The sequence below is a fragment of the Argopecten irradians genome, chromosome 2, assembly GCF_041381155.1.
Source record: "Argopecten irradians isolate NY chromosome 2, Ai_NY, whole genome shotgun sequence".
NCBI classification, from domain to species: Eukaryota; Metazoa; Mollusca; class Bivalvia; order Pectinida; family Pectinidae; genus Argopecten; species Argopecten irradians.
In genome coordinates this window covers 15,922,364-15,994,452 of record NC_091135.1, presented here as the reverse complement: position 1 = coordinate 15,994,452, position 72,089 = coordinate 15,922,364, and the positions used below count along the sequence as shown (strand labels likewise).

At 35.1% G+C, this 72,089-nt stretch overlaps 2 protein-coding genes across 4 annotated transcripts; one reads left to right on the top strand and one right to left on the bottom strand.

Moving 5' to 3' along the window:
- The first annotated feature begins 6,170 nt into the window (after positions 1-6,170).
- LOC138314599 (uncharacterized) lies at positions 6,171-20,363 on the top strand. Of its 3 annotated transcripts, none has more exons than XM_069255009.1 (13): positions 6,171-6,336; positions 9,855-9,944; positions 10,807-10,905; positions 11,052-11,150; positions 11,584-11,682; positions 12,054-12,154; positions 12,480-12,822; positions 13,117-13,305; positions 13,638-13,963; positions 15,109-15,370; positions 15,530-15,836; positions 17,189-17,245; positions 17,754-20,363. In XM_069255009.1, exons 1-13 carry the CDS (start codon positions 6,295-6,297, stop codon positions 18,068-18,070), a joined length of 2,331 nt encoding a protein of 776 aa, XP_069111110.1. In that variant the 5' UTR covers positions 6,171-6,294; the 3' UTR covers positions 18,071-20,363. The 3 variants fall into 3 exon arrangements, with proteins under 3 accessions (XP_069111110.1, XP_069111111.1, XP_069111112.1); XM_069255010.1 differs by lacking the exon at positions 6,171-6,336 and adding an exon at positions 6,436-6,588; XM_069255011.1 differs by lacking the exon at positions 6,171-6,336 and adding an exon at positions 7,945-8,312.
- A 3,559-nt stretch (positions 20,364-23,922) lies between these two features.
- Positions 23,923-68,039, bottom strand: LOC138314600 (uncharacterized). Its single transcript, XM_069255012.1, has 3 exons — positions 67,159-68,039; positions 26,165-26,233; positions 23,923-25,916 (listed from the first exon to the last, which is right to left on the bottom strand). Exons 1-3 carry the CDS (start codon positions 67,366-67,368, stop codon positions 25,653-25,655), a joined length of 543 nt encoding a protein of 180 aa, XP_069111113.1. The 5' UTR covers positions 67,369-68,039; the 3' UTR covers positions 23,923-25,652.
- Between the last annotated feature and the right edge of the window lie 4,050 nt (positions 68,040-72,089).

The following is a 72,089-nucleotide window of genomic DNA, read 5'->3' as shown; positions in this document are numbered from 1 at the left end:
TTTTATGGGGTTGGTGAACTTACTAGTACTGCTAATTAAACTCATGCAGTGGGAATATCAGATGTGTCTGTAAATGATCAGGTGGTGACTTTAAAACTAACCCACTCAAAAACAGATCAGACAGGTAAGGGTCATACCTTGGTCTTCAGTGCATTCCCAGATTTACCAATGTGCCCGGTTAAGGTAACATCAGTATTTGTTAGGATACGTCTAAATCTCTAACTCGTGAATATCTTCGCCATGCTAGTGGTCATTGTCTCGTTACCAATTTTCATCAGTTTTGATGAAAATATTGCAGTTCGCTAATGCCCTAGCTGCCAATTTTAAGACTCACAGTTTTCGCATAGGAGCGGCTTCTGAGGCTTCATTGCGGGGAACTCCGGATGACCAGATCAAAGTGCTGGGTCGCTGGAAGTCTGCATGTTTTCAGAGATATATACGTATTAGTGCTCCAACATTGATATGTCGTTAGCTGTTTTTACTGTTTGTTTAAAGGACTTTTTTACTTCAACGGTAGCTTTGTTCGTTTTGTGTACATGCTGTAATTAATAAGAGTATGACAAATGCTAACATTGTCAGTCCATTACAGATGGGTGGACCATTGGGTCTTCAATAATTTATTGGGCAAAGAAGATAGCAATACAGAGACTGAACAACAACCGTCGTCTTGAGAACATTAAAGAAGACAATACATGGGCAGGTATTAGGGGTAAATATTTGTGGAATTTAATCCCTAAGGTCCGCCGGATGTTGTTAGTCAGTCAGGCAGGTCCCCGTCTATGGTGATATTTATTTGGGCTCCAATGATTAAGTTGACCGCCCATGTTCCGAGTTTAAAGAGGCAATAGCAAATAATATCCAATTGCTCCACCAGCTATGCCCAGAGACTGTCCTGGTCTGGTCGGATGTTTTGTGTAGGTTGTTTTGGTATGGGGCTGGGAAGTAGTGAGAACCTTTGTGGGGAAAATCACACACCATCCAGAAATATCTTTTGATTGTCCAGGCCTGTTTCGTAGGGACGGTACTCATTTATCTGATATTGGCAATGATACATTTATAACTGATTTTCAATCAGCACTTGAGACATTCGTGATAAAAAATGTTATAGTATTTTAGCTGCTAAAATGAAAGGGCGTAGGAAATTTGTGGTTGCCAGATTTGGGCAGTAAGAGTTGCTTTCTTTTTGGCGGAATTCTCGCAAGTTGGCGGCAGCATGTGTCAACAAGCAAATTCCCCTTTCCTTTTTAAGTGTTAGGAATATCCAGGGTTGGTCTGCTTTGTCTGCATAACTCAGGAGGAAAACTGATAAGGGGAGGTAACTCTGCAAGAGATGGATGATAGATCCAAGTTTGGGTGCTGGCTATAGGAGCCATCACATTGTTTCATAGGCAACTGCTTGGATGCTGGTGCTACACAAGAGTTGTGTTCGCCTGGTTTCCCCGGGAACAGCCTTATAAAGTTGCTGTTTGTTGCTCATTATGCTGGTGGGCATTCAGCTTGGTGCTGTTTGTCGGTTAACAATTCAGGTGAGCATTCAGCAGTTTGCTGTTTGTTGGACACTATGCTCGTAGTGGGCATTCGGCTGGAGATATCAGTCTCTTGGAGAGTTTCAGGTACATACATATAAGCTTATTGACATGTGCTGCTGCTGTCTTGTTCATTAAATCTGTGGCCGTATCCCAGCAATGAATTTGTGTTGTTTGTATGGAATTAGGTCTTGAAATAAATCAAATTATAAGCATTACTTCATAAACCCAATTTAGAATTTATAAATTAAGAAAAATGCTTAAAGGCCCACTACCTTTCCGCAACGGCTTTTAATTTTTAAAATGGAAATGTAAAACGAGATTGATAATTTTGTAGAGTCGCAAAAGTTATCAACTTACCGGTAATGCTACACTTATCATCACCTTCTGAACAATTTAATTTAAATAAATAAAATGTTAATTTTCATATCGCGGGTCGTCTTATGTTTCCCGCCGTCGTCCTAAATGCCGCGCGGTAGTTGATTATCACTGCCCCAGAAGGCAAAACAGTGAAATGAAACCCAACTGTTATCATATATTACGAAGGATATCTTGCATAAGCTTCATGTTATAACCTCATAGGCCATCGATATCTATTTTCGTATGTTATCTATGATTTAAAAAAATTAAAACCTTTAAATTTTGCTCCGGAAAGGTAGTAGGCCTTTAAACGGCGCAGCGGGTTATATTATGTAGAAATCAATAACAAATTGACAGAATATATGCGATTTGAATAAATAATTTATGGAAATGATGTCACTGACTCAACGTTTTATTTATTTTTACCTATGTATTTCACATCTTTCTGTCGTTCCAAAAATTATTTAAACAGAATTACAAAATCACAAAGGCTGCAATCTTAATTTTGACCAGTCAGGAGTTTTGATTTTTTTAGCACGGTAACAAAATTATCGTTTTATTTTGGCATACCGCATAACCCATATGTACCATTTTTTACCTTAATTGACATCTTCTAAATGTCAGCCAATCATCAGAAACTGTCATTTGTTACCATGGCAACCAATCTGTTCGTCCATTATATCTGACATTCAACATAATGACAATACAATATTTTTAAATAAAATGATTATTAAAATTATGTATCTTTCACTGAAAATGTATTGCTAGATATTTTTACAAAAAAGTGCTAAACTGTTATCTAAACACTCTATGTTTACGTCACCAAAAACTGTTTTCCCGGATTTTAATTTTAAAATTAGTGGGATGAATTCATTGACCACGTGATACCCGATAACGATAGTGCGGTATTAGTATCTCCAATTGTGATGTGATGCAATCATTTCTCCAATCATCACCAATAGAAAAAATGAGAATGAAATTCTGACATTAAAAAATGAGATGACAAAGATCAATGTTTCGTTTTCTTTTATCGCTTAAGTGTTAAAGTTTTGTTAAAAAAAACATTGCAAACAACAGCTTCCGCTAAAAAACGTATAATCAAACGATTTATCAATAAAAAAATATTTAGAATATTTAGTAAAGGATATACCATTTTAGCATGTTTGTGCTGGTAGTTTTAATGAAAAATGAACACGGAGTTTGAAGGTCCTTTGAGCCGTATAGTGACAGTTTAATAGGACAACGAGTAGTACTTCCAAAAGGTTAAAAGAAAATTGGGCTGAGGGCAGTTTCTGTGGGACTTTTAAAACTAGATATAACACCACAATTGTTAACGGAAGTAAATATAGAATTATACTCAATTTCAATCTAAAAGGAAAAATGCCTTTTGGTGAAATAAGCGGGTTTTATATTATCAATTCACCACTGACTGTTAATAGAAGTATATAAGATTTATGTACTGTATGTATGTAATATACATGTGTCCTGTGATAGTTTTAAGGATAATTTCTGTGATTTTTTTGTAACTGCTTAATCTGGGTTTTTTTTTTTTATTTGAACAAGCAAATGTATTTTACCAACAGGAGACCATGTGGTAGACTTGCATAAACATGTATCCATTCTTAATAGATAAAGTTAATTGTTCTATTATCGAGTGTTGTATGATACTGATGGGTCGGTGCCTAGTCTAGTGCCATACCGAGTATACCATTGTCATAATCACCGAGGAAATAACAAAACCACAATATATAGTGTTTGGGTGGTAAACGTAAAAGTATCAATGGAAAGCTCCAGACTTTATTGAAAAAACTTTATTTGAAAAAAAAAGAAAATATTACACAGACTGTTTTGGTAAAACTAACAATAAATAGCTTCAAATAAGATTTAGAATCGTCGCTTAAAAATAAAGATTGCGTCGAAAAAGAAACGAGTGCGCATCTTTGTCGGGCGGTTAATTCACCTGTTGATAGGGGGTTGCTACGAACGTGTCAGTTGTCTCCTATTATTTTAATGCTAACTGCCGTGTTACAGTGCGAAATGCCAAATATCTCAAAACCAACCAGAATGCAGTATTCTCACTTAAGGTATAATAATATGCACGGTCACCCTCTGACGCAGGAAGTAATTATATAATACCAAACGTCTGCAAAACAAAACTAGAATTCAAGTATTCTCATTATTTTTCAACTCTTTAGCAAAGAAAACTAACCGTCGACGGCAAAATAACATGTCATCTTCCTTCCATAAAACTAATAAACATGTACAATGCAGATGTTATCAAAACCAGGGTCAAATGGGTTAAGGATAAGAAAGCCTGACCTAATCTTGCAGGTAGCAACGATATTCCCCAGTCAGATATTTGTGACGATCGGCCTTAAACCTATACTATCCTTTCATTGTGGCGTCATGCTGATATTTACTGTCTTATGCTATAAAATGAAACAAATTAAACTGTAAGTTTGAAAGTGACGTAATCTATGTATACATCTTTAATTGTGTTGATACAGTTATAACCATTGTAACTACTCACTTTGGCACCAACTTACACCTGTATATTTCCGCATACAATGTATATTACCAGTAGTGTGATGTAAAACCAACTTTCTTTAGCGTGCAATTTACTTTTTCAATTAATATTAATTTGCGAAAAAAAACTCTCTGCAAACTACTTTTCACTTTTTATTTAGAAATATAGAAAGATATCGAAATTAATGCTGTGAATCCACATTAATGAACCGTTGGTTTGTATGTATAGTATTGTCCTTGACTTGTAAATATTTGGAAAAACTCGTATTTCAATTGTACCGATAGGTCAATACATACGAGATACGTGAGACTACGACTATAGCAAACCTTGAAGTCCGTGCTTTTAAACACCAGACCAACCTCATACTGGTTACTTTCAGCATATACTATTGGAAAGTATTTCATTTCTCCACTTTTGTTAACGTTAAAAATCATATTAGTATTGAGAGGACAGTGGTTTATATATTTCGCAATTTAATTATAAATGATTATTGCGAATCATATAAAGCGTTTTCTTGTATATCTGTGACAAAATAGGAAAATTCATTCAAAAATTTTGAATGCTAAATGTCACCGATTGTGGGAAAATAAGAATTATTTTGTGTGATGCCATTGCTGATGTAATATTATCATATTCGTTGATGTTTAGAAAATAAACTATATTTGCTCAGACTTCCTTGCGTAAGTTGTATTTCCTTTTGGCACTGGTTAGTTGAATAACAAAGCAGTATTGCAGAAGTCAAAAACACAATATCTAAATGGCGTTTGATGAGTATACTGTCCTGTTCTTGAACATTGTGACAACTGAATATAGACTTAAGCGTATAGTGCTCCACTAGACAGTAAGATAAATTCATTTGTCCATAAAAACCAGCATAATTGACATGATATATAAATTCTGACATGTCGTGTTATTTCTTAATTTTCATTATATTTATATATATTTTGCATTACTTTCTTTCAAAAACGGCTATTTAGCTAGAGGCAAGCACAAATTGGCTACCAATATCTAATAGGTTTAATAGGTGAGCGACATCACTTCTTGAATTTCACTTATTAATTTGTTTTATAAATATATTTGTAAGTATCTTAAGTATCTTTTCAAGACCAAATTCAGCCAATATAAAACAAATAATATTCTGCCGTTTTTATTGGACGAAATGAATCACTTATACGCGTACATTATGATACAGTATGACATTAAACGTAGTTATGCCTATTGAAAACCTACACCATGTTAACAGGTATAGTCGCATTATCAGGGATGGAGTTTTGGTAATGGAGGACGGAAGTGTCACACTACAGGCTCAGGAAGCATAGGCTAGTATCACACCACGACAATAACGCCTGTAAACAAAACATCCGCATTTATTCACAAAAGTTATCAAAACGAATAGCGGTTCCCAAGATAGGATATTACTACGACACACTGTATCATATGATCATTTTCTAATATCTTGGATTATATCGTACTGATTTCAATTTGATTTTAATTTCCAAATATGATATAACATATGTAAATAAGATAAATGCTTATTTGATCACTACCTACATAAAATTGTATCTGAACTGTAGGGCATTTCAGTTGTTACAAACGTGTAACTTCAAAATAACAAAACAAAGGACGCGAGCTGTAAGTCGTTGATTACGGACAGTGTGCCTAATGAGGCATGCTGATTTATTCTCTTATTGTAAACCTACACGTGTGTTTACGGCATGGCATTGTGATTGGTAATATAATATACTTCCTGGTCTAGACAGTTGTTATACATTAACGATACAGTACAATATCGGTGTGTGCATGTACGATCACATAATTCGGTGCAATATTTTTCTACAAATAAAGCGGCGGGATTTCAACAGTAAATATCTTTACTGACCCATGTCGGAGATGGAAGAGACCGCGGATGATCGTAATCGAAAGGTAATTCTACTGTTGTTTACAATGATATTTTGAAGAGACATTTATCTTATCATAATAAATAATACACGCGTTTTCACTCTTGCCAACTACAGATGTCCATTCTGTTTTGTTTTGCCATTTCATTATTTTTGATGTACATACTACTGATGGATGTCGACAGAAAAGGATGTCCTAGCTTTTGGAGATTAATGAAAGCCGACACCAGCAGGACCTGTTACATGCGTCTTTAAGATTTCAGTCGCAAACAAGCAGGTATGGGAGTAGGATATCTGAATTGAATTGGTACAGAGGTGGGATATCTGAAAAAAGTGATTACAGAAGTGGGATATCTGAACAAAGCGGAAACAGGACTGAGATATCTGAATTGAATTGGTGCAGGAGTGGGATATCTGAACAGAGCGGGTACAGGAGTGGAGTGGGTACAGAAGTATGATGTCTGCACAAAGTTGGTACATGAGTAGGATATCTGAACAGAGCGGGTACAGGATCTGGAAAGAGTGGGTAAAAAAGTGGAATATCTGAACAGAGCAGGTAAAAGAGTAGGATATCCAAACCAAGCGGGTACAAGAGTCGGATGTCTGAACATAACGGGTTCAGGAGTTGGGTATCTACATATGAGTATGATATCTTAACAGAGCGAGAACAGCAGTAAGTTATCTTAACAGAATGGGTAGAAGAATGGGATATCTGAACAGAGCGGGTACAGGAGTGGGATATCTGAACAGAGCGGGTACAGGAGTGGGATATCTGAACAAAGCGGGTATAGGAGTGGGATATCTCAACAGAGCGGGAACAGGAGTGGGGTATCTCAACAGAGCGGGTACAGGAGTATTATATCTCAACAGAGCGGGAACAGGAGTGGGATATCTCAACAGAGCGGGAACAGAATTGAGATATCTGAAAAAAATGGGTTTAGATGTGGGATATCTGAACAGAGCAGATACAAGAGTAGGATATTCAAACCAAGCGGGTACAAGAGTCGGATGTCTGAACATAACGGGTTCAGGATTTGGTTATCTATATGAGTAGGATATTCTAACAGAGCGAGTACAGCAGTAAGTTATCTTAACAGAGTGGGTAGAAGAATGGGATATCTGAACAGAGCGGGTACAGGAGTGGGATATCTGAACAGAGCGGGTACAGGAGTGGGATATCTCAACAGAGCGGGAACAGGAGTGGGATATCTCAACAGAGCGGGAACAGGAGTGAGATATCTTAACAGAGCGGAAACAGGAGTAGGATATCTTAACAGAGCGGGAACAGGAGTAGGATATCTCAACAGAGCGGGAACAGGAGTGAGATATCTTAACAGAGCGGAAACAGGAGTAGGATATCTTAACAGAGCGGGAACGGGAGTAGGATATCTCAACAGAGCGGGATCGGGAGTAGGATATCTGAACAGAGCGGGAACAGGAGTAGGATATCTCAACAGAGCGGGAACAGGAGTGGGATATCTCAACAGAGCGGGAACGGGAGTAGGATATCTCAACAGAGCGGGAACGGGAGTAGGATATCTCAACAGAGCGGGAACAGGAGTAGGATATCTCAACAGAGCGGGAACGGGAGTGGGATATCTCAACAGAGCGGGAACGGGAGTGGGATATCTCAACAGAGCGGGAACAGGAGTGGGATATCTCAACAGAGCGGGAACAGGAGTGGGATATCTCAACAGAGCGGGAACAGGAGTAGGATATCTCAACAGAGCGGGAACAGGAGTAGGATATCTCAACAGAGCGGGAACAGGAGTAGGATATCTCAACAGAGCGGGAACAGGAGTGGGATATCTCAACAGAGCGGGAACGGGAGTGGGATATCTCAACAGAGCGGGAACAGGAGTGGGATATCTCAACAGAGCGGGAACAGGAGTGGGATATCTCAACAGAGCGGGAACAGGAGTAGGATATCTCAACAGAGCGGGAACGGGAGTAGGATATCTCAACAGAGCGGGAACAGGAGTAGGATGTCTCAACAGATAGGTACAATGACTAATAGTGACGGTTTGTGTCTATTTGTGCTTGAACAGACTTGTTAGTTATGTTTTGCTGTAGCTTTCAGTTCATGTTAACTAACTAATTATACTACATGCGATACAAGTAGTTTTCCAAACAAAAATAATTTTACTAAAGAAATTATTTGACTCACCGCGTAAATTGCCGTAACTGACAATCTATGTAAAATATCAAATAAACAAATGAAATCTGGCGATTACGGGTAGGCATTTTGTCTGGCCTCCTTACTATTTTAATTTTAGTCCTTTATGTTGGTATGAACCTTGACACTGTGTAGATAACATCAATACGTCATTAATCCTTTGTTCTTTAACACGACAGAAACAAGGTATGATTAAAACATTACGTGTTACTCCGGTGCATTGGCTATCGCATCGGGTTTCGTTAATGAATAACTGTGTGCCAAACGCTTCACAAAAGATAAAATCATGTATAAAATAGTGGCTCAGTTATGTTATAAAACAATTGATTTTAACTATGAAAGGTTGATGTTTATATCATTTGTTATCATTTTAAAGGATATTTGTTAAATAAAATTAGAATTGTTAAAATAAAGTACAATACGGTTAGAATTAGATATATTTTTCATCAATACCCGCAGTTCGCTTCTACCGAAGACAGAATTTTAATTGAAATGTAAACAATATCTATACTATTTACCATGTTCTCCGTACAGCACGTGATTGAATCAGACTGTAACTCCAAAAACCTATTATCATAAACATAGTTAATGAAGTTGAAAGGTTTTTTCTTGTTATGTCATGAAATTGATCAATTTCAAAATGAAAAATAAAAAATGGCAAAAGCATCTTATAAATTAAACGTTCAAGACGCGTTCAATTTATATTTCAGTTTGCATACGACACAAATCGTTTTATTTGTGTATATTGTACCGTTACAGCATGCATTGCAATGCAGATTTAACGTGAATATAATCACCATTCGTGTATTCCTAAATGCATAATAAGAAAGCAAAGAATGACAAAACAAATAAGAAAAGTAAAGAAAAAAAGATGGAGACATGACCAAGGTAGATCAAAGCGATGGATGAGTGATGTGCTTTTTGAATGAATTCGACTGAAGTATGGAATTAATGACGTGGTAATCGTTTGGGAATGTGTGGAACGTCGACGACGAGGAGAGTATTTTGTATGTTATGTTGAGGACCTAGAGGAGAACGGGGATGGTATAGCAGTGGGAATGATTTTGATGAAAATTATTGTATTGCTTGAAAAACTATAAAAAAGTGAGGTAAAGGCATGTAAAGTGTATATGTGATAAGAGATATGTAAACCCTTTACTATTTGGATAACGCCATCTGTAAAAAAGTCATGTCAATAAATAGGGTTTACTTCTCATTTGTAGGTGTGCATACATATAAAATGTACTTTTAAATTATCAACACCCCTTTACTTTTAACAATTTTCTTTTATATGCATTTCAATTTTGATGGAATTAATTAGCTTTTTTATATAATCTTTATTATTTTTGTGTTCATCACTCCTTCAGATCCAGTTGTTGGCAGCCATACGGGACAGGAAACAGAAGGATGCTCTAAAACTACTCCAGGAGGGAGCAGGAGTGGACTACAGGGACCAGGTAGGCTACCATGTTATAACTTTAAAATACCCCACTCAATCATCTTCATTAACTGGTCTATTTCACTACCAGGATAATGTTGATTTCCATAGTTTGTTTATCTCTTTATTTCTCTTTAGTTTATTTCCCTTCAATCTTTGCTATGTATTGAATTATGTCGCATATTTATTGTTTTCAAAGTAGATATATCCCAGCTTGAAATGTACATTATGCATTGTGGTCAAGTAACAAGTATATACTTGTGACCCTGTTCCGTTCTGCCACGTACTTTCCGCGCAAATACATTTTAAAATACACAAGGGTTCCCGCAGTCGGAAGGATATTGTTGACGGATATATATATATATATCACTGTCTCCAAAAAGCAGACACACATACACAAATCACTTGTATATTTTTTTTCAAATGAAAACTACATTAGTAAGGCAACGTATGACATTATTGTCTTTAACTATTCCACGTTGTTAGTATGATGTAAATACTCATTGGTTATATGATTTATTGTGGTAATCAATGGTTTTGATTTAAATTAGGGTACATTGAAATATGTCTTTTTAAAAAACATCTTAGGGTACCAAATAGCCATTAAAACACAATTTGTCCTGTGTACAAAAGTCACTTGGCTATATATACCATTTTAACTTTCGTCTCTTTGGTGGTCTTTATAGACAGGGATGACTATATATGGAATATTTTACATTTAGCTTTGGGTGTTGTCGTTTGAAATATACATGTTCATTTCGTTTATTTTATAGAAAACCCTAGTTCCTCTTTAAGTCTACTTTTCGTTTTAATGTAATTTTTCGAGATTTGATTTCTATATGAAAAACATGTGAATTGATAAATATCTCATATACTTACAGACAGGATCCTATCCTTTACATTATGCAGCTACCGAGGGATTTGATGACATCATCGAAAAACTTTTGGAAAAGGGTTCTAATGTCATGGCCTGGAACAACGTAAGTAGAATGTCACAATGCCTGTGAACTGGCAGCTATACATGATAGGAATTGTTGTATTATCATTATGTAGGACTTGTATCATTGCGTCAAACATTTTAATTACTATGTAGATGTTATTCCATATGAATTATTTATGATTGTAGAGTGGACGAACGGCACTTCACTTGGCGGCCATGCATGGCCGTGTACGATCCACTGTGATCTTGGTGGCATGGGGGGCTGTCGTACGTACACTAGACCAGGTCAGTTAGTAGGGATGTGTGCAAACGATACAATAGTTTTGATTAATTGATTGTCAGGACAGAAACACTGACTCGACTATTGAGAGAACATTGAAACGTAGTCATAGATATTAAAAATGTTAGGATATCAAAGGCTTCATTTATTCACCAAAATAACTCTCCAAAATTTTATTTTTTTACATCTTTTTGTCATATTATTGACATTTTTATTGAGGTTTCTGTGATTTACTTTCATTAGACGCCTACACAGTGGACAAATAACAATATACCTTCATAAATATAATGTACATATTGGAAGTTCTATGTGTGTTGGTATACTGCATGGCTCACACAAATAACCCATACAAAGATACGCAAGAAACCCCTAGGTCTTCTGATAATGGTATTATGAATATATAAATTTAATACCGATCTCTGTCCCTTTTGATAACAGAAAGGATGCCTAGCGTTCGAGTATGCTGTCAAAAACAAACACGTTGCGGTTGTGGAACTGCTTAGTCTATTTGGATCAGAACCACTTCTGCAGGACTGGGTGAGTTGTTCAGTAAAACCACTTTATATACTGTAAACCAACTTTGTTTTGTGTGTTATTTATTTCGCGAATTTCGTGATCGAGGTAAGTTCGCAAAAGCTTATCTCCGTGAATTGATCTCTTCCACAATTCATGCAAAATTAAATTAAAAAATATCTCCATTCACAAGTTTAAATCCGCGAAACTTATTTTTCCGCGAAAATTTTTGAAATTGAAATCGCGAAATTTAGTAGCCGCGAAAGATAGTTGATTAACAGTATTTATTTTAGAGAAGACAAAAATATAAAAGGCGTTGTCAAAGCGAAATTAATTGCATTAATAGTATACCATTAGTTGGTTACATTTAATTGATCAGATCTTTTTGTTTGTAGTCCTGGCTGGAACAGAAAGATATCAAGAAGAAGAAAGCCGAATTTGCAATCGCGAAAATTATACAAAACCAAATCAGACTCATGCCGGGCTATCGACACTCGTAAGTTAATACATCCCGTACGATTTCATTACTATAAGTCCGTACCATTACAACCGGCAAGGTCATTAGTTCTAAGTTAAATTACTATGTTTTGAAAAATTAAAAACCAAATCTAGTATCTAGGATCCAGACCTTACTTCTATCTAATAGTGTATACATTAACGCGTCATGATGTTGAATTAAATGCAATTTAAAGTTATTGGGAAAATCACAAACTGTAGCAATGCTAAGTTGTACCTATACTAACTTAACGAAATAATTAAGTTATTATTTTTAATGCAGATCTATATAATTTCTGTTCATGTGTGCATAATCTTTAAAACAGGGGAATCATTTTTGACGTTAAAATGATCAGCCCCGATGAAGGACCAGTTGTCTCATTAGAGAAGACTGGAGTTGAAGTGAGTGTGATAGAGGGTCAAGAACGATACTACCTGTACCTGTGTCAGACAGAGGAGACGTACGGCAGTCCACCACCTCTGGACAAGGACGAGGACGCGTTTGGTCACCTCCTGGAGTGTCAGACGTGGCCAGCAAATCTCAAGACCATTACTTTAAAGGTGAATGTGGACCGGGTCCTCCGCCCAACAGAGGAAATTGTCCTGAGGCCAGCCACAATGAACGGAAGCATAGACAACGTGGAAGTACAGGAGTTGGATGGTGCTGGGGTATAACACTTATTTCTATCATTTCAGTAGATGCCTAGATGTCTGACTAAAAACATCCCATTAAGTCGTTATATGATTTAGATTTGTATATACTAAAACACAATTCACACCTAGTGTCGGCAGCCTTTAAAATTATTTTATTTCAGTAAATTATCCATGAGGGAAAATGAAAGTATCCCATTTTGATGTTTTTAATAGAACCATGTGTCGCTAAAAAATGCATATTCATTATTATTGCTTCCAAGAAAATATTTCATTTTTTATATCTACTTTCTTTCGGTTGTTTATTTGCAGATTACCATTGTAACTATGACAGTTCCTTTAGAATCAACTGGAATTACCTTTTTTGCTATGGCAAGCAGGGAGAAAAAGCAGGTATTTAAAATTTCTGATGAAGCGGTTACACTGAAACCAGAAGGGGATCCAGAAGCGGAAATAGATATACCTGCCGGAACATTTGATTCATGTGAACTTCTGGTGAAGGTTGGTACATGTCACCTTATGCAATGTGTCGATATTTAATAATATCTAATTGAATTGAACGTGATAGTGATTCAGTACAGGCTTTCTTTATGGGCCATTGAGTAACTGATAACAACTGGATTAAGTATTAACGATTTGTTTTTACGCATGGCATCTAATCCTTTGCTGACGATAAAATATACTGAGACAAGAGACGGAATATTACTTATGTTTCTGGTGTTTGTTCATTGTTGATATCATTATTTCCGTGTAACCTTTTTGTTGTCATTTCCCTTTGTTGGTGGTAGTATGTAATCATTCAATATGTAATGTCAAATTGATTAATATTTCAGTTCGTAGACACGGTCGAAGAACCGGAGGAACCTGAGGAGGAACCTGAGGAGAAGAAAACTGAGACGCCAAAGAAAAATACAGAAAAGCCAGTAGAAGATCAAGTGTTGATGACAAGTATTCTTGATCTTTCTACGGCTGATGGACAGCAACCTAGCAATGAAATCGAGATGAAGATGCCTGTCACGACCAAAGACCAAACAGAAGGTGTCGTAATCCTGACGACATCAAACCCAGACCCAAATCTGGAGGAATGGGCGTGGGATGAACTGCCGGCTGAGATAGATGCAGCTGGAAAGGCCGTGTTTAAAATAAATCACTTTTCTATGTAAGTAGATTAAGCTAAGAAAAAGTGTGAAACTGCAATGGATGTTCTGAATACTTAGTAGAACAACACATTGTAGAAATTTCATTCTTTTCCCAAGACTTTAACCCCCGTAGCCCCCTATATCAATTACAGTGCGGAGACTGTGTGTTACATACATTGGGTGTTCTATCAAATCCAGTGGTGCACCATGATAGCTATGCTAGATATGCTTATATTTCCATTTAAAGTAGTTATTATCGTTTTAAAAGAAAATAGATAAAAAATGAAGCATGAAAATAAAACTTAAACGTTTGTATAGAGAAAAACATTAGTCGATGGAAAAGCCTATGATTTGGCATGAAATACTATGTGCCACTGACTCCCGGTATGTTGTCATGGACAACAAAGTAAAAATAACAGTAGATGAAATAGTGCTATCGATAAATCAAATATACAAAAATAAAAACAACACTTTATCCATTTCAAATATTTTAATTAGAACATATAATCATATTAATCAATTTTAAGATTTAACTTTTTTGCAGTGAATTCTCACACTGACTTAAACCCAGTGTTTTCGTAACCTCTTGATTATGGCATTAGTACGCCAGAGCCGAACTGACAATGTAAATATTGGAAAATAGCGCACATTGGGCTTAGAAGCAACATAATGGTACTGTGCAGTGGCAATGTAAATATTTTATTTTATCACATAATCCGCCTGATATCTAGTGATTTTGCTCGTGTAACATTTTTACATATGTAACTAGTGGAATATGACTTGGAGCGATTTTCCATTGTGACAACAGACAGAATCAATAAAATGACTTCAGGAAAATTGACGTGACGTCAGGATTACGAGGACGGCTGGACAAATGACAGTCTATGCTGGATTTTCGAAATAATTTTTGACTTTAAATTCTTTGTTATGTACGTATTTGTTAATATGCGATAAAAATATCTTAAATTTGTGTTCATTTCATGTAAGATTTTATGAAACTCGTCTCGTAATTTCAATTTTTTCTCGCCGAGGCTCGCAAAACTAAAAACTTCTTTGACTAGTTTCATAAAAGCTCATGTAAAATGAACACTCATGTAAGATCTTATATATGTATCAAATGTGATGGATTGTTTTTTTGCATTTCTCGCTGTGTTTCACTTCTCAGATTTTCCGGAACATCGAAACCCATGTTTACTGCTGACCCTAATGGCGTGAAAGGCGCAGTTAGAAAAAAGTACTTACGAATGCGGAAAGTAGAGTTTCTGGTTGCCGTTAAAACACCGGAAGTGAATGAAACTCACACTGATGTGATTGTTATATGTGGAACAAGACGAAAAAACAAAACTGTAAGGACCAAATATGACAATAGCTACACTTGGTTTTGGTTTGGATCCGAGTCAGAAGTTCCCGAAGGACAAATTTTCCAGGTAAGACGTAACACTCTAACTTGTAGTGCAAGCAGATATGTGTATAGAAAATAATGATACTTGAATATCAAAAAGCATAATAAGAAAAAAAATACAAAAAGAAATTATATCTGGCCCTTCTTTGTATGTACTTGCCATCATGATGTTTATACATTACAGATTGAACTGCGTGGAAATCTGAAAGAGAGAACTGACGAAGACATGAAGTTGATTTTCAAGGGGAGCAATCAAGAGAGTTCTCGAGCTATTGAGATTATCGGCACTGATCATGAATCTCTTGAACTGGTGGGGGAAATAAACATTATCAAAGAGACTAAAACACCCGCACCTGATAAAGTGGAGATGGTCACAGTTGGATGCTTCTTGAACCAACGAACCGTAGAGACGGTTACTCCGTCGAATGCATGGGAAATCAAAACACAGAAACTATGCACGATACCATTTTCAACAACGCTAACGAAACGAGGTAGGGTAATATTAGCTTAGTAAAGACTTACATCGTTGGCCATAAACATATGAACTTTGACTGAACATTAAAATAATAACAAACTATTCTTCATTATTTTGGGTATTATATGACTAAACATATGAAAACCAATGTTCAAACGGCTTATGTTAAAAGGGAAAATATTGGAAACAATTTACTTGGAAGCTTAAAATAGCAAATGATGATGATCTTGAGTCGAAAGAACAAAGCAAAATAACTATTTTTTTAATACGAAAACAAGAAATTGTCAATTCAAATGATTAAAACCGCAATAAAATACAATATACATAATGTAGTATTGTCGTAATAAGTTATTCAAATGCAAGCCACACAGTAAAGAATACATTTCTACTCATGATTATATCTCCTAATACCATAGAACGTCGATGAAGGTGTTCAGGTTATTCGCCCCTGATTAAACATATGATATTTTGTTTGCTTATATACAATATCACTTCATATGTAATCATACCCAGGGGGATAGAAAGTGCATCTGCATCATGTTTGACTTAGGTACGTTACATTTGACTTATTAATTGGTATATATGGAGGCCCATTGGATACAAATGTACATATTCAATATTATAGTGTCATATGAGCATACTGTGACTACTATTTAAATTTAAGAGAAAAATAGCATTTGTTATTTTTAATGCAATTTTTCTAAATCTGCAGTTATCGAACATTTTTCTAAACACTAGTCTTTATTGCATGTTAAGAGTTTTTAAACTTTTATAAAAGGTATATATAAATATACAAGTATCAACATTTTATGATAATTGACATAGCTTCCGTTATGCCATATTTGCATGACTCATATAATTTGCAACACCCATTTACATGACAAGAAAAAAAAGACTCAAATAGACTCTAGTATCAAAACATAATGGCATGATTATTTGGTGACTAAAATATGTTCTGAACCCTGTGACCTGTTTCCATAATATGTATTTATTTCGCATATTTTATCAAAACGTATAAGCTATACAAAAATTTACGAGTCATCAGTACACGTAATATATCAGGTAAGCCCCGATGCATACACATTTTTATGAAATTAGCTATGTTTAGGTACGCCTAAGAAGTCATGCATAAGCGTACAAAATATCACTAGTTTAAACATGGGCCAATATATTAATCAGAGACTGAATTCTATACATTGCCTCAATAATAATGTTTTAAATGTAGTAATATAGACATCTTGATTAATTGATAGGGGTATTATTTCATAATTTGAGAAATAGACGCCATGAATTTGATTTGTTCTCGATGACGTACTTAGTATTAGATGAGAGTTATTCCTCTTTGACAATGATTTTTTATTTTTACAGAGCCTGAACCTGAGCCTGAACCTGAGCCTGAACCTACACATGACGAGCCAATACCTGGTAGGTGCTACGTACAAAATAGAAAATAGGGAGTATATATTATACATGTTGCTACCATTACACTGCAATGAAGATTTTTTTTTTGGAATCTTATTCGTCATACACATTTAACATCTGTGTCATCATCCCTATATCAATACCGGCTCGATTGTATCATCTTATTGAATAATTATCATTGGATTATGGAATTGTCATTTTATCACTGCTGGCAACGAAACCGAACACATACCAATAACACTTCAAGTAAGTTTGTGTTCCGATCAGCATTTGTGTATTTAGATAATTGGCTCGCTCATCATGACTTGACTGCCGATTGGGGGAATTCCTTTCTGTTAAGCGAAATAATAAGTCAATCTACAGTCTTTTGCCCAATATTAAAAATTTCAGATATCCATTGTTCTATTTTTTTGTAACCACTGAAAATACAAATGTAACATTTTTTAAACAAAATGAACAATTATTATTATTTTCTTCTCTATTTCCTACCACGCATGTTTTTATATCCCAGAGTTAAGCCGACCTGTCGGTCCAAGGACACCACTAGAACAGACCATAACATGGAATAAACTTCACGATGCGGCGAAGAGGCTTTCGTACAACAAGGCAAAGCATTTGGGCTTCCAGCTTGGGCTAGAAAAAGGGTTGATGGAAACAGTATTGCGGGAAACGATATACGACAAGGATTTGGCCACGAATGTGTTAAAGAAATGGCGTTTATTAAGGGCGAAAAATGACATGGTCAGCCACTTAAAGCAAGCATTGGAAGCTATAGGACAGAAAAAAATGATACAAGACATAAAAGCGGGACAGAACGTATCCAAATAGACTTAGTTCGAATGTTTGTGTCTTGAACAGTACGTATCCAAATAAACATACGTTATAAACTTTGTATCAACACACACCAAAATTAAATTTAATTTGAAGACATCAAAAACATACGGTGTCCGATATCAGCCGTCACGTTACTCGCTTGTGATGTGAGTAACTTGACAAAGGCAAATATAGCATGACAGGTTGATGCGAGTAACCTGGCATAAAGGTAAACGCACATAGCATGTTACTCACAGATGGTGAGAGTTACTAGATAAACCGTAGAGTAGGGTACAGTACAGGAAAGCATTCGCGTGCAGGAAAATTCTGATCTGCTTTGTCAAGTTACTCTCATCTCATGCGAGTAACCTGTCATGATATTTTTACCCTTGTCGAGGTACGCGCATCTCATTACTGCAAGTAACGTTGATGTCGGCAATCGGATAAACATATGTGGCAAAAAAGAATTTCCTACAATCATATATCTTCAGATCTATAATAACTTTTATACTTTTTAATAGTTATAGCCGTTTTTGTGTTTTTAGATTTTACCTCATGGCGGCCATAGACTGATTGAGACTGATACAGTACAGGAAAGCATTCGCGTGCAGGAAAATTCTGATCTGCTTTGTCAAGTTACTCTCATCTCATGCGAGTAACCTGTCATGATATTTTTACCCTTGTCGAGGTACGCGCATCTCATTACTGCAAGTAACGTTGATGTCGGCAATCGGATAAACATATGTGGCAAAAAAGTATTTCCTACAATCATATATCTTCAGATCTATAATAACTTTTATACTTTTTAATAGTTATAGCCGTTTTTGTGTTTTTAGATTTTACCTCATGGCGGCCATAGACTGATTGAGATAAACTATACATAGTCCATGGAATAATTTCAGATACATGGCTTGAACTAAATGAAATAAGCTTTATCCTATGTCTTACCATTCAACTGATAGAGCCGTCACAAAAAGAGGCAGAAGAATAATAAAAATAAGATTGGATTTCCCCCCATTTTGCGAAAACATCTAATAAAAAGAAACATGGGAGATATGATCAAATAAAGATTACATCGTGAACTATGATTTTATTACGGGTATCACTGATAGGGCAAGGGTGCACCTGAGCTTCTTCTGTAGCACAATACTTCCATATATCTAACATCAGTTTTGCTCTATTTTTTGTTTATATTATTCTTTTGTTTACATATTTTGTTAAAATGACTTGATAGATTTTATAATTGATTTATTATATTTTATTCGGTGTCTTTTGTGTTTGCCTGTCTCTACCTAGAGAAATATAAAGTACATAATCCAATTACACCTCAACTTGAATTGGAAACCTAATTGTAATAATAACATGGCTACAGAACGAAAGATAACAGAAAGGAAACAAAATTTTCCGTACTTCTGGATATAATTAAAATTGAGAAACAAATATTATGGTATATTCACAAGAAATATGTCGCTTTGTGCACCATAAAGTAGAAATGAAATAATACAATCGTTAATTACGGACATCCATTTTAATTCCTCAGTTTTGCCATGTGTCTTCCACTGTAAATACCCCGGTGTTTAGGACCGAAGGAACACCTGTAAAATAGCACCACTCAATCGAAAAGTAACTGATGTGTTACAATATATGAACCGAATGATCAGTTGTCATTAGAATATCCTATGACATTGTATAAATTGTTTATCTATTAACCTGTAAATTATATCATCTTGTGTGTTTCCATTATGCGATTAACGTCTATAGTTTATAAACCATCGTAATTACCTATTCACATTTCGTTGGACGTAAAGGTCCTACAGGTCGTCGATCCTTGTTGTAACACAATTTCGTTTCACATTTTTATTGTCATTTCGTAATACCTATTCAACAAGTTTTTTAAGTTTGTTTTTATGACATTTTGTGTGATTGTTATCAACTTAATTCTACAAATTTAGCATTGTTTTTCATACTAATGTTGTGACCAATCGACCATATCTAACCTCATACATCGCATTATAAATTAGATGTTTTTTTTAGTTCAATGTTACTTATTGTAATCCTTAAGAAAATAAGATTGTGCCGTGAGTACATGTAATTGCAGAGTAAATCATTGACTGATATTTGTTACATATTTTATGTATATAACTTTCATCCTGATGAAAAAGGACCAGAGTTAATCCTTCGACTATTTCAAATAACAAACAATAAAATTTAATAGTTATGGAAGATGTAAATTTTGACATGGTTCCATTCACGTAATGCTTGTACTTGGTTTGTTTTCATGGGAATAAAATAAAACATTTTATCGATATTATGGGTGCACATTATTGTTATTACCCTATGAAGTGAATAACGCCCATTTCTTGAGGTAGAAATGAGGTTTTCACAAATATGTATATTCATATACACTTAAATTCTCCTAACATCCCTAAAACTACAAGTCTAAGACATATAGCACGTTTTCATTGATGTTGGTACTTCCGTCTAAGTACAGTATATGTAACGGAGACTTTTATCTGTATTTTGCCACCGGACAGTACTCGTTTCTGTGGGAATTGCTTCTCTTTGAATAGTAAGCTCCAAATATAAAGACATCTTCGGACATTGTTTCTTGCCTGGATCGGCGACGTTGTGACTGATCTAATCTAGCTAATTGATCAATGAATTGATTTATTGATTGAATTATTCGTGGGGCTTAACGCCCTTCTAGTTATGACCGCGCCTAGGACATTTATGACTGACCTTGATTTGATTGTCAAGATTTGGGTTACAATCTCTTTTCGAGACTGTACTCCTGACTGTCCGTTTGCTTCGGCCCCTGTTCATCTTATAGGTTCTATTTAAAACGCTTCTTACAAAGCGCGTACGAATCCCGCATATTACCAATAAAGAACTACATTGTATTTATAAAGAATGAAATCAACGAAAAATATAAATAATATTCTCTGTATTCAACTAGGCATCGCATTGAAGACAATTGATTTATAACGTCAGTATCACCAAGGGTTATTCTGATAGGAAATACGTCATATTGGATTTGTTAGGTGAATTGTTCTTTCATTGTATGAATGTATTTGCATTGCATCGCGCTTTCTTTGTTTGTAAAAAACTTCTATAACTTTGTCTCTTCAGATTAAATCACGATATCCCTAACCTGAAAAAATACTATTCTCGACGACAGCTTATGGCAGACTTGACCTTGAGTAGCATAATATATAATACCCGTATATATTAACTAACTTGTATCTAATCTATGCAATTATAAGCATTGTTAAATATGTATGTAGCCCAATGTACAGTATGATACACATCAATGAATGTCAAACATACGATAACCAATCATTTTCTTACCTTTACAGTAATGACAGAGAAATGGAGTTCAATAATGTTTTCATTAGCATTTTCTGTAATAAATGGTTTGTTGAACATATCTACAGTGTATTTTGTGTTGGTCCTAGAACGACTTAAGAATATATGTTTTTAAAGTGAAACGTCTCACTTTGGATTTTGAGTCGGCTGGCGCTTTTCATTTTTTTCGTAGCGAAGCATCAATAAAATTACTGTGTATAACCTCGTGAATAGTTGTTTACATTGTTTATATGACTGAGTTGACGTTTGTCTGTTGACAAAGTAGATAATGAGTGAAAATACCAAATCAATGTGTACAGTTTCGAAATTACATAAATTTGTGTAACTTAACACAAAACATCAACAACGATATACATAACAAAACGCCGATAACTTTGTTCTATCAACTTTAATCTGCTTTATACATGTACATCTAGGGTGGTGCCTCCGTGTTACCGCCTTCACCACTCTAATTATTCATATCAAACCTTTATTTGTAATTTTGTTTTACATTATCGTATTTAATATATTCCTATAAAACCAAAAATACGCCAATCAGTGGCAGTAAGTGGCTAGCGATTGAACTAACATCACTGTTATCTGATCCAACATAACATTATCACTCTGAGTATCTGTTAACGAACACGCCTAAACATCGGACAAGGGTAAACCATTGTCGTGGTGTAGATAAAGCAATGGCGCGAACCTTCAATTACCTGTTGTTTGAGCATCGTTCTATATAATTCTAGGACCTAACTGTAAGGGTTCGGCGTGAAGGCGGACACACGGAGGGTGGTTTTTAATTGCATACTTGATTTGTGACCATCATGACATATGACTCCATTGTTATCACATAATCGGACATGGCGTTAATGACAATACACAACTTTGATACAGTGGTATCGTTTCGATATGGAATCAGCCTAACTTCCGTTATCGTATTGGTATAGAAAAAGTTATACTTTTTGATGATACATATTGCTTAATATCAATCATAATATATCAATATTGGTTCATTCGGTAACACATTTCAGTATTCTTAGATAGGAACATAGAAATATTAGGATCCATCATATAGATTACAGTTACGATTAGACATCTCAAACAGGACTTTCGGGACGTTTTTAACTCGGAATGTTAATTGCTACATCATATCATGTAGTTGAATCTTATCATAATCGTCCTTGCCTTAAAGATGTTCCACCGCTGACAAATAGTATTTTTTTTACTATCAAAAACAGAAGCAGACGATTTAGTCTTTTCCTTCAGTTACAAAAGTTACTTATATACTTTACACCATTACCACCATTGAAAAGTTTGACTTCTAATTTTACATCAAATTAAAAATATAAAAGAATGATTAATTGCATCGCGAAAATGTCCTATATGGAGTGAAGTACTGATCGCGCATGCACGAAAAGCAAAGTGAATTATTTTATATTATTTTTTTGTGTTAATTAGACATACATATACACGATTAAACACCAACTATTATTCAAATGATGAGAATCATTTATGCTCTGTCGGCGGTGGAGCATCTTTAATTACTATGTATTGTCTTATCATGTCGTATATCAGTTATGGCTATTTATACTTCAATCTATCCATCAAGGAACAGAGAACCCGATGGCATGCTTCACATTTTGATCAAATAACAAAATATCATAGATTTTTTGAAAGACAAAATATCGTAGAGATGAAGGAACCAGCCTGGAGATGGGCCTGGCCCATACTGTCTAAAAGGGCGTTGTCTATATTAAAGTGAATATAGTTCACTGAAGTGCATATAATTGGCGGCAGATATAAAAGATATACTTCATATAGTTCTAGAGTGCATTATCATAAATACAATTGTGTTGAGGCTAAATATGTATTATGTATATAAATATCAGATACATGATTTGATGTCGACTTTTCTTTACTTTAACCTACAAAATACGTGTTTGAATCTGTTGTATCTCTTTCGACAACATTTTAACTGCCTTCAATGTTAGTTTTATCTATATTATTTGAGTACACAGACGTGGTGTTTAAAACAGTAAGGCATTTCACGTCACAACATCCCAATGTTATTGCTTTCAAAATTACAGAAACAAGTTCGACAGGCTGTTATCAGTAACTGTTGGAAACTGTTGAGTCTGGTTTAGTGAATATATCCTTATATTTACAGGACCTAACAACAATGCAGAGATTTACTAGGTGTAAGCATGAACATCGTGACATTAGATTATACTTTATGAACTTTTCAACATAAGCTAACAATTGTACTTAAATAAGTTATTTAGTGGATACTATGAAACGAACATGTGTTACATGTAGTTCTATCTGAAACTACTTGAACGTATTGCTGTTTTGAAAATGCTGTAGAAAAAACCAGAGAATAACAAAGGCGAGAGGCAAACGAATGTTTACCACACAATTTGTCCTAAGTAATAGATAAGTATAAGTCAGATAACTATATGAAAAAATGGCAAAATCTCAATGTTTCAAATTTTCTTAAATAAACACAGCAAAGCTATACGAAAATTATAAAGTCAATATTCTTTACAGTTTAAAAAGTTGCAAGCATATGGATTTCCGGACATTTAGGTAGCACATTTTATGTAACACATCCCTGGCTTAATAACATAACACAAGTGAACAGTATCTATGATAACATTGATTTCAAATTGCATAATATTCATAAATCATTACATGTAAACAAATACGACAGTGCACATGCGAACAACCTCCAATCTAGTTATGAATGACCTTATCACAAACCACGTAAAAATGAGTGGCAATCAAAGAGAAATTGTTGCCGGTGGCATGTAAACTGAGTCGATGAAAGATGACTTCTTATTAGATGGATACCGATGTGTCATTCAATACAACGTGGTGTTAACGTCGGACATTTACTTGATGTTGAATGTTTGCCACTTGCACGAATGCATTTGCACTGAGGAAAAAAATCACCGCGTGCAATGTGAATAACTGTTACCAAAAGGCCGAAGTTATATTCATCGCAAATAATACTGGCGCGCAATGTTTACTCTTACGAATTGCAAGATTATGTACTTGCGAAATTATCCACATTTGTAGTAGTCAGAAAACGGCGATTGAGATGTTATCCAAGACGTTTAAACCATACCATTACAGAAGAACCGTGTATTCTATAATTGTTAAAGGCTCATATGTATGGTCGTCACATAACCCCCTTCACGTGTCATAAAGAATTGTAATGGTTTTCCCTGCTAAAAGTATCCAATGTACATGTAACACTGTATATTCCATATTGACTCTAATTACCGCCACCTTCTATTTTGATATTTCGAAAATATAGAAGATGTCATCTTTGTGTAGATTTTGACCAAAAACTGTTTGTCCATAAAACACTAACTGTCATCCCGAGAAAAAAGTTTTAACCATTGTTTGAATAGATAATTAACCAGGCACGCAATTTCAGAAGTTTCCTGAATAAAATGAATCAAATCAAAGCATATAAAAACACACAAATTGTCGTGCAAATCATGATTTCCAAACAAACTACTGAAGCACGTGTCCCGACGCTAGTTAGCAACATACCCAACCCACCCCTCCCATCCCAATATATCCTTTCATTACCCACTCCCTCATACTGTACCTTGTCACACTTTCACGCCCATACTATCACATGTCCAAAACAATGTTTCAAACTACATAGCCGCAAAATATTAAGGATCAGCTGTATGTGCAGTTCAGTAAAAGTTCAAAAATTGTTATAAAAGTTAAAAGTATTTATACCAATCGGTTTTCTAATTTTTACATCAGCAAATCACGCGTTTCTGATGATATTTCCACCAAATACTAGCATGGAAGTAATAACGTCACATTTTGTTTTCCTTTTGCCACAAATGCGCAACTTCACACACATATATGTCATGGCATTCATACGCGTACTACATGTACGAAGTCCTCCTGGAGGTGTTGTAAAGAACTAACTATGTCTCAGTATAAAATAGTTCGAGAGAAATATCAAGAAAACGTCGTAGAAAGGTTACTTTCATTTTTTCTAAAGCTAGAAAAATTAAGGTACAATCCCCAATGACACCAGATGACGATGACACAATGACCGGAAGTTGTATATTCCTGTGATATTATTGCTGCTACGTCTACATATACGATAAAAAAATGTGATATTTACACTTCCTCAATACTACATGTAATTTGATTCGTCCGTGAGGTGTGTCAGCACCTATTTGATTGGTCCATGGAAAGCCGATATCGCTTGAACTTAATTTGTACACACGGGTAGTTGAATTGGCGTGCGTGAAAATAGTTTGTGGCAATGCGATTTCTGTGATTTCGATTTCTTTTTGTTACTTGATGAAACTTGACGAAGCTTAAGAATCTGACTTCGACAAATGACACATCGGAGAGGAAGTGATCGCTGCGCAATCGCTGTCTGAATGGTCTTGACGAAGCACTTCCGGCATACCACCTTATGCTCGCATGGATATGTCTGCATTGTCGCCTTGGCAGCCATACATATTACACACTGAAATATATAAAGATGAAAGGATCACATAATTATCTCGGATATTTGCTATTAATGTCACTACAAATATATATTTCAACAAAATCTGGCAATTAGTTTGTAATCGTCTGCAATGATAATTTCGTGGTTAAAAAGGCACTTCAAATCACTGAAGTACAAGTCACACTGGCATTTGCATTAAAAATGAAAGAAAGGGAAATAGTTTCATCCTTATTTGTCTAAACAGTAACTAAACACGCTCTACCTACCTCCTCGTCCTCTTTTGGTGGCTTTGTGTTGCTGTGATCATGGTCATCTATCTTCGCCAACAATTTGTCCTACAACACACAATAGGAACTCATTGTAAACTAGAAAACACGCTTTCTGAGAGAAAAACCACAGGAAAGTGAAGTTCACCATCAGGTTTGCAACATATTATTTTAGCTATAATTTTGCATATTACGTCTTTATTTATTTAAACATCATTATGACGTGATGCTGTTATCTTCAGTATGTATGAAATAAAGGTTATTATTATAACTTAACAGGTCAAAGATCGCTTGTTTTGACAAATTCCCGGTCTGAACAGAACAATGTAAATTGTCTATTTTTTTCTTTTTCAGAGACTAGTTCATAAATAAACAGATATATGATCTGATGAATTTCCAATCTACAAAAACTCAACAGAATGATTCGGAAATTTTTGATAAAAATCAAATAAATATTAAACATCGGTAAGTGGGTCCCATTTTTCAAACAAGCTGAAGTTAGCTGAAATTGATACATCGTTGCCGAGAACGTCATGCAACTAGTTCGAATCTAACTTGACTTTGTGTGGCTAGTTACATATAGTGCGACTGAAATAGGTGTGATATATTGCTGCCCAAACTAAACTAAAACGAATGCAAATTATAGAGCGATTATTTTCTCAATCTGATATTCGGATTGCTTCAATGATTTTTTTATCCAAAAATCACTATTCTCACCATGATTCCACGACTATTGAAAATGCTACGACAAACAGATGCTTTAGAAAAGCTTTCCTATTACATGCAATTTATGTTGGTGAAACGAATACAAATCAAGAAAGGGGAGAAAACGGATAAAATAAGTGTCATTATCTGCCTAAACGAAGTTAGAGATTTAGTTTTGATAACAATGAGGTCCGGGTTTGTGTGAATCGTACAGGCAATCGATACGTAATGAACTTATATAGAAGAAGAAATACTTCATTTACTCCTTGAAGCATAGGCACCCAAAGGAATCCCCAATTCTAAATAAGTTCTCAGTACTGTTTCTTCACATTGTCTATATCATATCTTTATATCCTCTTTTAAACATGAACGTTGTATTCAGTTTATATAGCCTTCCATTGAAAAGGTTTTTCCACACAACTGAATGTCCGGTTTTACATTCTATCAACCAAGTACACATTGATTTTGCTCTATAAAGTGCCACGTTGACACAGAAGTAGACAACGATTTGGTTCCAATGTTAGTGGAACTGGAGTGAAAGTATCATATGTTACAGAATTCGTCAGATACAACATCTGGAGTAAACGCATGGTTTTAATCCAGTAAAAATCTCAAGATTGACGAGAAAACAAATCAAATAAGAATTTTACTTTTTCGAGTGTCTTCAATCAAAAATAAAGAATGTATTTGTCCTTCGTTCTTTTATTGTCGCTGCTGCATCAAACACGTGTTTTGCAATCAAGAGTTCGCAGCCGTCAAGAAAGGGTCGGCTAATTGCTCCTAACTTGACAGCAACTGATTGCTTATTTCCTTTACATAATGAGAAACAATCAGAAAATGAGACCAGTGCGGTCACACAACAGGGTCAGTACTGACGATGGTGGCTTTTGACCGGAAATCGATTCCACAAACAGGAAGTGACTATTGATGTCAACCGTGGTCTCCATTATTCAGCCTCTTTATTCAACTAATTCTGTGGCTTTAATGTAAAAGAAATGCGTGGTATTTCCTATACCTGCACTGCGGTGATGACCGACAGGGGGCGTTATTGGTGTGACTTGTCATTATCAACCAGGATTCCATAGGCACATTCGATCGATATAACTGGGAAAAAACGTTCCCGGCGTCGATGAAATGGAGGATTTATCATTTTATTGCAATTATTTTTACGTCGTGCTAAAATTGCTTTTACTTATAAATTGTTTTTCATCTAACGGAACGATCAACAGAAGATCAATGTACTTTGAACTGTTTGCTTCTGAAGACAGGTAATTTGAAAAAGTCCGACAATGTGATCGGGAATATAATTTGTTGACCTCTCCACTTAAAAGGTTTGGTCTAATAATAGTCTGGGCACTGAATACAAAATACCTGAGTAAGAAAGATAAGTGTGGTTGTTTAGAGTACATCTCGGGTCAGTTCATGTGTTTCACCTCTTCTTTGAAACGAATTGAAGTACTAATTTACTGATTTTTTTGTAACCTTCTAGCACTTCATCACATGATGTCATTTCGTACTTATCAACCAGGGTGAATTGTTCGAACGGTTGCAAGACTAATCACCGTTTAACGACAACTTTTAAATCAATACAAAATGAAAGTAAATTTCTAAAACATTTCTTAAAGTTATTCCATTCGTTATCTACTTGCAAAGAAGATGTAATCTGGGGTTTCGTAGCGATTGAAACGTTCACGAATTAACGGAATAATCTAAGCACATGTAGAACAACCGGGCCAAATAATGAGCGCATTGCTTGTAGATAACATTTTAGATTTCAAAGAATTAAACTACGTAGTGCTACTTAATCGTCCTTCATAAAGAAGAAAGTTCCTACGGGTCAAACACTTCAGAAGGACTATGAGTTCAGAATGCATGTCAGGAGAAAGCTTTGGCAGTCAGAATTTTTGAAACAGCTGTTTTGTATTATTCCAAACACCGACAAATGCAAGTCTTTTTTAATAATGACGAGAGTTGAACGATCGTATGAAGAGCAAACATAAAGTTGATATGACGCTGTTCTTTGAGAAAAATAGATTTTTCCAATAGCTGCATAAACGCAATCTAGAATTTATGTATAAGGAAAAAACTAAACCTTTTTAATCTGGCGTCAATGATGACAGTCCAAGGTGCCCAAAACACCATGATTGTAGAATTTTGAAGGGACGTCACGAGAGTCGGACTTCTTGAATGTAATCTGGTATGGACACAACAGATACAACGATGTGTCTAGAAGACGGAACTTGATAGATAGCATGATATAGGCTGAAAGGAACATTTGATGGGTTAACATTTATGTCATCGAAAGAGATGGTGTAGAATTTTATGTCCAAATATTGTCTGCTTTAGAACACGTGTAGATACTCCAATGGAAAGTGAATTATCGATTTAAGTTTAACTGTCCGTGAGCGGTAGGACTATATTTATGTCAGATATTCTCGAGCGTAATTCCTTTGCGTTAATATGTGTATGTTGTCCCCGAGACAAGTGCAGCTTAACCACAGGAATTATGCCAGGCACTCCCGTACGCTTACGTATAACGGTAAAAATCAATTCTTAAATTCGTTTCAAACGAAATATTTAAGTCACTTGCGTTGCTAATGAATAGCTTTATTATCGCTAGGAAATGGAGCAGAAATTAAACGCAATGGTGATATGTGTGATCAGTCGGCATGGGACTCGTTACGAGTTTTAATTACAGAAGACCATTTCATCTATTCCAAAAAAAGAAAAACATTATTTAATTTAATCCAGTGAATTACAAATGATGCCGTCATTGGAGAAACAACGAAGCACGCAATAAATATGATCATTGAATATAACAATCAAACAAAACCAACAAATAGCCAAGCATTTGTGTGTAATTACACGCTTTGCATTCGTACAAAGCACACACATAATTAATCAATGACAAATCTTTAAAACGAAAGGAACAAATAACAATCGATTTTTATAATAACATTGTACGAAATAATGCCGAAAATGAATTTTGAAAGTTAATCACACAATTCGAATGAGCATGCTACTTCCAGTAGCATGTTCTATTGGCTGGGAAAATATCATTTAGTATCTTAACTTCACAAATGTTTTCTTCAGCAATATTCTAAATACTTAAATTCATCATTTGTGACATCATCTTCTATAATTGTGTGTTCTCAATACGAACACTAAACTGATTGCTAATTTTATATTAAAGTATATGCTAGTGTAGATGTAACTTTTTCATATTTTGATTTTATTGCGATAAATATTAGTGCGATATCGTGGTAAATTTATATTCAAAAAGAGGTTTTATATTATAGCAAAAGAAACTGCAATACGATTTTTTTAATCAATTGCTAATTGATAATTTTCATTGTCCATGATCTGTTTATTCCATGCAGCAAACCTTTACATAAAATATAAGGAAGTCCTTCGTAAGTGTAAGAAGATCAGATCCAAAACTTTTTACAGAAACAAATATTATAATTTACAGAAAAGAAAAGGAAAAAGGTTGCGCTAATAGTCCTTAGAGCTAAACATAAGAAAATATTAGTTTAGGAGAAGTAATACTCCTATTCTTCATCAACGAACGACATTCGCCATACAGGATGTGAGGATACTGTATGGAGATTGCATTAATTTGTTAAGATAGTGATATAATGAGAGCCACATTGTTAAAATGAACCAACCTGCATTGTATTTAAATGATGTCCGATATTAAAAGGTGATAAAACGGACACTACATTTGTCTAAGAAAACTGTGTGAGTTCATGCCGGACAAATACAATTCGTTTACTTATGTACAGGTATAATTCATGGAATGAAATGCCAAACAAATTCATGGCTTTTTTTAGTAATTTCAATGATATCAACCTAATCCCCGTTTCGTGATGTAATGTCGAAAGAAAATTCGATAGGATTGAGTTCAAGGAGTTGGGATGGGACCATGAGTCTTTAGATAGAAGCTGGCTCATAGTTGACCAGCTGACATGTCCTTGATATGTAGTTCTGTGGGAGCAATGATTTGGACCCTGCACTAACCGACACATGTCTTATACTAATGTGATTACATCTAGTCTGGACTGAAATCCGTTATTGGAACATATTGTAAGACCTACTTTTAATGGATTAGCTGTCATCGGAGTTCCTTATGCAACTGTACAACTTCTCGTTTGAAACACAACATATTTTCAATTAACTACATTGTATGTATCGTTCTTAATTGTATGATTGAAAAGAGCAGTCCCTGCCTGCTTCAGATCCCGCCGAAACTTTCACCCAGTATCCAAATACTTGGTATGATTCACGAAGATTTCAACCAGTGTTATAAATGTCCATGTTTTACAGAATAATGGTTGTGTGCAATAGGTGTTGGAGGAAAAATGAAGAGGCCAGAACTCCAGAGGAGAAATGAAGAGGCCAGAACTCCAGCCTGCTCCCTTTCGTCCGCACGGCTTTATCTGGACATACCAACGTTATTGTGGAGTTGTATTTAGTGTCACTTTTACCGAGCCTAATGGCGAGAATGAAATCAAATGCCGTACTCGGCTTAATTGATCGATAGCTTTTCTCGAACGTAATACCAGTGCAGTATCGGCAATGAGTCATTCAAGTTGCTTGTGAAACTGTCTCTGATTATAGAAGATGTGTTTGGTGAAATATTAGGCTTAACTGCCTAGACGTATAATAATATATCAAACAAGAAAGTTATTAGGAGCTAAAAATAAATTTACGACTGTGTGTATTTGAAGGCACGAATGATGACGGCGACTCCAGTCTCGATCTCCAGTAATAATTCCATCACGAGGAAACAGTTTTTGCTTAAAAGAATTGGCATCAAAACGGAATAACTTAACATTCAAATGTCAGGCGTGGAGGAGAAATCCAAATGAAGACAAATCCAAGTCTCAACGCTCTTGACAGACAAGAAAAACGTCACTCTGATCGATAGATCGTCAACCATGACCTGGAAATAACCCTCCATTCATTATCAGGCGGTGGGGCTATAAAAACATTGGCCACATAACCGTTCCAAGGGTCAGTTCCGTCACCGATGGTCATTGTCGATCCAGATCACGATCAGCAGAAGGAATGGTGTCGCCTTTCCATCACCTGAACCTAGACTCTCAGATACACTGTAAGTCGAGTACTGCGGTCAGACAGACTGTTATGTGGTCAGTAGGATCCTACCGACTACAGCTTTGGGCTTTCTTTGATTTATGAAATAACATTATCTGTTAATGTTGTCAGCATTTTGATCAGTATTCTCTTCCAATTAGCTCATTTACCGCCATGAACATAAGGCATTTTCTAAATATTAATCACGTCTCATTGTAAGATCAAAATTTTATTGCAGACCAAATCAATTTCACCTTGGTTTGACTTTTCTCTTCTAGCAAGATAAACGTTATGATGTCATCAAAATAAAAATTAAGTTTATGTATAGTATCAATAGTATTTCAAAGCGTTTAAAGTATTTTACTTAAAAGTGTCAGGATGTGTTTGCAGATTTATGACATTCCATTGGCCAATTTATATCACGTGGTATTCCAGATACCACATGGTTGAGATACTTGTACAACATAAAAGGCATCAATATCAATAGACAGTAAGCTTACTTAATCGTCGTAAGAATTGATGGATGTTTTCACAATTCTTAAGTTATTGATCTTTTTCACCTTAACATTAATATGCTTAACTCTATTTATTCTGCTTCTGACATTGGTTTATCTGACGTATGTACGGACCAATCAGATGTGTGTGCCGTCATGATCACGTAACTCTCATTGCGTGCGTGACCTTAACACACTCCATAGAGCCTAAATGTACCACCATATAATAGAGTTGATATATTGAAAAGTACTACATAAAGTAACCTTAATGTCCTAAGCGATATGTCCTTAGGCGATATTGTTTATGTAATAGAACAGATAAATGTATATACCTTTCCTAAACTGGACTAATGATATTGACAAAGACTATTGAAGTTGTTCTGTACTCTATAATTCCTCCGCATTGATATATATATACATCCACAAAACTCTGTGCTGAGAGGTCTGTGATTTCACCAGCATCGAGATCAGTTGAGTGGGCTGATCGCATGGTCGGCATGAGCTAGTAGATAGAGTTATTTCGTCACTGCTTTTTACATGGCGATATGTCATTGTATAACAGTCTGTCTGTGACATTCATCTCCGCTTACCATTTCCCAGAATGTGGGGAGCATGCCTACAGATTGTGAGGGAACGTGATGCGAATACTAGTATCTGCCTTACACACAATGTACTGTTAAAACAGTAAAATTGATGGATGTGAACATTTTCGAGTCTGATGATCAGATTGAGTGAATTTAACTTGAATTTGATTTATGAGCAGAGGCGAAAAACTAATCATGTGCGCGAGTTAAACGAAGCCTTTTTAGTTCGTCCACGTTTGCATGAATAATACATTTCACATCAATGGCGATCTTGAAAAGTTCCATGACAAATACATGAAGTGTTTGTGCAAAAATTGATCCCGCTAATGATTACAATGATTTAAACAATTCATCATTTAATCCTAACTGCACTTTTGTTCACAGTGCATTGTTCAGCTAGAGATATTTACGTTTCATAATTTTCGATTTTTAGGATTTTAAATGCATGATTAGAGATATGTATTTAAAATTGATATCTTTAAAATGTTATTTGATCTAATTCAATGGGACGCACAAATCCTATAGCACAAAAGACGGCATTACAAGAGGATCACATACATAATTTGTTAACACCTATACAAATATACACAAATACCCATGACGGATGCAAAGCTTGTGTAGAGGTATGCCGATGACGAGTGCAAAACTTGGGTATTTTCATGAAGTACACATATCTATGACGAGTACAAACTGGCTGACTTTATCATTATCGATGAGCTAGCGTCATGACGTGGGTGGGTTTTGGGTAACCAACATAGCCTAGAAATAAAACTGCTATTGGAGGAGGAGACCATCTGTTTTAAACTCATGCATGTCCGTGTCACTCAACTAAACACTTGTGATAATATTGAATTTCTATTATCTGCCCCTGTCATTATTACCCATTAGCATGTTTACCTATAATAATCGACTAAGTCGTGCAAAAGGAAAATCGATGCCATAGAAGGGAGCATGCATGTGTCGTCCTTCTGATGTGACTGGTAAGAGCCATGTCGATAGGTCTGATGTAGTTGGTGGAATTGTTTCTGCCAAATGAACTGGTTTCCTTGTCCTTTATTTAGAAGTGTCCTAATAAATAAAAACCAGGGTTCCCATTTGGATATCGAGCCAAGCTTTTCTGTAAAGACTAATGCATTGATGTCATCAAAACATCACACAACAATCTTTACAAGCAATCTGTGATTGCATTTAAAATACATTGTAAAAAGTTTAACATCGTGTGTTCATGTTTGAAATGAACAGATTCAACAAATGAAAGTATCAGAAAAAATTAAATTAAATCGATCTACACTGCCAAAGTACTTTAGGTACGTCATGTATTGTGGCCAAGGAAATTTAGCCTGGTGTTAACCCCTATCATCACCTAGCTATGGTATGTCCTAATATTTTGATCACACTCCGATCTGTTAAACTGATAAATTCCCATTGGAAATCGTCATTGATAAAGCTCAATACCATATGATAATCATATGATATCAATATATTATAACCCTATCGTGTGCCAATGGCCCTATTGTGTACTGATTTGATGTAACCTTCCCTTATCATCAAACGACTCATTTTATACTAACTAATATCATCCCAGAATCCTTCCATTTTCACTGTTATCAATTTGCCAGACGACATACCTTTGTCAATTGTCAACATATTGCAAAATATAATGCCACCAAATGCATGGATCAGACACGCGCTGATCTCTATCGGAAATAGATCCGACACATGTAGCGCCCCCTATCGTGAAGACGGGAAATCATTTGCCATCACCAGGTAATATTTCTTTGCCAGGAAGACATGGAAGCCTGTGTAAGCTTTTCTTCCGACAGAGATATTCCTGTCTTGAGTGTGATCCGTGGATCTCATAAACCGTTATTAAGTTTGGACATAGTGCAACCCGGTAACTTTGTTATCAATACTGACTGCTACCATCTGATGAAGCGGCGAGACATGACAGAGGGATAGTCGTCATGTTAATGTCTACTAATCCAGCGAGACATCAAAGGTGTCACTTTTCACCCAGTCTTCAGGTTTTTTAAAAAGTCTCCAGCCATCATAACTTTGTCCGTAAAGATCGTGTTTAAATAACTTTTTAATATTTTTTTGCCGGATTGCTTATTTTTCTTCTTTGAAAGATTTGAAGATTTTCATATTAAAAGAAATGTTGATGGATGCTCTGGATTAACATTTTAGCTTTAAAACCTTGAAATTCGCATTAAGTAATAATTAATTTACTTGTTCATTCCTATGTGTAAATCTATTATATCAACCCTTTGTAGACTCCACAAATTATTCAGCGAGTGATTTAACACCAGATTCAACCAAGTGTAACGGTGATTAATCGCGCGTGAAACAACTCAAATAGTTGTCAGTTTTACGCTGTTGGCGTTTCCTTGGGGACATCTAATGATGGGAAACTAGAATAGAATCGGAGTTATCCCCCGTAAAATTGATCAATTTATCATTCTTCTTCACAAGGTGGCTGATCAATGTGTGAAATATTTAACGCTTCGAAAAGGTTTAAACTACTGCACTGTAGCGCATGACGTATGTGGGCAATACATCACAAAGGAAAAAAAACAAAACATAAATTAATAATTAGAGTTATCTCCCGTCAAAGCTTTCCAAATTTTACAGCCTGTTGTCGTGGAGATTTTAATGGGTATCAGCCTGATTGACAGATAAGTGAAATGCTTTCCATGAACAAGTCAGAGACTTAATGCTCAGTAAAGTGTAAGGTTGATAAGGATTTCATTTGGCTGCCGTAAACCAGACAACGTCTTACTGAATGTGCCAGTTTAGGTGAAACAACTTTACTGGCCAAACTATGTCCAACTGTAAATGTCAATGACTAGTTGATCGATTTTTAAAGCATGGACAAATCAGAAATCTTAATGCAATTGTTGTCTTAATTGTACGAATAACTGTCAGCAACCAAACTATACCGAATACTGTACCGCATTGTTCTGCAAATGATGACCACGATTACAATTGCTATGGTTTCTACCTCACAGCTAGCTGACCATAACAGTACCCTGTTGTTGGACCTCATTTGTTCTCAAAAAACTTTCAACTGCTGAATGTCTTCTAAGTCCCTGCCTTAATTCTGGTTTTAAGTACAGTCCCAGGGCCGAGAGTTACAGTTTCTGAAGATTCTAACATTTCAATGTTGTCGTGCCTATTTAACGCACCGGAGAGCCGGATGCCGGATTACCTTCCGGGGACGTCGGCCTATGTGTGCTGATCGGTTTTTTTGGAGACTTTACGTCAATAAATATAGCTGTTGGTGACGCGAACAAATCCAACAATCACGATAAAGTAAAATTTGAAGATTTTCATTCATTTGCATGTTCAGCATGTGCTCTGTAATCCACTTGAATACAGAATGATGAAACCTTGGAATAAGTCCTGTTCTTTGTTCCCTGATTACATTCCATGAACGAACCCGCAGGTTATCCAGTTTGCTTTCATGCATGCGTATTTGTCTGTTCTGCACATGATGAAGATGACCATGTGATTTCGAGCCAGGGCGTTATAAATTAACGTTTTGCTGCTTATAACTCGTGCTGCTTCTCCTTGGTCATATACTCATGGTCGCTGTAAATAATTCATCACTACACTTAATATCCTTATAACGTTAATAATGCGATCGGTATCGCTAACGTGGTTAGTTATGGTCGTGTACGGAGCTAGACGACGTCAGTACCCACCTAGCATCGATACATCAACAGGTCAGCTTTCTCATTACACAGGAAACATAACAAAAAACACTTCAAAACTCGTTTAACAAAAATCAAATAAAGTGGCTGATTGGCGAGCGGGATGTGAGAAAGTTTGCCTGTGAAGTGCCTATCGGCACAGTCCATTGAGGGTTGATAATGTAATTCTTGGCTATATACATGGGCGGGGTACAACCTAACGTCGTTTGTACGGATTCGATTTCCCTGTCACGTAATGTATCTGTAACAATATGTTGTGCACATCAGTAACCAAGCTGTACTCTCCTTTAGCTTTTCAAGATGGATAACCTGTCCGGCATTGGGCCACTGTAGTCCATCGGGGACTAACACAGAGATACCGGTGTAAAGGGTGATGGACTTTGATGGTTCTTGGCATCTGGACATGTTGGTTGTGATGCAAAAATGTTGGATCCTCCTGTAGAAAACGATTTGAACGTTCTGTCGACAGCTTAAACTCGTACAATGTGCATGGTGTTCCCGCTGGTCTAGGGAATGACATATACCTAGCGGGTGAATATGATGATTATACTATTTGTTTTGTCTTAGTACTGGTTTTGTTCAGAGCAAACGGAATCTCTTTAGACAATTGTATTTCTACATACATCCGTCATAACGGGTCCAGAATGACAAACTGTCCTTTGATATTGTTACACAGAGAATAATAAACTTTTTTTTTTCTATTTTACGCAGGTAAAAAAATCGGGGTTAGGCGGTGTGGAACATCCCAGGAGAGTGACAAAGTTCTCTCCCTCAATAGATAAGGGTTGTGTCTGCGGTATTGTGGTATCTCTTAAGATAGTACAATCTGATGAGGTGAGATCGTTCCGAGCACGCTGGTCCCCCACTGATGAACACAAGCCTACGACGAGGCGTTTATTTAATAGCACGGTACAAAATAGATAACGCATATGAAATATGCGCATTCAAACCTTCCATTCATATGACTGAAAGTAATCTCTCTATAACACGCAACGCAAATGGTTGCATATCTTAATGGCCGTGAACGCTATAGCGATACTTCCTTTACCGGGAGTGTAGCTGTTTTATATTTTGACGGAAGCTGTTCCCTCGGGCCCTCACCTTCACGTTTAATAATCGCGGCGAGTTCCAAACGTCTGCCCCGTTGCCCTGATCGCCGCCTGCTTGCTGAGTAAGCGAGGGGCTATGTAAAAAGGCAGAGCGGGGTTAAGTAACACATGCGGGCCGGAGCGAGCCGATCCAGCTATTGTATACGGTCCATAGTGACCTCTTGGGACGCTGGGACGTTATACTATATATCATGGCTTTATGAGTCAAGCCAGAGCTCCGCGTTTTTTGTTGTTGTTTTTTTCTTTCTAGAAATGTTTAGAACTGGATCTCATCCAGAGAAGTGCTTCAATTATTTTGACTAGAACTAGAAATGTCATTCCTGTATAATTTGATAGCTCTAATAAAGCTTGTATCTCTAACAATAAAAGTGAATGGCAACTCATTTGATTATAAAGGTTCTTGCGTTTACTTTTTACTAGTTACACAGGCGAATCGAAGCAAACATGATTCATCCATACGACACTAAGATAAACATATCACCTTGGTGGAAGATAGGAAAGTGACTGTTCTTTGGCAATGACCAGCTACATTATCCTTGACCATACCAAATTCCTAGGTGCATTTGCACTAAATATTCCAGATCCTGAACAATACCTAGTACATGTATATCTTACACATATCATATTGTACATATTCATATTTCTGTGCAAATTAAACATAGTTTTCCTTTAAGAATATCTAGCATGACGTTGACTACGTGCCTCTCTAACAAAATAACAGTCAAAATTTCGTTAAGTGCATTTATATTTCACCCTTTTGATATAGCATGAAAAAATAATATCATCGCTTAAATATGTTTCCAATATGCAACATTAATTATCAACTCATTATCGAAATATTTAACAGTGGTCAGATTATTTTAATCTAAATAATGTTTAAAATGTTCTTTGAACGCCCGAGTAGTACGATTGTATTGCTGTAACATTCGACTGTTGGACAAGGATCTGTGGTAAGGAATCACCCAACAACGCTGTAAGGCTATATTGATGAGCAATGAAATATTGATAAGCCAATATGCAGAGTGAGAAGGTCCGCACATCTTGGCGTAACCACCTGGCACCTGTCCTTACAGTTGATTGGTTAGATCTAACTATCCAACACACTCCCGCCGATCAACTAATAACCGTCACCGTTATTCTTATAAGTCGTCACCCTCCCTTCGGCAATCTTCTTCCACCACAACAGTTTTTCCTAACTAGACAACACCTCCCGACAACAACCTCCCGCCTCTATCACCATCGCCGAGACTTGTAAAGCAGTTATGTCCATATAATGTGCATCACACTATCATCACTGACCCGTTACCTGTAAATCTAAGATAACCTGTGTATTAATTTACTTGAGGATGATCAGTAAAACATCACAATGTACAGGTCTTACTAGACAGTTATGGTATGACACCCAGATTAATATTACGGCCGGTTTAGTGGACATACCCAGAAACAGGACGAGGTCTTTTATGGGAACAGAGAAGAAACACTTTCTATAAGCACGTCCTTTCCAAATATGAAACTCCAAGTGGCAAATGATTTTTCCATTTTAAAAAGTGGATGATCCAAATCACTATAAAGTAGAGAAAGAACACAAATGTACAATATAATTGCAAATAATTTTGTGTCGATCGCTGCTCTCCGCGGCAATATATGGTAACCGCTTATCTTAGCCCATTCGAATTTTTTTTCTTTTTCGTTTTTCCTTGAGTTTGTTCATGACTACTTTGTCATCCATACGCATTATCTTATTAACATTTTTTATAAGATTTGTTGGTGTCATGTGATAATATAAACCTTGACAGAGTGTCACAAATCTAACTTCGGGTGGCCTTATTGAAACTATAAACATTTCCGAAAGACGTCGTCTCACGCTTTAACCCGTGTTATTTACGTAGGTGCAGAATATAGTTCACTGTAAATCTGAAAAGAACCTTATATTGAAATCGTATTTCAACGTGTGCAACTGAAAAATCTATCTCTGAACAAAATGTTAGCGTTGTAACGAACCATGATCAAACGCTAACAGAATGTATTGGAGGGGAATTCGAACATTTTTACAATCTTCTTCATGCAACTGCAAAATTGAAAATTGGGTGAAGCGAGGGATAAATAAAAAAAAATTGACACGACTGTCACATTGTCTTATGTTTCAAGCTCGTGAAATGGCATTCATTGGACGTCATCCGAAAAAATCAAAAGGAAAAAACTGTAAAGACTGATATTTCCGTTTTGAATCATTTATTCACTTCGACAATTGCGAATTCTATCTTTGCTTCATCAAGAATCGTACGCGTGCTACTATATGTTTTCTATGAACAGACATTTGAATATAACATTTTATGTTTGAGGTAAAGTGGCACATTATGGCGAAAATTGAAAACAGTGATGTAGGCGGATAATTTATTTTTACTTCTGCTGCTTTGAAACTTTTTACGATATCCTAAATGTCATCGTTGTAAATCTAGCATAGCATATAACTATAAATAGACTACTAAATATCATTGTAAACTCTATTTAAGGATTGAAGACAAACATATTGATACAAAGAACGTTATACTCCATCTAAACATTAACATGGTAAGGAATTACATTATTAAATAAAAACACCATAAAGGTTAATTATTAAAATGGAAGTGACAAGAACTTGTCCTAAATTTGTCACCCTTATCGTTAGGAAATGAAATAACAAATTATTTGAGATCACAATGAGCTCACAAGGAGTCCACAACGAGATCGTTCCTGATGTGTAAGTTTAAAGCTTTATAGTATATACATGTACCAGCTTCCTTCTACCTGCTACACGCAAAGCTGTCGATGCATGCGATATTTTTTTAAATTGTTAAGAAATAACGACCCACGATATTGTAGACGCTTTTTAATTAAATCTTTTAGAGCTTTGTTCTGAAGTGCATCTAACAATAATTCATCCAGTGCTCTCTAGCGGCAGTTTTATTGGCGGTAAAGGATGTGTTTCCTGATAGATGAGAATGTACCCGCTAGGTGGCGCTGTGTACTGCTAGCGTTCCTGACACGTGTAGGTATTTATCTGTTGGAATACCCGACCATTTAAAGACGCGAGTAGGATAGCTATTATCACGGAAACCCATTAAAGCGATATTGTCTTCGTACCAAGGGGGTCGTATCAGGCTTCGTTATGTTGAGTAATATCATTCTGGCGTTTTTAACTATATAAACATTCCCCTGGTACAGATCAGTGCGTTTTAGGTACTCATATGAAGATCCCTACTAAGTCAACTTCTTAAGTTAAGATAGCTTATTAAATAAACTTTGGTATATTAAACGTGATACATGTATATCAATATCAAAGATAAAAACGTGGAAGTAGTTCAATAAACGCAATGACTCACGTCTGAAAAATTTGTAGTCTACGTAGTTTTACTCATTATTTTAATTTCACAATAAAGTAGAAAAGTGTATTGCTACTTCGAGAGATAAAAACTTAGATCCAGAAAGCGTAGGCTTCTTATAATCATATTATAGCAAAATCTTGTCAGTTAGAATTTGTTGAGTTTATCGACTAGCTATTTTTATTGACATTGATTGGTCCATGTTTATCCATATCGAGTCTCGTGGGATCTCGTCAGACATATTTATGATGATGAAGTGTTTTGTAGACGGTAAACAAAACATGGACTAGTCATTTCTATAAGACGGAGCTTTCGTCTCTGGTCTTATCAGCGTACTGATATGAAATCGCTCAAATAATCTACGATTCGCTGTTGTTACTATGGTGTCGGACCGGATGTGACGTCATATCGGCAGATCTACTCGGCAGACATGAACAAAACCTTTTTCTCCATTAGACCCAAGAAATGTCCTGACTTCAACAAAGATAAGCCGCAGTTGACCTAGTATATTTAGTTTGTCTATGCATTACAAAGGATTTTCTGGAATATGATATATTGGCTATATAGCATATAACAAACGGGTTATTTCTAAAGTCATGTTTCTCCTTTTTTTTTTTTTTTTTTTTTTGGTTTTGTTGTTTTACTTCATATAAACATTGGTATCGTCTACAAATATTGCATATTTAGGTAGAAATATGTATTTATATAACATCTTTATCAAAATGTTAATTATCGCCTTATGGTAGGCATAACGTTAGTTTCCAATCAGAGGAGTGTATTACTTACACAAGATAATGCAGCTCATTATTACTCTAATATTTATTTTCTACAACTTAAACGATTTCATGATGAATGGATGAAATATAGTTTATTCTGTACGCTATACAGCATATTAATATTTATATTTTGATATTAATTTTGGGAGGGAGAACGATTGTACATGACACATGAACGCATCATGTAGATCCATGAATGGCAGACATGCGTGTTGTGAGGAACTGTGGGAAATGTTATATAACATGTTTCGCAGACGCATGCTCATTATCGGCATATGAACACACCACAATACACATTTCGGCTATTTGTAATCATTACCAATATTGAAGCTTTGCATTGACATTTTCGAATATCGACATTAATTTTGAAAGACTTTTTTAAGCGTGAATCCTGGATTTGATTTTTAAAGAATCACCGATGGCTTTATTTGGATCCAACCAACTCAAGCTATGCCTGGCGAATATGTACAATAATCCTTCATATTACCAACCCTAGTTTCCTAAGTGTGCACTGTACGCACACCAAAGAAAGCCCATTAACGTCGCGTACGACATGTTGTTGTTTGTCCAACCACAAGTAGCCTTAAGACGGCGTAGATTAATTGGACGTTTTACTTAGAATTATTGCTTTTCCTCTGTAATGAAGGACTTCCATGTATAACTACCGATTCCCCTGATACTCCCTCCTCCCTTAAGTGTGGCTAAGAAACTAAACTTAATGGGCTCCCATAATGGGGGCTAAAATGTTCTCATAGCTACAGACACAGAAAATCAAACTCAGGCATGCGATATATCACAAAGGAGGTCGCTCTGTCATCCAGAAATCACCGGAGGAACTATGAGTATGGTGGAAAATGGAATAGTTATTGGGAAAATCGAGGTTATTTATGCGTCCCAACAAAACAGATGTTTCTTACTTGCACCACAGGACGCTCCCGCCGAATGTGTACAATATCTTGCAACAGACAGGGAGTCGACGATGCTTCTTGGTGCCAAAGGACATTGTCACCCCAGAACGCCCCAGCAGAATGGGCAACTCCCTGTCTCTAAATTAGTACGTTATACTCATTTTACTTAGTCTTTTCGGGAACAGCTGAACTATTCCCTAAGGTCCAAAGTGTATTAATAGTTTTTTTATGGGTTTTTTTTCATTCTTTTTTTGTTTTGAAAATTTATATATTTATATGTATATATTACTTGGAAGGTTTTTAGTGTTAATATGATAGAATACATATGTAGGTCCATAAATACAGTGTTTGTGATGTGTATGAATAAAAGAATCTATTCTAATATGCGAAAACACTATTTTATTCCTTTTCCATTTCTATCCTTATGTGTGTATGCTTATTTTTTGCAATTTGAATTGGAGGGGGCAGATATTTTTACGCGACGACCGTTCGAGAAACTGAAGGGTACAGATGACGTGCAGTTCATGTAATAAAATAGAGGGAAAATGCAACGACACATACATGCATGTATATATCAACTTTTTTTTAAAGATATTTAGAGAAACTAAAATATGTTGTTTTTTATATGAGTATATTTCAAAAACAATAAGCTCATCACGGTAACAAACTATAAGGTTTGTCCGAGACAACAAGAGGAACTGCAAGGTCAGATTTGGTTTGTATCCACAACAACAGTACCACGTATAACCGTTTGTTGCTCGATGTAGTATATGGATTTTTGTGTCAGAAAATGGCGTCATTTTCAGTATTCCTTACTGCCATCATTAACTGTATGTGTATGTAGTACTGTCACGTGTCTACTGCCTGTGCATGAGCACGTGCTCGGGGTATCGTGCAATTTATCTAGAATCAATGACCATATATTTACTGAACCTGAAGGGATACGTCAATTTAGAAAGGCAGCTAAATAAATCAGCCGAAATATCAAATTAAGTATACACAAATAAAAAACACTTGTTTCTGCCCCGTACTTGTGCATCCCTCAACCACAGTCTAGATGTTTAGGTCACGTGTTGTTTTTTCTCACGAAGGATACCTCGCCTAATTTTGCCACCATCATAAATGTAATTAGTCCTTATAGCTGATAAGTTACTGGCCCACAATTGAGAACAGAAAAAGTATATTTATATTCAGTTTCAGTATGTAATATATATTCTTTTAGCTTCGGAATTTTTAACACCAGGTTGAAGTTATCGAGTGAGCCTTAGACCTGGTAAGTATTATTGAATGAGTCAAAGAGCTGATTGGCGTTATCGAGTTGAGCCTAACTACGGGTTAGGATAATTGAATCTTTAGCTAAATATCTTAATATTCATGAGTTTCTACGAATAGATAATACACTAGGAAAGCTTAGACCCAACCATGTTGTTAATAACAGGGTTTCCTCCTCACACTGGTCAAACAAGCATTAAATGTTTTTTAATGAAGTAGAAATTAGGTATTTCTGTCTTTTCAAAAAAATATTGGCCCACAATTGAGAACAAAAAAAGTATATTTATATTCAGTTTCAGTATGTAATAAACATTATTTTAGCTTCGGAATTTTTAACAACAGGTTGAAGTTATCGAGTGAGCATTAGACCTGCTAAGTATTATTGAATAAGTCAAAGAGCTGATTGGCGTTATCGAGTTGAGCCTAACAACGGGTTAGGAGAATTGAATCAGCCTATGCGTTATCAAGTTGACACTAACAACGAAAACGGGTAAGTGTTATCGAAATGACCCTAACAACTGGTTAGTGTTATAGAATTGACCATAACAACGGGTAAGTGTTATCGGAATGACCCAAACAACTGGTTAGTGTTATCGAATTGTCCCTAACAACGGGTTAGTGTTACCGAAATGTCCCTAACAACGGGTTAGTGTTATAGAATTGACCATAACAACGGGTAAGTGTTATCGAAATGATCCCAACGTTTGTTATAGAATTGACAAACAACGGGTAAGTGTTATCGAAATGACCTTACGTTAGTCCCTAACAACGGTAGTGTACCGAAATGTCCCTAACAACGGTTTAGTGTTATAGAATTGACCCTAACAACGGGTAAGTGTTATCAAATTAACATAATAGCCATGTAAGAGAACCTGACGTTTTCGGAGATCACAAGGCGACAACAACTCTGTGTGTCTCGACTTCACGACCGGAAAATGACAACTCATGAAAGAAAGTGAAACAAACAACTTGATATGTGTAAGAATTGCCTTCTATCTGGAATGGTTACATGACATGAAAGAACACAGTTAAACAGATAAAACCGATGGTGAACCTTAATTTCTTATGGCGCGCCATTTCAATTCAAGATCACTTTCAGTGGCTGTAGAAATGTAAAGAAAAAAAATGTTCATGAAAGATACATGTAACTATATACGGGTAATGTCAACTTGTGTATACTAATTTGCTTTGTTGAATCAGTTAAATAGCTTCATCAAAGAACAAGCAATACATCAATGATAGTAATGAAAGCAATCATCAGAGAGGTACGGTATTTATGATACATGGCACGGCCAATGGCGCCGATGCATTTTTTTCTGTATTCCATTAAGTAAGTGTGCTTATTATATGACATTGTCAGGTTTAATGATGTGTTATGTTTTATGATGTAAGCACATTGTGTAACGCCTCAAGTGTGTTAGTATGACGCCTCAGGTATGATAGATGAAAAAAACGTAATGGGTGTCTATGATTTTGCCAACAACATTCGCCACAATCACATGCGACGGCTAGCAAACGCCTTTCTTAAACTTAGATAAACTTATGATCACAGGACAACCAATTTAGCCAATCGGTTTTATTAACCAGACAGTATACTAGCAAGCGGACAAATTTTGGGAAAGCTGTGTAAAAGCCATATCACCCTGTAACGGGAATGTCGGTAAATACTGGCAAATAGGTGCTGTTCTACACTCGCACACATCCTTTTTCCCCGCACACACCTATATTGCGCGTGGCGTGTGTCCTTTTAGGAACCGTTTTGTCCAACTGGGTCGCCCGGACACGCTTAGAGACGTCCCCAATCAATAGAATATCATTTATTTATCAAATTTTCTAACAGGAGTGCTGTGTAGCATGAGAGATAACATAATATTTGGAGGTCACATGACTTGGTTTAAGACCTCATTCCGTGTCACTACGACATCAGGCGCACACTTGGAGGACGCTCCGTTCTAAACACGTGTTCGTTGGTCGGAGTGCTTTACTCGGAACAAAGTGTTTGGACATAAACTGATGTATTGCAACACGCATCTACATCGAATGTTTAAACACACATTTTTCTTATCGCATTGGTTCAAGTTTGTCTATACAATAATAATATATAAAAGGTGAAATCTACGAGACACGAGTCGCATTACAAATCTGCAAACACACTATTGACGTTGAAGATGATTGTATATTATTTTGTCTTGATGAAAATGTATATGCTATCATTCATAATGATACGAAGTCGTCATATGCATATAAATTTGAAAAAAAAATTCTTAATTTTCCTCTAGCGATAAAATTATCCTGAAATACCTTGCATTATCGCAAACCATAGCGATAATTAAATATCGTGCTCAATTACTAAATATCATAGATTTTATTTATACAAGAGCTAGCTATCATGGAATGCTTTCTGATGATGCATTCATTAAACTGCATCTACGACTAGAACCTTTCGTTTATCTGAAACCTTCCAGTTGCATCAAGTACTTACTGCAGTCAGCAATAAACTAGGTACCTCTAGCATGTTCCATGTACTATGGTAGTTCGTTCTTTTAACACCATGTTCACACCACAACAAAACGTGCCAAGCTGTTAATTTAAACTGATTATATAATTTGTGCGGACTGAGAAATTAGCTTCCAGTAGATAACACTAAGTTAAGAATATAATTACGACCGACACAAATATATGGTTCCTTAGTTACAACTGTAACAGTTCGGGAGGTACGAACGCCATTCTTTGGAGGGGTGAGATTATCACACAATCGGTGATTCATTTCCACCTTAATTTAGTCATTTTCCTAATTATGTGGTGTAAAAAGTACATATTTTCGGGAGAGGTGTTCGGTGTACGTAAATAGCCTACACGTACACCTCCTCGACATCCGGACCGGTACGGAAACCTTCCTCTTAATTGCAAACGTACCTCCAGGAAGTGCTCCTCCCCAGGGCGACATGTACTGTCTGACAAGCCTTTGACTGATGAAAGCCGATATGAATTATGTTTCTGTAAGTTATCTGACAGGTTCCACGCATAATCGAATTGATGAACTTGTAAATGATAGGTTTTGAAAGATGAATATCGTCTGTTAATTTTGTTGGCAACACTTGAGTGTTGGATATCGGGATGGGGTACCGTTCTATAAGGTGTGTATGTTAGGGCTGTAATTGTGTTATCGAGAAGAGGTTGCTGAGTGCTTCTTTCTCAAATCAACGATAAGATGATAAATCGAGGACGGAAAGACACAGAAGTACCTAGTTTCTAATGATGAAATACACTGTCCCCACCCTAAAAGCATAAGATGTCATTTCATCAAATCTGATTACATTCTCTCCAATATTTTTTTAATGTGTACATGTGTACCAGTGGCATAGACTATCATTAAAAAACCGGATACTGCAAGTACAAATCAAGATAGGAAATATTAAATATTTTCAGATATGAAATTACACTAATAGAAAATGTACATCGAAGGTTGATTATGTATTCAGGGATCCAAATTCTCAATGAACGTTTACTAAACATGATGTTCAGAAATCCAAATTCTCAAAGTAAGTTTACTAAATATAATTTTCAGGAATCCAGATTCTCAAAGTAAGTTTACTGAACATGATGTTCAGAAATCCATATTCTCAAAGTTAGTTTTCTAAATATGATGTTCAGAAATCCAAATTCTCTAAGTAAGTTTACTAAACATGATGTTCAGAAATCAAAATTTTCAAAGTAAGTTTATTAAACATGATATTCAGAAATCCAAATTCTAAAAGTAAGTTCACTAAACATGATGTGATGTTCAAAAATCCAAATTCTCAAAGTAAGTTTACTAAATATAATGTTCAGAAATTAAATTCTCAAAGTAATTTTACTAAAAATAATGCACATACTCGTATGTACATAATGTAAATACAGTCATAAACGATAAGCCACAATTGTTATTTAAATATACTACAATAACGCCACTGATATTGCTTTACGTTAAATGAAAACTATATTTATATCAAATTCATAGAGATAATGAATCACTACTTCTATAACATATTTGCTAGCTAGTAAGTCTTCATTATATGAAATCAACTCATATCGTTCAATATATTCAAGTAGCATCTCTATCCCAATATGATGAGACTTTCTGCAGTCTAAACTCTTGACAGAAAATCATAATTAATCACGTTTCCCACACGTTATGTAGCTACCCCGCGTTATGAATTATTCACTGTTGAAATCGAATTAAGGAAATCATTAATAAAGTTTAACTTTGACTAGTCGTTATATGTAACATTCCCTCATTATTTATCAAGGCCGGCTATTTTATATTCTTATTTTCCTATCGATGGGTACGTTTATATCAATAAAGATTATACGAGCCATCCTTCTGATACGAACGGTTATAGAATTAAAATGGATTTATGGCATTGATTTATAAATCATTCCCCATACCGCGTTTGAGAGGATTTACTGCTAGGTTTGTATAGCTAGCACCGTTGCCGAGGGGCGTTACCGTCTAGATTTGAATATTATAATCTGCCCCATCAACATTGTTTTGGTAGTTATTGGCATTATCATGAATTATGACAGTATAATCTACGTATAAATATTTGCCATCATGTGTTATTACAACTACAGTGATAGTATCGGCAGCGCCGCCATAAGTTACTGGTATTGTCTAACAACAAAAAAACAATCGAAATTTTCCCTCTTTGTTTTCTTAAGAAATATACGTCATTATCAAAATTAATAACAACTCAAATTATCTAGTATTAATAAAACAAAGCATAATTAATACAAATTATTTGATTACAACACAATACGCACTGCAAACGTTTCTACTATTGCTAAATTATCATCACCTAAGGCAAATATATTTCATCCGTCATTTACTTAATTATTAAAACAGCTATCCTAAAAAAGACATCGCAAAATGTTGTATTTAAAGATGAGTGTCTGCATATTTGAACTGGTGTTTCGCTCTCCAGAACTATTTTGCCTTGTTGTTGTAATATCGTAGGGTTGTAATTTCAATATGAATACATGATAAGTTGGGGATTTTTAATCGATATACAAGAATGATTTGAATTTTGAGTAACTTGATAGATTTGGTATTTACTAAAATTTCACAACTTTAACAATCCAGAAAAAGGATAATTTCCAAAAATCGTTTTTTACAGAGCTATAATTAAATCATTATTGTCAATAACTTGTATCTTTATCATTAAATATCAAACATTTGGTGTTTTCAGGTAAATTCATCATCATTACATTATTTTTTACTTTTTGTTGTGTTTTTTTTTTCTTCTACAGCATACTACGTGTATTATCGCTATACGTCACCAGTCAGTTAATTATACTTCAACAGTTTCTAGTAACATTTTGACTAGATTACCTGTAAGTTTATGTAACTGATAATGAGGAATTGATGTTACAGTCATTTTTGTTATCATTTTAGTAATTTCTTCATCTTAGTATACGATACCTTTATTGTATAATATCCAACTTTGGTATACTGATTTAAGGAAAATATTTGATATTGTCTCTTTTTGATCAATACCTTTAATCCAATTTGCTTAATATAATTGTAATTCATAGAGTTATAACTCTTAATTATAACAACCAACAATCATTTGTCTCTGAACATTTGACGAGCTTACCATAATTATCTTGACATATTACTAGGCATTACCAGTCGATTCTGAATAAATCTTAGATTGATAAAATGGTTTTTTTTAATATCAAATATTGGGTACAAGTGCTGATTCCAGACATAGTCATTTTAATCATATTTAAATACACATCGAATACGTATACACCGTCTATCGTTATCCCGTTGTAGCCTTTTCTGACCAGAATTATGATGTAGATCGGTGACCGGACATAGGTCATTGGAGCCGGGATCATTAAGACATGTCAAGCCAGTGATTCCCTAAGATGACCCAGAACTGCTTTAATCAATAGAGAATCCTGATGGACAATGTAATGAATGGAGAAAGGCTGTCAACACTAACATCATTACCGCCGATGTGTCCCAATAGAGTCTTCTCGGTAGGATTCCTCTTATAGACGTGTTGGCATCCCTTCATCCTGGCGGGACGCTTTACTAGAAGTCTACTGCTGCGAAATACGGGACAGGTAACAAGACTTATACATATTTCTTATTTTTTGATATAACAAGAAATCAACAGATTGAAAATATCAAAGTAGGGATATAATTTCGCTTTGATAGGAAATCATCAAATAACATGATCCACATAATTATCAATCGAATTAACTTTTACTGTATTTACTTACGTAGTGATGTTACTAATTTTCAATTTTGCAAACATTTTATCCGTATCTTAATGAAATAATGAGATGATTAATTTTCTCTAATGATTTGCACGAAGTGCTGATTTTTCATCAAAAGGAAAAATGTGATTTAAAAACAGTTTTGATTGAAATCCAACTAAGTAAATGTTAAAATTCAAAAGGGAATTCAGCTGTTCGCACATTTAATAGTTAAAACACATTTCTCTCGTCACTGATTAGATTCATCGACAATAGTAAATTTCAGCCACATGTGAAAATAACGATATCAAAATGAATACATAAACTGTACAGAATTGGCGTTTTGTAACGTATCTTTTGCAATGCTACATGTAACTTATTAGTATTTTAATATGATTATTATTCTGTTGATACGGATGACCGACAGCTGTCGGAACAGAAAGTAGGATACATCCACATATGCAGTTCTAGGTCAATATATATTGAATAATGTACATATATGTTACCCAAACGAAAGAGGAATACAACGTGTGTTACGTCTAAACTACACTTATAAGTAGATATATACTAAGTATTCTTTCATACTTACAGGTGTAATACTGGCTGGTCCAGGGCAATACACTCATGTCGCCTGAGACTATATTGCAGGTCTACCCATGCAATAAAGCCTCGTGACGTCACGGCGTCAACAAAATCTCTATTTCCTCGGAAAATTTTGTTTCACAAATATGACTGGTTTTACTATAAAAGATGCACACAATGAAATTTGTGTTGAAAATATCATATGATTTTTCATGTATGGAAAGTTGATTTCCAGTCGTGGATTTCTTCGAATTTATTTCAAAATGGCGAGATACATTAGTTGTAAAATTGCAATAAAACGTCGAAGTATGAAAGAAAAATACTCTTTCATAAGTGGATATGAAGGATAGGGATATTCTATCCTCGGGATCACAAAATGTTGCAAAACCCTCGGCAAGCCTCGGGTTTTACTACATTTTGTGACCCTCGGGTAGAATATCCCTACCCTTCATATCCACATATGAAAGCTAGTTTTATATCATTTATTATACCGACACTATTAATACGACATAACAACACTACATAATTAGTGTTTACCTGAATAAAGTAAAAATAAATATGAAACTTACGCCAAAGCAACAAATGTAAGAATCATGAAAACAACAACAACACAAAACTTAATAAACAAAAAAAAAAAAAAAACATGAAGTCAATCTTTCACGGGACTTTTTTTGTTTCTTTTTTTCCGGAGATATTTGTAAAAAGATGTCAGTAATATATAAAACCAACATAATCTATAGTTCCAAACACTAATTTCCAAATATATATACTATATTTTTTTTTTATTTGCTATGGTTTCCGATAGTTTTGCTATTCATACATTATCAACTTAACAGTTTCCATTTTGGTAAACATTTCAGTGCCATTGAGGAATATTGAGTAAATTGAGTAAAAAAACAAATAACTAAAAATGATCCTCATGCGATTTATTTTCCAAAATGATATGTAAACCCTTGTAATATAAGCCCATAATTATTCATTCATTGTTAACGTGATGCTACCCATATTGGAACAGTTTTTAAAGTACCCAAAATAGAACTTCTCCTAAACAAAGTTTTTATACAGAAATGTCAAAATATATTATAATATTTGAATTCACTTCAGCAAAATTCAAACACTTTTTTTTATCGAATTAAGTCTCAAAAATATCCCAATAGGGAATAGTTTTCTTATTCGTATTTTAAAACATAACAAATTTAAGGGCGTCGCGCGATGTCATTTATAATTTGTTTTTTCCAATTTCGTTTATATTAAGCAACAAGGACATATTACAAAATAAAGATTCTTTATTGAATATCCTAAACCTGAATTAGATTTCCTATTCATACATTTTATATCAATACTATAACAAAACCGTTACATAATCTATTTTTACACCACTCTTGTTTACCACACAAGAATCAAGGCAGTTTTGGTCTTCTTTTAATGGAAAACCCCTGTCTCTCGAACCTATTGGTAATTTGTTCATTTTCTTTTAATGAGACCACACATTTATGTTTTTTTTTCGCATTTACATAAATAAATGGTACTAGTATTTAACTAACCGGAGAAGACAGGTCTTTCGTCTAAATGAGACCTAAACGCTACTGTTCTATACAAACGTATCAGGATAAAATGATAGTGACAAATAACAGAATGACTCGATATGTCTGGGGCACTAGGTAGCGTGACTTGTTTTCTTTGTTCGTTGTTTTAAATAAACACGCATGAATGGCAAATAGAAATTGATATACTGTGCATGTAAAGAACAATGTATATCTCACTTATTTGCAGGAGTATTAGTAAAAACAAAATCTAAAAGAGAAAGGCAAATTGGTGACGTTCGACTTTTCTGCCTATACATTAACACTGTAAATAAGATATTCAATATCATCTTGGATGTGTTGAGCTCTGTTACAATTATTACTAAAATTTACACAACAGCGGTTGAATATAGCAGCAGCTTCGTGTACTGTTAAGTCTTCTTTCAATGCAAAATTGAAAACATGTTGTAAACAGCGATAGTGTCACAAAATGGGCACCTTGGTGTTATTGTCTGTCCGTGTTGATCCACATCATACAAGCAACATGCATTTCGGAGGTCAGAACATAGCAACAGTTCATTTCAAAGTCATTTGCCATACATCAGCTTTTAATTGAGTCTAGAGCTGATGGCGTTTGAGCCGTACACTGATCCATACGCCGTTTTACAGAACTGAATTGATATGCGTTAGTATGAGGTAGGTCCATTGATTAAGAACAAAGACTAAATGTGCTGGCTTCCACAATCCAATTGTTTCTCCTGGAGAACATTCCGCATGTAACCAACTCCGTCAATGTCACTAAGACGGGCTTGTAATCACACAATCGGATATATCTACAAACAGCCCAAATCAAATTACCAGGGTAAATTTGTAAATCTTGATGCAATTACAGTATCGGTGACAATTACGATAGCTGTATAGGTCGTCTTACTCGACAAATAGAGGCAGTTATACACAGTGTGTCAGTACATTACTGTCACTAGACACAAACACGCCGAACAATTGTCTTTAAAAGCTAGAGTTGTAAAATTTATTTTACTTACAAGGATAGTTTTTTACCGTTTCATAACAATGTGTTAACAAAAGTTGATTTAGTTAATCATACCACAGTGAGAATGGAAGCTTTGATTTTGTGGGTTTATTACTTTAAAATATAATGGGGTTATGTGTATTTTTTATTATTTGTTTTAGTTATTTTTTCCAGAGTCGAATATGTCTATCAGATCATCGCTATCGCAAGAAGACACAACAATTATATACCAGTTATACCAGTGTCCAGGCTTGCAAAAATCCCAACATGGATGTAAATTTTTTACATTAAAGTTCTTTGTTAATTGACATAAACTACATGAAATCGTTGTAAACAATTGAATTAATATAAATGTTTCAACAATTTTTAGTGATCCTATTTGTGTAGCAAATTTTGAATCGTCGTTATTTTTTATATTATATTGTGTATAATAAGAATCTTCCACGAATCGTCGTTATTTTTTATTTGATATTGTGTATCATAAGAATCTTACATGAATAACTGTGTAATATGAAATTTATTGAGAGAGTTTAATAATTTAGTCAATTTTATCATTGAGTTAGAAATCGGGCTCGGATTTAACGTTTCCGTCTTCCACGACAATCGTTCGACGTCATATTTTATGACTCCGTCATGTCACAATAGTGTTATTACACGTGTGTCTTACAATACATGTATTTATTACATGGTCTAATTTCAATAAATTTTATTTCATAAAAATTAATAATAAATAATGAAAAGGGATCAAACAACAGGCTAAGCCTGCTCAGGTTCTCTCCCAGATACATGGTCGTGTGACATGACTGAACAGGCAAGTTATGCTACATATGGTTATACAATACTTACATACTTTATTCATCCATGCATGTTGCTTGACACGACCGTATATTTATATTTTCTTACATTTTGTGTTTCTGTAGCATCACACACTCATCATTACAAAGACTTTTTTTGCGTCTGGTATAATTTAAGGTAACATGATTCAATGAAGCAATACCGGAACCGTTCCAATGACAGCGCTTTTAATGATTTATAAGACCTTAACGAAACTTTCCGTATAAGATATTAGGACTGTTCAAGGACTTGATTTTCGGAGAACAATAAACTATACCGTACATCCCTAACCAGTCTCCCGTTACGCTTTAATGTATAGCAGAACACATTATTGTCGTCTATGCGTGAAGGTCGCATTGAAACCGGTGGTAAATAAATAAAATCTACACCTGTAATGTATTCTCTTTACAACGCCGTTTTATAACCACCATAGCTACCACACAATGTTGTAAGGAGTATGGAGTAATTAGCAGATCCCGTTTATCTTGGCGCTTCTGTCTGTCAACGAATCATGCGACAAGCATCACTGAATCATTGATGAAGTGCCGTAGAGCTACCCGATATCAATCACCGAACAGATTTGTTTACACTGGCTTAAATCAAACATATCTCATCCCCACAGGGTCCGACCAAACATACATTTAGTATGTCTTCTCTTATTGGATGACCCCATAGTCGCTGTTTCAGTCTGGTTTTAATATACCTTCTATTTTATCATAGCTTTTTCAGAGTATATATATATGTACCAATCTGTTACAACTTTGGCGTGTACGTAAAGAACTTGTAACTATATATGCGGTCAAGATTTCCTACAAAGAAATTAAACAGCAAGCTATAAATCGATCTTGCCCAGCCAGGTTGGCTAGCGGAAACTCGTCTACCCGGAATGATGCAACAGATCGAGTATTTACTACCAGCCTGGAAGACTTTTAACTAGGCAAGTCATTAGCTAATGTCTAAATGTAAAAACGGCTAGATACCTTTAAATAATGTACTACACGTCCAAAGTTTGAGGTAAATTAATGTCTTTAGAACTACCAGCACGACCTTTGAAGTTGATATCTTTGGAAGGTTGTGTGCGTCGACGTACCATAGTTTTCTTCCGTTACCAGGTACAACGGAAGTGGTTTCTAGGTCCTGTTACTGTATCACACTTCCGGAACAGATTTCTACTGTGGACTAATGATTGACTTCCTGCTCTGAAATAGTGTGTTCTATTAATTAACAAAACGTTATGTAGATTATTGCAATTTATGAATTAATACCTTTATACATTTTGGAAATTTAAATAAATACAAATTACAGATGTTAGAGTCATATTAAGAAAATAACAGTTTGCACTTGACATATCTTCAATCATTAGACAGACATTATATCGTCAAACGACAGAGTAATGATGGCTTATGTGTCACCACCATTTGTTCGTTGCGAAAAATTCCTTTTAATAATTTAGTCATCTTGTTTGTAATTGGAGCCTTTTTTTGCCCCTGGGAAACATATCCTTTGATGTGGCCTCCTCTTCAGAATACTTGATTATTGTACGGACCTATTCAGATATTTAGACCAACATAGTACCGCCCGTAGATAAAACGCATCTCCCCAATTTACGCATTGTCTTGATGGAGTAAAACAAGCGATTTGATCTGTCGCTGGTGGCGAGCAAATCTTCTGAGATGCGTATCAGCTCTTATAGTGTATTGAGTCCATTGATCACAGCCTCGATGTTTTATCTATTGTAGTTCTCATTGTTACATACCATGGCGCTGGTTATCGTCAGCAAACAAAGCTTGAGTTCTGCTGCTAATAGTTGCACATTTACAATTACTATGACATGCAGTATTCTGCGCATCGGAAACAGTTTTAATGCTGAATTGTCTATCTGAAATGTCCCAAGGTCTCTCGATAAATATTTGTCATACATGTTTATGCTTTAGTTATCTATCGTGGTCATAGGGGATTCATACAAGAGAGACTGCTGACGATTCTAATCTGACAATAAAATCGACAAATTACCACTTGTTTTCCTAAAAATCAAAATCATTAAACCAAAATTAAGTGAAATCCAAAAATAAGATGGATCTAATATATAATACATGTGATGAGAACATAGAATTCTAGGGGGTATTAAGGGTACGGAATTATTGGTTCCAGAACATGCGGTATATCATATAGATCGAAACCTATGGTAGGTATGCGCTAAATAATTCATTTGATATGCTTTCATGTGTGACGCAAGGTCTTAAAATTCAAACCGTAACAGATACATCTACCATACCCCACACGCTACAAGACAACATGCTGTATATTTACTCAGTATGGACATCATGCATCCTAAATGTTCAGCAGACGTTTACTAACGACTGGAAAGAAAGCTCAATGAGGCCTACCATTTGCACTATTGATCGAGAAGCCGTAGCACATCGTAGTTAAGACATTGCCAACAATAACGTTGTAACGTGACGTCGATTCCCCCCGTGTCTAAACAGATTAATTGTTGTGTCATGTATCCTCATTGTGATGTATGGGTTGATCAAAACGGTTGCACCACTTTCAATTAACTGATAAAACATTGATCTTCTATTTTTATTTTCTTTGGTTATATAAATTGCTGGAGCTTGTTCCAACACCTGTTCCTAGATAATTCTGGCGATTTACAAATAAAGTGGCCAAACCATACAGACAGTGAGACCCTTATCACGACAAACACAAAAACGATCTCACAATACATGACAAATTACACGGGCAAGCCAATCATGTTCTCGTGAAAATGATCAAGATTCAGTGTCAAATATCATGAACTCCTTGTCCACGGAAAGATTATATTTCAATTGCAGTTTGCATTGCATTATTATGTAGCACGTATCATGCAGATAACTATTCCACTCCAAACATTCATCCTCAGATTAATTATCGGAAGGGTATATTCCGATGGCATTGATGTCTCTCGGCAAATATTCTCTGACTAAAAGCATTGGTTCAAGCTAGTATTTTGATAGATGATTAAAAAGAGTCTAGGCTTTCGTAGAAAAATCTTATATTTGTATCAATCGTAAATCTTTTATTTATATCCTAAACATATGAAATTTGTTATATTGTGTAATTAAACCACTACATTATTTCCTAAACGTTAGCTGTTTGAATTGTCCTTTAAATCTCTAGATACATTGAGAAATGTAAGTAAACAATAAGGATATTGTACTAACAAGACGGACTCATTGTTTGCGGTTTACATACATATTAGGCTAAGAAGTTGTCAAGGGTGGAGGTTAATACCCTGTCATTTCTCCCTTGAATGCCTGATGCTTTTATATCTCTTGTTATTTTTCCTCTGGTTATCCTCGCTTTCGAGTGGAATTCTTAGAATAGATGAATACATTTTCTTTTATACACAACATGATGAACCGTAATGGCGTATTACGAAGTACAAGGCACTGTCTTCATTGTAGGACAAATTAATACATCCCTCAGTTAATGTAACATTAAGCAGACTTTCGTCAAAACAAATTATCTTTTTTTCATATTTTCAGCTTAATTGGTGATCAATCACAATTGCAAAAAAAATATTCTCATTGGTTGTTTATGCAACCAAGTTCAAATCGATTAGGAATATCTGTTACGTTCCGTTTATCTTCTGTCGTTGCTAAGCAACATAATCATGTATTTCCACGTCTTCATTTACGTTGCCATAGCAAAAACGAAATAGTGCACTCTGCATAGAACAATATGTTTCTTTCTATGTTAAAGCGTAAATAGGGCCCTAATATCCAGGTATACGTTTACAGTTTAAGGTGTTTATCAGCCGTGAAATTCTAGCCTTTTTGTATTGGCTTATTTTTCTTCCAGTGTTGTTGATCGCAATCACAATGATGTGTAATGCAATCATAACAATGCTTATCTCCATTCTCTGTCTATACAACGGACGTCTTATACTATATAATAATCAAATTTCCTATCGACTTGAAGCTAGTTTTACTATTACAAAATGTATATATATGTATACCGTATATTTGATAAATTGTATTACTTAAAATAATGCATTAACTATTTATTTACGATTTTTTATTGTTATATAAATACATACTAATACAATTCATGATAAAACACTTGGTCATGTGGCTTAGTCTATTCCTGGGTTGTTTTGTGAAGTACACTATGTAATGCGTTGATAATGATTTATGATTTATACGGGACACTTCCTTAGTCACCGTAGAGAATAGCAGGATACCTGATTTAAGTTATTTCACGGACCACGTCACAAAACCATTCACGTGCGACGTCATGTGAATAATTGTCCTTGAAAGAGATCAAATGAGAATAAATATCCCCTGTCCCTACAAAAACTGTCTGCTAAATAGATTATCGTGTATACATAACTGGTCTATATGACATTTGTATTCACTTCAAACAATTTGTAATAAGTATTTTCCTGGATATATGTTGTTATTAGGGCCAATTATGATACAGAAATAATAAGTGAGAGCACACAATACTCTATGATAGTATTTATAACACAGCGTGGTGTGTAGCGTGTTAGATCTGACATTCTAGTACAATTACATCTATCCTACCGCTATAAATATTTGATGGACAGAAACGATTAAAGCGATCTCATTGCCAATTCCAAGGGAGACAATAGCCCATAATTTATTGAGATTGTAGAAATTCAATTTCATATCAAATATATCCGAAATAAAATTGACTTGTTCACCACATTGCATCTTACACCAATATTTATACAGCATAATTACCAAGGCACAGATCTATAGGCAATTTGGCGTATTGCACAGTCGATTCGTGAGACTTCAATAAAGCAGGGACGACTAGTCGTGTACTGAGATATATACAGTAATGGCGAGGTACTGGCGTCCGATATATAATTAAATATATACGCCAAATGGAAGTGTAAACAACACATTTCCCTGCCGCTGTAGTAATTAACATGAAATGGATTGATTAACTTCAGAAGATGTTTCCATGATGTCATTGCTTGGCTGATAAGATGGACCTGTGTCTGGAGAGATTTAACAAGACAGACGAGAAATAAAATCTATTGATCTTTATTGTTCACAAAAACGCAAATAATTTTGGAGAATATCAAATTCAATACATATTTAGTGTGTATGATTATGTTTATAATGCATTGGTTAAACGATTGGAATAAATGTGGTCTATTTGTTCTATATGGATGGTAAGAATGTTTATCAATCTATGAATTATTTAAATAATTGGACCATTTAGTTTCAAGGTTTGACTGCGTCATTTTTGTTTGCATTGTGTAATACCATGGTCAGTAATATTGATATCGTATCAGGCGCTATCCAGGTTCCATATACAGTAAAATGGCAGCAATACACTATTCCATCCATGTCTTCAGATTATTGAGTCAGAAGGTAGAGAAATACAAACGAACGAATCACGAATCAAGAACTACTTTGAAAATCCACAGCAAACACTGCTATATATTAGGGATAAATCGACAATAGTTCCATTTTTGTCTGCGCATCCAAGACCTAAGCGTTTAAAATATATCGGTTTCCTTACCTTCTAAACATACTGGGTTCCAACCTTCTAAACATACTGGGTTCCAAGCTAGCCAAGAGGAGGAACTTAGTAACATACTGTAGTCTGGGGTTCTATTTATTAGTATGCACATGTAACGATGAATAAAGGCTTTCAAATAAACAATGTTGTTATGATGGAGACAACATAACTAAATAACAAGACCCCTATAACTATGATAGCAAAGAATGGTAGAAACTGACGCGAAAGTTAAATTATATACATTGATATATCTCAATTAATTGTTTTGGTCTGGCTTCCACTTCGGAGTAATGTTCATATCTAGTGTTCGGGAGCCCCGGGACATGTCTGCAACAACCCCCGTGGCCCCGGGAACTACGCGGAGATGATGAGCCGTCAACGTTTGGTATGGTCTGGCTTCTATCAAACTCATAAAGGACTGTGGCAGAGCTCGTGTACACAGTTCTACAGCTATACCGCAACATTTAAATTAGAATTACAAAACTTGTATTTGACGAATTAATTTTCTTTTCTTGATATCAAAATTGATCACCGTGGGTTGAAAGTGATAAATAACATTTGTTGTTAGCGATATTACGATTGATAAGACAGCGCAGGGGAGAGGGAGGAGGCAGGCTCGGATCACTTACTGGGACGGCCATGATATGTGCCTCTGGTATTTTGGATCCTATCCAAGTGTAGAACCTGGCAGTTTTAAGATGTTAAAAGTGAATGTGCATCAGCCATCAAACAGAGTGCCCTCTCGATCAATACTATTTTAGGCTATACACAGCCCTGACTCCCAGGTGGCAGCACGGTCAAAGACACGCGTGCGCTCACGTGCGTCATACAGCAACTACATGACAAAGCAAATGAATAAAATTTACTTGTGTCATATTGACACCTCAAAGTTAGTAAATTGTGTTGGTTTTGTTTTTGAGATTTGAGGACATTAATATTAACTTATTGACAAATAAAAAAATGACAATAACTCTGTTTAGGATTGTATTGGATATGCAGCTTGATAGTGTACTTAGTGTACAAAATGATGATTTAGCTGGCAAATGTTGGTTTTAAGTTATCGATTCTCAAATCTAGAAACTGACACTTTAACTTCCTAATGCTATTTTGTTGGAAATAAAAAACGGACTATGTCTGGTTTCTTCAACGTTACAACAATTGCATCATGTCAACCCTTGAGATAAAAATTGTACAATATATCTATTTTTCTCTGGGAGATTTGTTTTCAACCTTATTCCTCTCATCCTACTTATTTCAGTGCCATTTATTGTGTTCTTCTTCTAAAATATCAGACCTGAAGATGAAATGAGCACGCACACACATTGTTCCTTAGTGCTTAGTTCAATGGTTTATTTCCTCGTACAATATGATGGTAATCTTTTTCACAATAAAATGATTCTTGTTTGATGATATGCTGACGAAAGTATAAAGCCCTAGCATTTACATGTAAATAGGAATAGTCAACCTGATTGAAAGATTGTGACTTGTTTGCGCAATTCTAACACAAGGTTTGTCAATACAATATATAGGTTTTTTCCTGGCCATCTGGAAATATCCCGTTTTTATGAGAGAAAAAATGTACTCCTTACTCTTTATCCTTTCAGTTATAAATAGAAAATATCATTGAAAATGAACGAAGTATGTGGTATAACGCCATCAGGCAACGTGATATGCACTCGACTGGTCAAGAATGGGGGCTTGCTTCAACTGGAGGGAATTTTCTACTTTTAACTATGAATGAAACATCCAAACAAGGGTCTAGTTAGAAAAGCTCAACTCAATCTACGTGAAATATGATGACTGATCAGGGATCAACGAGCCTCGTGCTTAGTGGTCAAAATTCGTCACTCGTATCTACATGGCAAACTCGTGTAATATTCTGTTACGCTTACATTTAGGGGTATTAGTAAGCATCTCTATTGTGTTTGTGGCTTGTATGGGTAAAATAAATCGTCAGTACTTGGCTCTTCATCTCTCTCTGAATATACCAAGTGTATAGAAGAACACAAATAATAATTAACACAAGTAACAAAATAAAATGTAACCTGATATGTATCCATCATTGTCATTTCACTTCCTGTTTCTATATCATGTGCCTTAAACATGCAGATAAGATTGTATCCATACGGAGCTCCTAGACCACATGTTCACCTCATATCTAAATATAGTTTGTGACTTAATTGTTTGGTTTAATGGTGTGTCAGTATCTATATTGAATATCATTGAATTGTATGAAAATAAAAAATACGCAACATCTGTCACGAACATTTAATGTAAAGTATATATTTACACGTGAATAGGTCCTATTTACATAAATGACTCATCCTTGGTATACCGGAGATATTTCTAAACAGTCTTTCGTAATATCATAATGAGCACTGTCTCTCTGTGGTTTCTCTAAACAATTGAACGTTTGGTAGTGGACTAGTGATAGTATGTCACTTTAGCCAGTCGGCCACCATGACCCCTGAATGATTGTTGGAATAGTATCTACAAGTAAATCATAAATCATCATTCTATCAAATGTCAACATTTCTGTAAAAGTATGATATTTATATACCTGACTTACAGAAGAAAAACAAGACATCTATTTCCAAAAATCCATCAACATCAGCTCTATTGTTTGTATTTAGGTTAATGGTGTTATTGTACAGTAATAAGGATATGGTGTGAAGTAACGCGAACCACAACATTTAAAAGGTTACGGAAGCAGATTTATTTTTAATGGTTTAAAGATTGCCATATCCCAGGTACGAACTGCAGTAAACAACCTTCTCTATGTTTGTAAACAGTGACTCTCATAAGATATTGATTTCATGGCGTATTAATATTTATTGAAACACTTGAGATAAAAATAGACTTTTTCTATTGTTGTTTTATCAAGAATAACCATCAAATCAATTTATAGACATGCTAGTCTGACATAGATTAAACTATACCAATATACAGCAATTCATTTGCTGACGTTGTTGCGCATGTGTAACAGCCAAGATTTTGACCAAGTGTATGACGTAGTTTGTGGGGTATGGCTGTTTTATCTCAATTCGGTCGTTTTCAATAAGATAAATGCACGTCATCGCATCACAACTTACTCATTTGCAAAAACCACTGCACGAATACGAAAAACGTGGGTTTTTTTTGTAAGTTGAAATATACAATAGGTGTATTTTTGATAAAAACATTTGTGGTATTTAACAAGGTACATTTTTCTATTCCTTCATTGTAGTTAAATATAATCAACCTGATGTTATGAAATAGCACTTGTGACCTTGACCTATCATTTATATCCTTATATATATATAATATATGTAGGTAGGTATCAAGTGTTAGATTAGAATAAGATCTTTCTATATTCTTAATAATACTGTAATCTAGACTCTCGCTTTATCTTCCAATCCAATTTGTTATATTATTCCTGAAACTTTTAGTCTTATACATTTTGTTCATATTTAACGTCGGTAGTTTTAGCGGAGTTTTCAGCTATTAATGTTGCATTTAATAGAATTCTCATAACACTAATGAGGAACGACCAGATTAAACAGCAAATGATGCTAACAATGTAGTGAAACATTTTTTTTTATTGTAGATAAAAAACAAAAACAAAAACAAAACAAAAACCCAAAGAGCTGGAGATAGTTATTTTGTTCTAATAAACCTATTTTTCATATCAAATGAGTTCGTAATAGACAGGTATTGCTATATTCAATAATGGATGTTAAGTTATTATCATCCTCTGACTATCCACATCAAAAGCTAGCATGCTGTAACTGTAGTAAGACGTAGACTTTCGATAGCTGAATGTAGACAGTAACGACTTTCATTTAAATACTCATTTACCGACCATGATTACGAGGATATATATTGGTAAATATTTATGAGATACATATTGTCTCTTTATGTAAGTCATCATTGGTTAAACTACTTCATAAAGACTCCGTAATTAAATACCTAAATAAGCATGACCGGCTCCTCCTGTTGGTACTACACACTCGAGTTATTAGCAGTGCTGTATATAATTGACTTAACATCTTATACGGAGTGAGCTGACAAATTGCTATAGGGACTTAATTTGTTAGAAGATATAGGATGAAGAAATAATACAAAATATAAGTAATCATATTACATTAAACGGGAAAATGAATCGCACCAGCACAGAATATCTTCGATGGCCTTTCAGGGATTATGTTATAATATTTACATTTGTGGTTGTGTGGTCTTTCTGGTATCCGATTGACCTTGTAAATTACCGAAAATGACCCTATTTTTAATGGATTCGATTTGGTTGATTATGAGCACTGGAGTATCAGCAAATTGTATACCTGACTAATGAGCGACCGACAGGGTACTGAAGCACAAGTGAATAAATATTTGACCGCAACTTCGGTTTTTATGGCTTCTAAAATCATAACGAAAAATAAAAGTAATCTAAAAGGCGAATACTTTCAATACCTTTCCCGTGACTAGTTTTATTATTGCTATCTCATTTGTCCATAAACGATTATTTGATCACATCTTGGTGAAATGTAAAAAATAGTGTCTTTTAGAGTAATTGTTAAATTGAATATGTATGTTTTAACTATGACATGAAACGATTGGAGTATTGCAGTGGTCCTTTTTGCCACATTGTGGAAGGCTGAAGCGTCCCCTAAGGATAGGACACGCAGCAAATGTTGATGGCTGTGAAAGTATTAGGTCTTATAGTACAGATGTTATGTGATGTCATTCCAAACACTCTGTCATTAACACATGATTAATTGCAATTAAATCTCTGTTGCCTATCACATGATTAACTAGCTAATGAATACACTGTCATTCCAACTAGCAATATCAACATATAGATGTAAAAACACTGATGCATTTTCAGATGAAAGATGTTCCTTAAAGATGCTCCACCGGCGACAAATGGTATTTTTTCACTATCAAAAACTGAAGCAGACAATTTAGTATTTTTCTACAGTTACAAAAGTTACTTACTTTACACCATTACCACCATTCAAAAGTTTGAGCTTCTAATTTTACTTCAAGTTAGAATTATGAAAAATGATTAATTGCATCTCGAAAAAATTCCGTGGCACTATATCCTATATGGAATGAAGTACTGATTGTGAATGCACCAAAGGCAAAGCAAATTGTTTTAATTTTTTGTGTGTGTGTTAATTAGGCATAAATAGATACGATTAAACACCAATTAATATTCAAATGTGGAGCATCTTTAAGAAAATGTCACTGATATTTTTGTAATTAGCCTTTTTGGAATATATCGTATATGTTTTGTTGTAGGATCACAGTAAAGGTACTTACAATGTTAGATTTATTTTACTTTAATAGAAATCCAAATGAATCACGCTGCCTATATTCCTTAGGTAAAGGCGTCACAGAGGGAATACGTCATCAAAAAACGCAATTGTTGTTACAAGAATAAAAGACAATGAAAACATAGTCCCTTTGGGATGTAGGTAATATTGAAATTACGTCTACGTAAATCGTTACTGTTGAACATAAGTTGTTTTTCCTAGTAATAAACTAAATACACAATACTTTTTCAAATAATTTTCAACATATTCGATATATATGAATAACTATTACATCTGATTTCTGTTGTAATTCTAATGAATGCCATTATATAAATGTTAACACTATAAATGATATGGTATGAAATGATAAAATCCCAAAGAGATCATATCTCCATTTTTTCTTTTAAGATATGATATATTTATTTCCGATAGGTACCTTTCTACAATAGTCTAAGGATTTTACCATTACAATGTTTATATTGGAATACAATCTTGTTTATATTTGGTATAGATATACTCTGTCATAAAGCCAAGCTTATACAGCGGTATTTCATCTGATACAAGCATTGCGAAAGTTGACATCTGTAGCTGTTATAATTACCTTTATTGAGTACAAGTAAATACAAATTAAATTAATTGACTAAACCGTAATTTTATCTTTCTGAGATTCATGCAGACAAACAAAGTCTGTTAAATCCTTAATGTTATATTTGCAGTATTTTCATACTCACAAATAAAGAACGGGTTTTAACATGTTATTCAACACCAAAAAGTCCCATTTTGAGAATTGCATTACCACTAATAAGACCCGGAAATGATTTTTGTAGTACTGCCATCGTTATCAATCATTATAATAAAATCTACAGTGCTGTGAAATAATGAGGACATACTATGAATCACTATGAGTCAGACCATAAAGTCAAGTTGTGGTCTACAATTTCATTCATCATTTTCACCGTTCTATTAGTAATTTTAAGTCATTTCTTTAGGAATGTTTCCATCTAAATCTGCGCATTTGAATGATTTTCACAGCTTTATTAATCAAACCTTATGGTTTTTAAAAATAACTCAGGAAAAAAAACATGTCAAAATTTCGCCCAGTTATATTAGTTAAAATATCAATATTTCGAAATATCAAAATAATTAATCGGAAATGTTTTTGTTTTTTTTATATTTTAGATACAAGTTAAAACAAGTTAAGATATTATCAATTAAAATATACTACATGTATTTACAATACAAGTACTTGAAAAATATATTAAATAATTGAATTATAATTTTTTAGATATTGAGACACATATTGAGATGCAATTCTCTTTATGTTAATCATTGACTTTCTGATTTGCAGAATATTTGACCGAACATGAAGCGTAAATCCAATTAAGGAATGACGTTTTTATATTCAATATGAATGGCATGTCAAATAAAAGGACTACTATAGGGCTGAATGTATTAGTAATATTTTTTTTTACATATTTAGACTTTGACAGTCAAACATCTGGAGTATGATGAAATATAGCTGAACCTATCCTTCAAATGGCAACAGCAAACTCTTTATGAAGTTTGACGAAGTTTCTATATTCAGTCGTACAAGTAGAAGCGTAGATATGATGTGTCCATACCCATGTCATGTTTATAATAGCCGGGACAAGTACTTAGGACTCTTGTTAATGTTTTGTGTGTTTAAACTATTGGACTGACATTACGATACGGGTAACCATAATTGATCAGTCATTGATTCTACACTGAGGATACAATGGTTAAAAGGTATATACAGAAGTTGAACTTTCAACACAATGGGACTGACAGTGTAAACTATCCGGAGGGGCGCCATCACACTTACACTAATGACAGTTCAGAAAAGTAAACATATATGTTATCAAGTGATTAAAGGTCAATAAAAACAATAGAGTGCACTTACGATTTTGTGGTTGAGGTGGTCCAACTCCCTCTCAGTAACAGTGGTCCGTTTAGGAACGGGTGTGTGACTTGACTGGCGTTTAATCTCGTTGTATTTATAGAAGAGAAACATTCCCGGTACAGCAAGGGCTGAAAGGGGCTTCAGCACCGGGGACGGACTCCGGGGGGCAGGCATTTTCTCCCGGTCGCGGCTTTTCCAAAGTACCGGCATGTTGTAGTTTTGGTTGTTTTGCCTTATGGTGCGATCAATCGTGGACACGGAACCAACCAGCTTTCACGAGCCGCTCACGTCGCAATCTTCCCTACTACTTTGTTATGTGTTCCTACAACCTCCGACAAATGACATCGCCAATCGATAAACGATTTAAAGAAAAGAAAACAGTTGAATGGTGAGCGCGAGGCGGTTCTTTGATCGGCGGGTGGGTCACGCCTCTCCTTGGCTCCCCCTCACTCTGCACGGGAGGGCGGGGGATGAGGGCATGTTTGTCACGTGCCTCAACTGTCAAACGTTCCATAAGAGCCTAATTCCACATTTATAAATAAGTAGTTGTGATAGTAGTATATTTCTTAGCTGTACACGGGGCCTTGCGCAGTGTAGGTTGTGTATTGATCGGTACCGTGGACAGCACGCTCTCCAGCGCTCCGGTCGATAGCCTGAGATCCCCTACACGATTAAACAACAACTATTTCAATTCCATAGCTTAACCTGTTTCGTCATGTTTTGTTTTAGAAAATTAATGTGAGTGTATCGATGATAAGTGGCTCCAATAATTGGCGATAGATAGAGGCCAACACTTGATGATTTTTACCGTAATTCCGATAACGAGGCTCAGCTGTCATATCTTAATATCCTGACGGATCTTCTCACCTCCTACCAGCAGTCAGTATTGTCACAGCGCTACTGGGTAATGGTCTCTAACGCTAGCAACAACCTCATACACGCGTTACTGTCATTGCGTCGCTCATGTATCAGAACATCTTCAATTTAATAACGTAAACGTTGGCACCGGCTAAACAAAAGTGGTCAGTGAAAACTGTTGCTCGATGACTTTTGCTGATATTTTTATCATGGGAACATTAAAACAAACAAAAAACACATTCACAGAAGTAATAGTGTATGTTTGAGTAGATAACTAAAGTCCTTTGAGACATAAAAAGTAAAAATGTAACCCGTTGGATCACTAGAACAATGTTAGCCAGTGGTAACACTAATACACTAAGGTAGATCGTAGAACCGACAGAAAATGTCACAATATCATTAACAATCTTTGCACCTGAATAATGTATGTCCTGATTTGTTAATCGAGCTTTATTGAAACAAGAGTGTTCATTTTGTTACAGCTTTAACGTTAATTTTCCTGTCATTACGAGGATGATCAAATCTATTCCATCACTAACGGTCACAAGATGTGTATCAAAAATTAGGAGTAGGTAACATACAATCTATATTGTAATATCTTTCTCTGACATTCAAAATTAGCTCTGGCACCAATTAATATCACCTATGTATTTATTTGTTTTATCGTTTGGCGATGGTAACGATATTGAACAAAATATGATCACCTTTATAACTAGATAGTACCACTCTCCAGCTTGAATAGAGCTAATCATCTAGGAAGTTCTATCACCAATAAAGGCTAATATTTCAAGAACGAAACAAACACATTTCAATATAATAGAAAGATCCCATATGTCATAGTTTACTATTACAAGGACATAAAGCACAACAATACGTTTTATGCTGAATATGAAATGCCAGTACCTGTAAACAGTCATCTATTGCATTTCCAGTTTGCCGGTGTAATATATCTGTGCTTTCTCCACATGAGTGTATTACCTTGTTTTGCTGTCTTTTCATTACTTAAAAGGTTCTGTAAATGACATTGATTCATCAGGTGGCCTTGGATGAACATGTTTCTTTACAAGACTCTTAATTTTCTCTCTGATCAATTTGAAGGTCATCATCACCAAATATAAACTATGATTGACACCCAAGCGGAAACATTTACGGCACCTTGAAAGGCATTGCTAGCGATCTATACTATCAAACTCGATCAAAAGCGTTGTTATACGGAATGCATCTACAACAATCTGATCCATTTGGAAATTATTCGCAGTCTTAAGAAAATTATACTCTTTCATTTAGATGTTAGTTTTATTTTCCAACAGGATTGTTGGTTTATATGCATTCTACCAAAGCATTGCTGATTCATTTAGGTCGTCCATGTCGATGTTTTTAAAAGTTATTATTTAAGTCGAACATAACACATTATATGAATGATTTAAAAGGAAGAGGTAAATTTAAAAACATGTCTCGGACAAACCATGAATCATCTACTTCTATTAAACAATAGTATATCTTACTAACAAAGTTGAAAATTGATGATTGACGTAATCGGATTACATATGGCTTGTTTAGATTAATTTTAAACACATAAATCAAAATCTACCCCATAACGAATGCAGAATTGTAATTCAAAACCCCTATTACCTAAACAAAAACTATCTTGGTAAGGAAATCATATATAACGATCCTTCGATTTGTGTAGACACCTGCTATGCGGATCTAGGTCGCATCCTGGCTACTGATAACTGACCGCTAAGTATAACAACAGGTATAAAGGACATCGATTTTCACATGGCAGTTTATCATGATCATCATCAACGTCGACATCACCCTTATCATCTATCAAAACCCTTTTCAACTCCACCTGAGTAATCGACATATTTACCAGATTCTTTATATTGCGTTGGTATCGCGTAAACTAATTGTATGATGTCCGAAAACCAATAACTAGATAGTCATCTGTAGGATTGAGCTTTCAAAGGGGGCAACTGGTAGGAGAGAATAGTCGGTAAATCCATAGACTTCAGGTACTTGACAAGGATTCAGTCTTTCAAAAGGAAGGACACGAAGCCCAACCTGAAATCGGACAAACACATGTAATAACCTCATGACACATAGTTAATTTGAATAATTCCTTGTTACCACACATATTACTCTATAGGGAGTCCATGTTAAGGGTCTTCTCAATCTCGCAAAGTCTCGTTTTAACATAGATCAATCAATTTTCGTGATTGTCAAAATAATGTACCAGGCTTTCATATGAAAATATTTCAAAAAATAGACTTCTATTATTTGCATAATTAGTTTAGTTTTTTCTTTTTAATATTGATATGAATAATTCTGAAAACAATCTTACTGATCAGGCAACCAGAAATCTTAAAACATTGAAATTTCTATACAACGTGTCTATTAGCTACATTATATATTGTATTCACAATACATTTGTCGTTCAAAATGAATCATCAAATAACTCTATTCCATTTTCAACTTTGAGATAAACTAAAAATCTATATGTATATAAAGTAAGTCATAGAGAAAAATTAAACTCAAACATACCTTGTTATTGACAAAATAATGATAAGTTTATTTATTCACATTTTCGTCTTGTGTGTGGCATACCACGTTAAACCATATTACTTATTACAAAATAAATACAAACTACGTAGGTTAGTACAAATAATATCATATTCAAGTAAACAACTCTAAAATGACACAATACCATCTATTTTTCGGTAATAATTTGGTCACTATGTTGTATATCGGTACTGTATGCTTACCTAGAATCACATAATTTTGAATACAGCAAACGAATGGTACATTACCATGCCCTAAATTGTAGTTACGCTCTTGTTGTTTCATTCTAGAACGTCATCAAGTTAGCACGAAGCTTTGAAACTTTATGTATGTTACCAAATGTTGAAGTAAACATGTTGGTGTTTTTCCGTTGTTACATTTTTTATACAGCTTTTAGATTGCCTTTAGTCAACTAGAACCTTTTTATCACATTATAATTTTGGTTGAAAAAAATTCATATCACCAATATATTGATTTCTTCTAAGAAACTCATAATTATATTTACTACTTTTGACTTTGGTCTTATTTCCAGTTTGGTTTTGGTGTTATTATTTTATGCACCACTAATAAATCTTAGAAATTCTGCTTTTTGGGATTTTCCATAACCTAACTTTTAAACTTATAAAATCAATTGTGAAGTAAAGTTATGCAATAAAAGCATATCATTATCTTAGTTATATTTCTTCAATGCGTAGAGAAAATATTCGTAGATTAGATATCTTTTTGATTTAAACCATCTATAAAAATGATTATTAAGGACCTCTCTGCATATCGTTATCGTACCGTGATGATTTTTAATACATACAATAACACGTGTATATACCGAACACGCTTACAACGAATTCGTGGTTATAAAGTAGTAATTTCCATTCCCTGTCAAGGTTCCTATAAAACGTTTTGAATATGTGAATAACGAACTATGTGCATTTGGTTATTCTCTAGAGGTTCATCATAAATATGGGTAACTGTATTTATTTTCATTTTTCCTGAGAATAATAAAAAAAAAAAACTGGCGTTCGAATTTTGTATACCAATGTACTAGTATCATGTTCATCCAATCAACAAGGCACGATGGTTTCGGCTTTACACATCAGGAGTTTGCATGGTGTAAAACAAAGGCCAAACCAACAAGAGCCATTGCCATTGTTCACACTCACATGTTAGACTGACTTGATAGTGAACATCCAGAAAGATTGTGTCATAAGATAAGAGGAAATCCATCGTTGACGACTTGTGTCTGTTTTATCTGAGTATTCTGCTGTGTGTGCATGTTTTGGCTTAGCGATTTATCAAAACTGAGACTTTGTAAAATTAAATGAATGTGCTTGTTTAATGTGAATGTGTTGTGAAAAAGATTAAGAGATCCTTGACTGAACGACATGCAAAACCAGAAACCAAATTTAAAAGCACCGAAATAAGAACTTTTTTTGATTGATTTTGATTGGTAACATATGGAATTTCCCCTTATACTCTTTATTCATACAAGCGATGACAGGATCTAAAGCTTTGGA

Excerpts from the sequence above, each read along its gene's own strand:
- LOC138314599 (XM_069255009.1), top strand. The coding sequence starts at position 6,295 with ATGTCGGAGATGGAAGAGACCGCGGATGATCGTAATCGAAAG. Across the intron at positions 11,151-11,583 it reads TCGTACGTACACTAGACCAG|AAAGGATGCCTAGCGTTCGA; the intron begins GTCAGTTAGTAG and ends TTTTGATAACAG. Across the intron at positions 12,155-12,479 it reads ATGCCGGGCTATCGACACTC|GGGAATCATTTTTGACGTTA; the intron begins GTAAGTTAATAC and ends TCTTTAAAACAG.
- LOC138314600 (XM_069255012.1), bottom strand. The coding sequence starts at position 67,368 with ATGCCGGTACTTTGGAAAAGCCGCGACCGGGAGAAAATGCCTGCCCCC. Across the intron at positions 26,234-67,158 it reads ACCACCTCAACCACAAAATC|GACAAATTGTTGGCGAAGAT; the intron begins GTAAGTGCACTC and ends TGTGTGTTGTAG. Across the intron at positions 25,917-26,164 it reads CACCAAAAGAGGACGAGGAG|TGTGTAATATGTATGGCTGC; the intron begins GTAGGTAGAGCG and ends TATATATTTCAG.